Here is a 67,962-nt window from a genome sequence, read left to right on the forward strand (position 1 = left end):
CCCTCTCGGTATTAAAACCCTACACAGACCATACAGCTTTGGTGTGTGGGTGTGTGTGTTTGTGTTTGTTCATGCCATGCGTGCAGACTTAAACCTGAATGCACACAGACTCATGTGAACTTGGAAATCTAATTTGAGGTCACTATGGATACACTTATAAATCGTTAAGAATTAGTAGTTGTTGTTTTTTTTTTTTTTTTTTGAAATGTAAAAATGCAAAAAGTAGTGTGTGATGGGTAGGGTTTGTGTAAGGGGACGGAAAATGTAGTTTGTACACAGAGGCAGACAGAGTACACAGCTTTATTACTTGAGTAAAAATACAGATTCCCCTTGCTAAATTTTTCTCAAGGTCAGATGTGTACTTAAGTAAAAGTACTGAAGTACTTGTTTTTAAAAGTGCTTGAGTATCAAGAGTACATTTTCTAAATATTGCATTACCACTGCCACAGTTATTGCATTTATGGACAGAAACGTCCTACATGGAGTTATAAAAAAATGTTAACGTTAATAGAGAATGTAAAAGGAATTGAATGTAAAATCAAGACATTTTCATCTTTTTACCATGTTGCTTTATTTAACATTTCAGAAAATTAAGAAAACTGAAATAGTCTGGTGAGGTGGGGCCACGGGTTGGCACATTCACGGGATGGACCTGCTGCATCTTCATCCATTGTTTCGTCCATGGTTTCGTGAGAAAACAACAAATTGATGGTTTCCGAAATGTATCTTTTTTCCATTTTTTTTTTTTTTTTTTTTTACAGAAGTAACGGATACTCACAATTATGGATAGAAATAGTGGAGTAAAGAGTACAATATTTCCCTCTCAAATGTACTTTAATTAAATTCACGAGTACTCCCCAAAAATGACACTCGAGTGAAGTACATATCCCTCAAAATTGTACTTAAGTACTGTACTCAAGTAAATGTACTCTGTTACTGTCCGGCTCTGTTTGTACAGTATAAAAACCGCTACGTCTATGGAACGTCTTACGTCAAGCCTGTGTTTTGGGGCCTTTTACTTTTAAGAGATCTAATTATTAGTGAAGCAGGACATTTAATTTCCCAACAGAGTACTGATACCCCAAAACACACCACCTAAATCTGCATTGGGCATCCATAGACTGCCCATGGACCAGCACAATTTCTATTGCTCATGAAAGCTCTGTTCCAAAGCCCCAGTGCTAATATGAGACAAATGGGATCTGAGGAAATTTAGATTATTTGGATGATAATGACCACTTTATTACTGGTCACATTCTGTTTTTGTTATTATTATCGATCACAGAATTTACTGACCCAGATCTGTTATGGTAGCGTGGTACTGGAAGCACGAGGAGACGAGGAATAACAGGAAAAAGGATCTTTAATAAACAAAACTCAGGAACCACAATATCACACTATACTATAAACGAGAACGGACCAGGAGTGAGGAGAACACAGGGTTTAAATACAGAGAGAACAGACTAGGGGAACAAGGCATAGCTGGGGCAAATTGACCTAACACAGATGAATGAACTAAACAGAAACAAGGAGTGGGAAAATGGAAACAGGACGGAACCAAATACACAAAGAACAGGGGAAACCAGCGTAGACCAGCGGAGAAAGTTCGGGACTGGGCAGGACCAGCGGGGAAGGCTCGGGACTGGGCGGGACCAGCGGTGAAGGCTCTGGACTGGGCGGGACCAGCGGAGAAGGCTCGGGACTGGGCGGGACAAGCGGAGAAGGCTTGGGACTGGGCGGGACGAGAAGCTCTGGCTTGGCAGGCGTGACCAGCGGCGAAGGCTTGGGGCTGTCTAAGACCAGCAGTGAAGACCTTGGGCTGGGTTGGATCAGCGCGGCCGGTCAAAGCTGGACAGGAAGTGACCGCATCTCTGGAACCCAGCCGAGTTTGGTCTCCGTACACCCGGGTTCTCATCGTCGCATCGTACGCCACCCACGCCCAGAGCCTCGCGCCCCAACTTGGGAGTTACGCCTGGTCAAAGCTGGACAGGAAGTGGCTCGGGGCTGGCTGGGATCAGTGGTGGAAGTTCTGTGTCCCAGTCATTAAGCTCACCCTCATCTTCCAGTACTACCAAGAACCCCACTGGTATGGTGGGTATGGCACAATGCATGAGCTCCGGACTGGAATTGATGTGGAGTGCAGGCTGGGCTGGGCTGGACGGAACCAGCGGTAAAGGCTGGGCTGAGCTGGGCTGGGCTGGACGGAACAAGCGGTGAAGGCTCTGGTAGGGCGCGTGCTACAAATAGAACGCCGCCATATTTGCGACTGATTCGCCCAGTACGGCCACCCAAACTGCCTATTTGAATGAGGGAGAGAGAGACAGAGATACCTGGAGAAAATTTCAATTTTAGGCTCCGATCCTTATTTGTTGCCCCCAGTTTTCTTTAGTCCATTATTATCTGCCCCAGGCTTGCCCCAATTGGCCTTTCATGATATAGAAATATAGTGCTATGGCACGCATTCATGAGAGTCAAGGCGATGTCATGAATGAATCTTCTGCAGCAGTTCGGCTGGCATGAATGAATCTGTATAATCCGAACAGCAGCACTGGCAAAGTCCAGAGAGACACCTGCATCAGCAAAGTCAGAGACATCAGTCAAATATCATAAAAGACTGCCATATCTGTCCGAAAGAAGAACAGATGTTCAGTTACAAAGAAGGTTTAATAATCACAAATATCAAAATGAAAGAGTCTTTTGAGTCGAATCTTTTTGAATGATTTGGCTGCGATTAAAAGCTATCAAGAGGTAAAGCTCCTCAGTGATTATAATATAACTACTTAAATTGCAGTTTGTTCGTCACATAAAGCTATCATATTAATAAATAATGATGTTAATATAATGGACGAGTCGTAGACCACTTTTATGATACTTTTGTTGTGATGGTTATTTGTTGCGTAACAGCCCCCAGTAGGCTAATGTTACTCATTCACTTTCATTACATCGACAAGAAGAGTCTCCATTAGGCTACATATTCAATAATGTCCCTTTGTCTTCAAGTAAACTTAAGGATTTGCACATGAAGGTGAGTACTTAAATGACGGCAGAATTATCATTTTTGGAAGAACTCCTTTAATATGCATTTCAAGGCTGAGATTATGCATTGTCTGCAGAGCTAACATTACTTAAGCAAAATAACATCTAAAGCGCATGTGACGAAGACAATATCTATGAACTTCAGAAAAATATTTATTAGATTTAGGTAGGTATTAACTAACAGACAGACAGTTATGTTAAAAATAACCCCAAATCTAATAACTTACCATGATAAAGTGCATTTAAACAGATCCAACAAATAAAATGAAGAAAAAAAAAAAAACATTATCTGACAATATCTGTTTGTATAATGTTGGCTACTGAGAGTAGGCTATAATAGAAATATAATTAAAAACATGAGACTTCAAATCTTTTAAATAAATGATTTTCTCTTCTCTCTTCTTTTGGTATAGAATAAAATATCAGTTCAGGATTCCTCTTTCGGCTGTTGTTGCAGCCAACTGCACAACATTGCCGGTATTAATGTATTAATATGACCGTTGGTCATAAAGATGGCGGCGCAAAGCTACAGTGACGTCACGTGAACCGAATGGAGAACAGACTATAGGGGAACAAGGCACAGCTGGGGCAAATTAACCTAACACAGATGAATGAACTAAACAGTAATGAGGAGTGGGAAAATGGAAACAGGACTGAACCAAATACACAAAGAACGGTGGAAACACAGGACACATGTAACAAGATCAAGCTAAAAAAAAAAAAAAATGTTAACGCATTACAGCCCGAAAGTAGGCTACTGCGTAATTAAAGCGATTTTACAGTCTAACTTTCTGTAATTATAGTGTACTTATACATGTAAGTATAAGGGAACAGTAAAGTTTGGGAAATAAAGGGGTAAATATATATATATATATATATATATATATATATATAGGCTATATATACTGTAAGTATTATATTATTAAGGCCATCTCCTGACAAACACAACAAACTTATTCTGTTGACTATTATGACACAATCTTACAACAATCTTACATTTGGGAGCAATTTAGCAAGAACATACAATGCGTGCCTTTTTGTAAAAAACAGCAAACTGACATTGAACGACGTCTCTCATGACATTGAAACAACGTTGATTTTGCTCATCGAATTAACGTTGAACCAACGTCAGACGCGGCATTCTTCAAAGCTAAATGAAAATCGAAAATTGGTTTGCTTTCATAACGTTGAAACAACGCGTTGATTTCAAGTTGATTTTCCCAACCCGATCTCACGACCAAGTCGTACGAATTCGACGAATGATTAAAAAGTGGCTAATTCGTAACAATTCATACGACCTCACTCGTACGAATTAATACAATTTTGCTAAATCGTACATATTTTACGAATTGGCCAATTCGTATGAATTCGTACGAATGACCTACCCCTGACCCCGCCCCTAAACCTAACCATCACGTGGGTTTAGACAAATCGTACAAATTAGTACGAGTGAGGTCGTACGAATTAGTACGAATTAGACACTTTTTAATCATGCGTCGAATTCGTACGAATTGGTCGTGAGATAGTGTTGGATTTTCCGTTAGTTTTGAAAGAATGACGCGTCTGACGTTGGTTCAACGTTAATTCAATGAGCAAAACAATGTCAGATCAACGTTGTTTCGATGTCATATTTCCACGTTGATTCAATGTCAGTTTGCTATCTTGGGCATTGTGTATAGGCTTTTTAAAAATTATAGGGTACATATCTAGGCATTTATACAGTAATCATTTTAACAAAAATGCACTGACAACTAAAACCATTGCAACTTTTGCTTAAATATTGGCGAAAGATACTATTGTTTCAAATAGTTACAGGGTAAGTACAATAAAAATAAATGCATCTTATATCATTGACTCAGAAACCTGTATTTGAAAAACAACTTAATTCAGAACACTTATAAACCAAGCTCATGTGTTCCTAAAAGTGGAGCATCAAACAGCACATAGGCTACTGCATACAGCCCATACTTCTAAAGGGAAACGATAAGGGTTTGTAAGAAAAATTACAATATTTTACACTTTTTAAACTGTAGACGATCACTTCAGACCAACTGTAATACGTTGTTTTTTAAATAAAGGTTTCTGAATTCTGAATCAGAGATATTAGATTGTGTGCATGTTTTTTTATTGTACTTACCTTGTAACATGAAACAAAAATATATTTTTTTGCAGTAGCCTATTTAAAAAAAAAATTGCAATGGTTTAGCTTTACTTTTCCCTTGAAACATGTAAACCCAAACTTAAACATCTGCACTTTTGCTAGGAAAAAAAAAAACTATTTAAAATACATAGATATGTACCCTGTAATTTTTAAAAAGCCTATATACAATCTTTATTGGTACACCATTATTACAAAAAGGTAGCCTACGTTCTCGCTAAATTGCTCCCAAATGTAAGATTATTGTACATAATAGTAGAATAAGTACCCCTTAGTTATATACAGTATAAATATTTTTTTAATTATCCTGGTTGGCCTACTCCTTTATTCCTCGAACTTTACGTAGTGTGCATATTTACATCTACTTTATAGGTACACTATTATAATTACCAAACGTTACACTATAAATTCGTCTGAATTACGCAGTAGCCTACTTTCCGGGCTTTAATCTAAACTGTCACCAAAAAGGGTAATATGTTTTGTTGTTTTATACTGTTAGTCAGTCACACAACCCTAAGTGAAATGGTATAGGCTAAGATGCGGCAAATCGTTCCGAACTTTATGCCAGTCAGGCTCTAAGCTACAACAATAACACATTAGCCTACTCCATAGGCTACATCCCCCAGAACATTACAACAGACATGAACACCATGCCATACTCAACATCATCTATTTAAAACCAATAACACAGGAGTAATGACACAGTACGCATACACACAGCCGTTGTTTGAAGGGTTGTCAGTCCGTGACCGGTCAGTGACGTGCAGAGAGAGGGAGGGAGTTGTTAGAGCATCACCAACATTAAGCCCAACAGATTTGAGGCGCGTCTCACCATAAACATGTGTGAAGGGTTCTAGAGGTTCGTCTGACTTTTCTGTGATGAAATAAAGTCAAGTGTTAAACATTTGCGTCTATTGCGATTTATCAGAGAAGACCTGAAGAACGCGAGGTAACGTTACACAGTCTCAGCGCAGGTATGTGGAACTAATAACTCTCTTGCTTGCGTTGTTTGCATTGCTTAGTCTTGGCTCATTTGCAGATTTAAAGTGCCCACTAAAAATTGATACGACGCGTTCAGGATCCAATGAATCAGTGTTTTCCACATTTCCTTGTCATATTTGAGAAAACAATCAGAAACTTTTTCCCACCCAGATTTAATTTGCTGGCCTGGGAATGATTTTTTGGGCTATGTGCTCTTTTTGATCATTAAGCGCAAATGGTGGAGAGAAGATAGAATCATTGTCGTTCTGTGTCATATATATTCGAAATACATGCATAATCGTGCACTGAAGGAAGAATAATGATGGCTGCCACAGTGCATTCTGTTGTTGTAAACGGGTTCACAGATTCAGCACCAAGGACAGATTCCCTGCAAGAGCCTGAAGTCATTTGCTGTCATTCTGAAATTTGGTGTGTAAATATATTTTGAATTTTATGTCTATGTCAAAATATACCATCACTTGCACTCTTGATTACAACTACTTTTTTTTTTTTAACCACAACATGTTTTATCTAATGTTTTGTAGCCTATATAACCAGGGCAATATGGGGCACCAGTTTATGTTCCAATGAACTTCTTTTGATTATGAGAGTGCTTACCCTTGTTCTGTCAAATGGAGCGAATTACTGTAGTTTTCCCGTGGTGCGACATATATGCATGTAGACACTATGCATTAAAATTATATATTCAAATTGCATTAATTTACATAATTTATAGCCTTCACCAGTTTTAGTCAGACTTTTCCACTTATCCATCATGTATGACCATATTGCTGTGAATGGCATAAAGAGAAATACCAGGGTGCGTCTCAACCAGCTCCCTAGTTTAGTAGTCAGGGCACTGATCAGGGAGTCAGACATTTTAAGGGCTGTTTAGTGGACAGAAACACTAAACACTTTTTTTTTTAAACAGTTATTTAATTATATATATCAGCATGAACATACATGAGGTAATTAGCATAATCTTGCTAACCTTTATTTAACAGATCCCTGCAACATTTTAAAGTATTTATCATAGTGTAGTTTTAAATAACAAAAACAAAATAATGTCAGAAAGATGTCTGTGCTGCTTTTGTTAGTAAGTACCAGTAGTGACGTTTTACAATGAGGATGTTGTCAGGTTGTCGGAAATAGAGGCAGTGTCCTAATGTGTAATGAATCAGGGTACTTGCCAGTGACATTGCGCTAAGTTTGTTATGCAAACCTGGGAACCATATCATTGGGTTTCATAGACATATACACTAGACCTCACCTTGGGGTTCTAAGCATGCGTCAAAACCGCCGCCATCTTGGAACAGGGGTCTTGTCATAGGAAGTAGCTAGGTAACGCTGCAATCTCTGCCTTTACTTCGAATTCATTGATGGTGGCGGACTTTTGTGCAGCGTATGATGTTCACGGATGAAATCTGTTTAAAAAAAATAAAATGTTCTTTCTGGAATCAATGATAAATACATGTCTGACCATTGGAACAAACCAAAAAAAACAAGAAAAATCGCATTCATGATGATTTATGGTGATTTTATTTCCATTAGACCTGTGTCTACTACATTGACTCTAATTGGTCAAATAATACAAGTTAATAAAAGTAATATAGGTATGTAGAATACTTATTCATATTTATATATATATATAACTGCTATATAAATGTTTTTTTTAAATCTTTATATCTTAATCACACAATCATCAGAGATGAACTAGTCAAAAGTAGTTTCTAGCAACTGCATTCCTTATTGCACATATATTTGTTTTTATGTATTTGAGGTAGGTCAGATGAGAGGCTACAGAGCCCAAACGGACATGTTGAAAGATAAAAACCTATGAGATGGAAGAAAATGTGTAGGTTATGCTGTTGCATTCTCTTGCAAATGGTTTGCATTCCCCAGAGAAGCTTTGTGTTTGATCGAGTTTGCTTGCAATGAACTGAAAAGATTTTATTTCTTCAAATAAAAACACTTAAAGTGACCCCACAGTGACTACTTTTTGTAGTTTTACATTAACTATCAGCCTACATTATGAATTGTGATCCTATTTAGAGCACTAGTAATCTGGATTTGGTCATCTGAAAAGGTGTGTATCTGGATCATGGTGATCCAATTCAATTTTTCTTTAAAAAAAATTACACAAAATTAAGATGGGTTACCTGATCATGGATAGCAAAACATGGGATTTCCAAATCCATATAATTCTGATCCAGGTAAAACAGACCGTACCCAATCTAAAATTCACAGGCATTTATGAACAATATTACACTTCCGATCATGTACTAATATGTAGTGATGTACTTTGCACTTTGAAAAAACTTCCTGCAAAATGGCTTCCTTTAATAGGGGAAACTATACGAGAGTAAAACAATCAATCAATCAATCAATCAATCTATCTATCTATCTATCTATCTATCTATCTATCTATCTATCTATCTATCTATCTATCTATCTATCTATCTATCAATACTTATTTATAAAGCACATTTAAAAACAACCAAATTGCTGAGTGTCACAGAGTCACCATCAGCGTGCGCTCTGCCCACTCATTTACTCTCCCCAGAATTCTGATTCTCCACACAACATCAACACACACTATAAAGTATCACTTCTCCTTTAGTTCCTTGTCTGGTCTCGTCCTTACATGAGTGTACAGACTCTACTCGAATACTTACTGATTCCAACCTACCTCGAAGATTCCACACCTGAACTCGTTCCCCAAACATCCGCTTCCCATCATCCAACTTCTGTCATCTATCTGCTGCCATCAGCCCGCCAAATCCTCTCTCATCATCTGCAAACAGGATATCAAGATTCTCGTCCAGCTAAGTTCATCATCCAGTTCTGATTCTCCAATTCATACTCGCCAGTCTCATCTGTTGTTCCACTCCATGTCTCTGTTTAATAAAACTCTGTTTGATACTATTTACCTGTTTGCTTCTCTCTGTATCGTGACACTGACATACAGATGTCACAAATCCATTCAATCCCTCAGTGCCAGACTTCTCAGTTCCTCCCATACATTCCCTGTCCCCAGAATTCTGGTCACCTCCACCTGTTGTCACTAATCAAAGACATCATCCATTTTCTTGTCTTGTTGCTCATACCTGACTACTTACCCTCCATCTTCATCATCATCCTCGTCCACTTGGCAGTCTCGGAATCCTCTTCAGTCCTGGGACCTGCATCAGAAAGAGACATTGTTATTATCAAGCTAAATTACCTGTTTGGATACTTAACATATCCTTGCATTCTTTGTGTTGATACATCCTAGCGTCTGTCTTCAGTTGTTACAGAAGATCAGATCGAAAATGATAAATGGATCCCAAGGGCTGCTGCCACCGATTTCGCTGCTACAATAGGTTTTACTTCCACCAACGATCACATCTTTAGTGCTACTATCTGCCAGTCCCATGGCCCATCCAGCAACACAGTGGATTTCTACTGTACTTCAATGTTCGCTTCTCTTCAAAATGCAGCCACAGCGGTTCCAAATGGATGTTTCTATCATCTGTTTACTGGCCACACCTTGCAATGGGCTAAATAAATCTGGGATCAAGCTGGTCATCTCACAAGATCTCTAGATGCATTCACCAACCTTTTCAAAGAGGTATTTGGCCAGTCTGTGGATGAACTTGCTGTCCATGATAAGCTGTTTAAATTACAAGAAGGAAAATCCTATGTGATTAAGTACGCTCTGCAATGTCGCACTCTGGCAGTGGCCAGAGGAATGAGGCAGCTTTAATTACTGCATATAGCCAGGTTCTCGCACCAGCGCTGCGGCTGCAATGCACTGTCTACGATGACACCATTGGTCTGGAAAATGTTATCCAATGGAACATCTGTGTATGGAACATTGTATACTAAATTTCTGAGCATTTTAGTCTAGTTTCTGTCATGCTGCATAATGGTTAAATTGATAATCCCGATAATTTTGCTCAAAATAATAATCATAACAATTGTTGTCATTTGAGAAATTTATATTAATCAGAATTATTGCACTTTTAACTATAAGCACAAATCAAGAGAATATCAATCCATGGACTAACTTAACTATCATTTCATTGATGCAACTGCTTTATTTACACTGCATGCACTTTGAGGAGAAGTGTAGAAGATGGAACACACACACACACACACACACATATATATATATATATATATATATATATATATATGCTCCTTGAGTGTAAGGTTTTGCTAATAGTGGGAAAGTTTTAGTGTGTAAGACTCTAAATTACATTCGGCAATCATGAAAACAAATCTCAGATAACGGTTGACTAGGTAACAATGTGTAATTAGACCAAAGGTTCATTTTGCGCCGGAGTTGTCCTTTAAATTAACTTGGTCCATAAACTTGGTCTGAATATTTGGTCCATAAATCAAACACACTTGCATGTAATAATATGAAACTTGGTACACATATACACTTCATCGGTCCAAACAGCTTTTGTGCTCTAAGTTTTAAACCAGCCCGACAGGAAGTTGTCTATTTTGGTCTGAATGTGGATGTTTTTTTCTGCGAGCAGCAATGAAAGGGCCAAAGCCGGCGGCACCACCACCCCGGTGCCTTTAGGTAACTAAAGGTACCAGGGTTGCGGTGCCACCGACTTGGGCCCGTCATCGCTGCTCGCTAGGGGTTGAACCTACTAAGCGATTAGTCGACTAGTCAACCTTAATGCAATGCCATGACGCTTTAAGCTTGTTGTCGACTAGTCACATTGATCATGTGACACTATGATTGCGCTAATTTTGATACCATATGGCAATGATTTGATACCAATGATTTGATACCTTCAAACATATTTTATTTAAACATATTAAACACTCAAAAAAATTATATGAAGAGTTCAGATGCAAAAGCCTCTAAATGCCATTTGAAATTTTCTTCTTTAATGGTGATTTTTATCAAAATTGTATATTTAAGTTCAGTAATTTTACTTAAATAACAATTAATAGGTAATTATCATTGCCATTTAAGTGAAATTACTAAACTTAAATATACAAGTTTGATAAAAATCATCATTAAAGAAGAAAATGTCAAATGGCATTTAGAGGCTTTTGCATCTGAACTCTTCATATGTTGGCTTTAATTAATTTTAATTTGTCAACAGCTTCCACATAACTGGATTACTTTAAACAAACATAATATGTTCATGTAACTTCAACATAATAGAATTATGTAATTTTAAATTATACAATTTAAGTAGTGTCAACGTGAATTTTTAAAGGCTTCCTGACATGATTCAAAGGCATTTTATTATGTTCATTTATCCATTTACATTTCATTTGATTCAGTGACATTTAATTAAATTGATAGACTTTAGCTAGCTATTTGCTAGCAGAAGCACATATTAGCATCTTGAATGCTAAGATTTACATGCTCCTTCATTCAAAGCAACTGAAAATAACAAAATCACTCGACAGCCAAACAAAATGCTCCACTCTTCTCCACAATGGTAACCCACTGTAATTTAAATGGTTTAATAATTCCAATGTAATTTAACATTAAACAATATTGCACACTATCAAGTCTTCCCCTTTTCTAAATTTCTCAAAAAACATAAAATAACACTTAATTTTTATATATAAACATTTATTCTCTCTTAATTCAACCATATGCAAAGGTTTATGATTAATATCCTCGTTTAGATGCTGGATATGGTTATATAGTACAATCAAAACAATATGAATAGAAAAAAAGAAAGAAAAAAATCCATTCACTCTATTGGCTGTACAGCCGCAGAGAATTTGACCAATGTAAGCTGTCCGGCCGGACAACTTACATTGGTCAACTGCTCTTATCCAATCACCAGCTCCACCAGTTGTAGAGCTCTCTAATTATAATTCTTACTAGTAACAATTCAATTGTAGAGCTCTCTGACTAAAAATGAATGGAAGACAATGGAGACATATGACTAGTAAAAATTAATTTGTAGAGCTCTCTAATTGCAATTGTTACTAGTAAGAATTGAATTAGAGAGCTCTGTAATTGTAATTCTTAGTAATAATTGAATTAGAGAGCTCTCTGAATGTAATTCTTACTAGTAATAGCCTAATTAAGTTAGAGAGCTCTCTAATTGTAATTCTTACTAGTAACAATTGAATTGTAGAGCTCTCTAATTGAATTGTTACTAGTAAAAATGCAATAATGACGAGTAAGGCTGGGTACAATTTAAGCTAAAACGGCTTGCCATACGCATGTGTGCCAGAATGTCTATTTTGTTGAGTATCCTCTCAAGAACAGTCTTAAATGAGTTAAATAAATTCTTAAATGGAAGTAAATAGTAGTGAGAGAATGAGATGCGTGAGATCCTGTCAGTAGCCGCAGATCTTAAAGTGACAGGGGCCATTAATTATGTCTGTCAGTAAAGTTAACCTAAAGAACAGAGGGAACAAAGAAAATTACTCACTGCTCTTGACTAAAGAATGTTTGTCGCTTTGATAAGGAGTAATCTATATTTCATTTATAATGTATGCAGGGCAGACTGTTTAAAACCTTATTCAATTTCTTTACGGTACAGTTAAATATGATAATTATTATGGGTTAAAGGTGCTGTATGCGATTTTTAGCGACCTCTAGCGGTGATGTTTCAGAATGCAACAAGAGCGCTTGTGCTCGTGCTCAATCTCAAGAGCGAGCAATCATTCACTACCAGCCACACGGAGACTTTCAACGCAACGGCGAAATTATCACTCGTGCAGGAAACTAATGTAAACTCCCACTGCAGGTACAATAATAGTCTACTTTTATCAGCTTGACGTTGAACTAATGCTCTGTGCTTGAACCATGATCATAATGTTACAATAAACTGCATTTAGCCGACATGTGATGTTATACAGCTTTTTTTTGTTTTTTATATTTATGTGGAGTTTGTGTTGGAGTCTGTGTTGTGCTGGAAGCAGGACGTTTTGGGGGGTTATCAGACTCCATGTCGAACTCCACTCCAGCTGAATTGCCGTAGGATAGAGAGGCTCGGGACTCGGGAGCGCGCATACACGTCACTTCTGATGGATTTCGCAGGAAATCCGACCCGGAGACCTCGCATATAAATAAGAATATTGGCCTTCAGAGATAATGGCAAAACCCGAAAAGTGGATCGTTGCAATATGTGATTACAACCCCTTCAAACACAGGCAATAAAAAAGGATTAATTTTATAAAAATAGTTACATATAGAACCTTTAAATGAGGATTGTCTTAAGTTTACATACATTAAAATTTTGTATCTTTTTTCAAGCTTTTCATTTAAAATGTTTGGGGAAATCATTTTCATCGAGATATCAGGATAATAGTGATACTGGCTTTCATTCATTAAAAAGATGCAATTTAAGCTGTAATACTTAATAAATAAATGGTGCCATTGAAGATCAGTCGTCATCGTCGTCGTCAACACACCAACACCCCCCTCCCTCCTCCAAAAAAAGTTCAGGCTCAGGAAATTTTTTCACTTTAACCCCTGCTAATGGTGTTCGGGAGTTTAGAACATTTCATATGTTGCTAATCTTCAACTCAAAAGTGACATAGGTCAGGGATCAGGTAGCACAGAGGGGGTGTGTGTGTGGAGGGACGGGATGAGTTTTTTAATACTTCCCTACCGTCTCAGGCTTTCTCGACCGATTTTTAACATTGTATATCATAGCTTTAATGCATCTCTAATTCACCCGCAATTAATTGGAATATTATTTTGTATTACATGGATTCATCACTAACGTGCAGATGTGAATTTATAGATTTTTTTTCTTTCTTTTTTTTCATCCTAAATGATGATGTAAACAGGGGGCTGTTTAGCTACATCTGGCCACTTCATGTATTTCTGTGATTTGATTGCTATCCAATCTTGAAAAGATTGCCCTCCGAAACGCATTCGAGACAGATTTAAATCCGATCACTCAAACCACTTCATGAGGAGGTCTGGGCTGCTTTACAGACGAAACTGGACACATGTAAATGTATCTGGTTGTTGAAACCGCATATGTAAATTGTACTTCTCCCAAAAATGCTGAAAAAAAAAAAACGTGTGAGAGCCTGTTCCATTGCTATGTTATATGATTTTTATCTTATGTTATATTATATGCAATGTTATGACGAAGCTGGCACCACGCATTACCTGAGCATCTATTCATAAAGCCAACATAGTTAACTATCATAAATCAAAGTGAATGTAAGTCACAGACACTTAACACACAATCATCTTCATTAAAAGTGTCTCTTTTATTGTCACGGTGTGGTGCAGGCAGAAGAACAGGCAGAGTCCAAAAGCTCCAATACAAAGGTTTACTCACAAAATAACTAGCACGGATACAGGCAGACGGAAGCAACACAGGGTAACATGAACATGGACCGACCAGGACAGACTGAACAGAGGCAAACTAAATACAAGCAAGAATCAAACATAACAAGGTGAAGACAGGTGATACAGATGAACAAGACGATGAACCGGTGGCTGATTAGGGAGTGAGTTCAGGTGTGCAGACAAGAGGATCCTGGGAAGTGTAGTGCAGAAGATGAAGACAGACTGGTGCAGTCGAGGACTGTGACATCACTCCCCCCTCCCGGTAGGCGTGACCTCATGCCGTAGAACAGGAGAGGGAGGGTGGGCGCCTTGAAGGCTGGCCAGGGCCTGGCTAAACCGAGACAGAAAGCCTCCAGAGCGGAGCAGGACGTGGACGTGACCAGGGCGGAGCAGGCTGAGGGTGTGGCCAGGGCTGAGCAGGACGTGGTGGAACAGGCTTAGGGCGTGGCCAGGGCGGAGCAGGATGTGGTGGAACAGGCTTAGAGCGTTGTCAGGGCGGAGCAGAACGTGGCGGAGCAGGCTGAAGGCGTGGCCAGGGCGGAGCAGGCTGAGGGCGTGGTGGAGCAGGCTGAGGGCGTGGCCAGGACAGAGCAGGACGTGGCGGAGCAGGCTGAGGGCGTGGCCAGGGCGGAGCAGACGAACCCTCGGACGTCCAGGGTGGAGCAGACGAACCCTCTGGCGTCCAGGGCGGAGCTGTTGGACCCTCGGTCCAGCAGGCTGTTCGGGCGGCCATGGCGGTGAGGACCCTTCGGGCGGCCATGGTTGAGCGGACCCTTCGGGCGGCCACGGCGGTGAAGACCCTTCAGACGGCCACGGCGGCGAAGACCCTTCAGGACGGCCACGGCGGTGAAGACCCTTCAGACGGCCACGGCGGTGAAGACCCTTCAGGCGGCCGTGGCTGGGACATTGAAGCCCCCCCCCCCAAAATATTTGGGGTGAATCCCCAGATTAGGGGCAGACAGGGCACGAACAGTCTCTATTGGGTCTGTCTCGGCGGGACGAGACTCTGGCTGGGCGGTCTCGGCGGGACGAGACTCGGGCTGGGCGGTCTCGCGGGACGAGACTCGGGCTAGGCTGTCTCAGCGGGACGAGACTCGGGCTGCGCTGTCTCGGCGGGCAAATAGTGTTGTTTCGTATTGCTACATATTAAGTAGCGTTTGTTACCCCCTTGTTCTGTGTAGTTACAGGGTACTGTAAGTGTAACCCCTGCGGGCTGTAAATTAAAGTGGTGCTTGTTACCCCTTTATTACCACAAACTTAACATATTGTTCCCTTATATTTACACAAAAGTACACTATAACTACAGAAACATACACCGTAATTTTGGTGTACTTGCACAGTTGTTTGCGGGTCGTAAAATAAAGTGTTACCAGTCTTTGATTTTGAAATTAGCTGATGATCAATAAAATGCAGTTCATTACTGTTGCTTTCGGTGACTTGAACTCCGTTAAATCTGCATATAGCGCGTTGTTTGAAAAACGAATTTATATCTGTTTTGCGAAAACAAAACATATTTATGTGACCAGGAGTAAATGGAATCTTTTTTGATAAATCAGATCAGTAAAAACGCATGAAGTGTCCAGGTATAAACAGTCCCATTATGAGCTGTCAGGATCTGTATAATTTTCTGTTAATTAATTGCAAATTGTGGCATGTTGCAAATCAGTCTCATCTCTTGTGTTTTTATGAATGATGTCAGCGACTAGTCAATGTCAACTCGACTTTGATGTCATAACAGTCTTAGTATGGCGAAAAAATCTCAAGTCGTTCAACCCCTACTGTTCGCAGCTATATTTCATTTTATTTTTTACTACATTTAGTCTTGTCTTTCATCAAGGATATTGCATGTTTATTTAGTCACAGTTATCATTTTCGTCTCATCTTAGTCATGAAAAAAAAGGTTGTGAGCAAACATTTTTTGTCATAGATTTCGTTAATGAAATTAACACTACTTTCTATGCAGTAGATGGTTAGCTTCTTTGGGGTAGAACAGAGGTTTGTTTAGTAAGACTGCCACACAAAGGGCAGTCAACAGTCATGCTTTTGTTCTTCCCTCATGGTTTTCCAGAGCGTCCGTCATGATGCGCTTCAGGAAGATGTTGAAGAGAGTAGGAGAAAGTAGGCATCCTTGACGTTGTAGAGATTCTGATCAGGAGAATCATTTAATACGCTTCATGTAATCAATAAACTCTTAAAGAAAATAAGAGTCAACAAAGGGGTTTTCAACACATTCTTACGAACATGTGGTTAACTTCGGGATGGACGTTTATTGCTTTAGGCGCCGCAAAGTTCTGGACATTAATTTCTTTTATAGTGATGAATGTTACACCCCCAGAGAATTACGAACACAAGTTATCTATCTTTAAACAAACGTCTCAGTCAAATGCCTCAGTTCTCCCATCTTAATTGGGTTCTCCCTTCTTTTTTACTTGCTAACTTGTTTTGTTTTACTTTTGTTTTACTTTTGCGAATAGCCAGTTAAAGTTCTGAAACGTGTGTCCTCCGTCTTCCAGTCTTCGACAATAAGGCGACCTTCACGCACAATAGAACTGTTCAGGACGCGTTTGAGTTCCCGCGAAATGATCACACGTGGAAGGAACAAAGCAAACTGTGCCACCCATTTCCTGGACTGCACACACACGATATCAACAATACCAACCAGGTCTGAAATGCAAGTGTTCCACTAAATTTTAGACTCAAGTTTCAATCCTGTGGGTGTCTCTGAAGGTTAAATTGTGCTAGCAATTGTATTTGTCCTTGTGTTTCCGTTTTCCCATTTGTCCCTTTCTTATTGTTTTATTCTCATTTGTTTTAGGCCTTGTTTACACGAGAATGCTCGCGGGTGAAAACATAAAAATAGTTTATCGGATGTGCCTTTCGTTTACACGGAGACAGCATTTTTTGGGCTTAAAAATGAAAAAAGTGAAACCACCCTCCAGAGTGGAAATCTTAAAAACGCTCCACAGCCGCTTTCCCGTGTAAATGGTAAAAACGCAAAAGTCTGCTTGACAGTGAAGGTTGTACGCAGACGCGCGGACTTGGTGTTGTTGTGTGGCAGTGCTTCACATTTCCACCTAGCTGCCTGGAGTGCATACTACATTGAATTTCACACTCTTTTGCATCATCATATGCACGTGGATTTCCCACCCAAAACGCTCTTATATATGCAGAATAAAAAGTGATAACAAAACGCCACTTTTGCGTTTTCTCTTCAGAATTGTTTCCGTGTAAACATAGCCTTAGATATATCTTGTGTGATTGTAGTGCAACTTAGTTGTGTTCTTTTATTAAACCTCATTTTATACATTATTTGCCATTGTCTGTATTGATCACATAACAAAGGCTCTTTAATATGAGATCCTAACGCTACAATCTGATATTTGTTAAGTGCACAAACAATGTCAGTAAATTTAAGCTAAAACAGACCAAGTGATTGACAGCCTTTTGCAGAACAGCACGCTGGATGAGCTCACTAAGGAAGCCGCGTCAATCCCTTTGGTATTTTAAAGATCAAACACCTATATGTTTGTGCGGGAAATATTCTGAGTTAATCATAATTCGTAGTGTTTAATTTTTTATATATACCCGAAGCAGACGTGTGTGGTCTAAAACCCCTCGTTTGGTGATTAATTTATGTAAGGACTTGGTTCAAGCTATATTCAATAATTTGTTGATCAAGATCAAAAATTGTGAATATTTTTCCCCGAAATTCAAATTGAGCACAGACTGTCATCTTTAACCAACTACCAATGGCTTCTTTGTGGAGGACTGCACTGGTGGCCTTTTTATGCAGGTGCTTGATGACTCATTAAGATTGGGGCTGATGTTATACTTCCTCATGGTCACCCACAAAGCTGCATGCCAAACCCGGTCAAAGGCTTTCTTAAAGTCCATGAAAACATGATAAAGATGTTGCAAGTACCTGTTGCAGATGATTCTTAAATTAAAAAATCTGTTCGGTGGTACTACATCCTGTCCCAAATCCGACCTGTTCTTCTGCGAAAAGACAATCTTCAGCAACATTCAAATTATCGTACTATTATTATCATTAGCCACCTCAGTAAAGTCCTACTGAAGATAATACTGAATAAGTTGGAATCTTAAGCTATATCCAACTTATTCAGTATTATCTTCAGTATTATCTACTGGGGTGGCTAATGAGAATAATGGTACAATAATATTAACATTGCTGAAGATTGCCTTTTTAGGAAGCATTACAAGAAGTAGTCTAAGTTGTAGGCCACTCCCCATTTTTCCAGATGTTGTTGCAAATGATAAGGGCTTTGATTATTATTTCTCCTCCTGCTTACAACAGTTTAGCTGGAATGTTGTCCACTCCCACTGACTTTGCTTTCTTCAAAGATCGTATTGCTGCTTCAACTTCTCCTCGTAGAATAGGAAGGCTGTATTCTTTATTTATCTGGGGACATGTCAGTACTGCCAGATCTTCATTGGGCGTGTAGTTGTATAGTTCAGAGCAGTACTCCATCCACCTGTTGTAGATTTCTTGCTCTTCCGTGAGGCAATTACCTGCCTTGTTATTGATTGTGGACACTGGGTTTTTTCACATTTGTTAGTTCCTTCATGGTCAGATATGGGCTTCCTTCTTACTGTTGTTATAGTTCGGGCTATTTTCTATTTTCTGACTCTGGTCTTCTATTCAGGTCTCTTTTTCTGCATTCATGGATTTTCTGATTTCTGATGATGATTCTCACCCTCAGAGAAACACTGATCCATCTAAAATCATTTATGCTTATTCTGTGGAGCTAATGGCCCTCTCCTTCATGACTGTCCCATCAGACCTCCAAGATATCTGGTGAGTCCAGTCCAAATCCAACCTTGCATATCATCAGAAACACAAACGAATGTATCAGTTATGGCTACTACCCGTGACTCTTCACCTTGGCTGCACTCACCATGAATCCATCTCGCTTCGGGTGCTGGAAGGATTTACTGCCGACATCATCCTTGGACACCCGTGGCTTTAAGTGCATGAACTCAACATATCCTGCTATTCTGAAGAGATTCTTTCCTGAGGAATGAGATGTTTTAAAGCTTAAAGTCTTCATCTACCAAAAAACCTAACCTATTGTGATGATCAACTCTCCATTCCAGTGATGGCGACTACAATTGAGAGCCCCGTTCAAGACTGTAAGGTGGAGATTCCAACAGCATACCAGGCGTTTCAGGATGTGATTAGCATGCAGTTGGAAACTACCACCTCATTGGCCATGGTACTGTACTATTGAGCCTGGGACCCAGTTACCAAAGGGCAGGATATACCCACTATCCATTCCTGAGCAGAAGGCCATGGAGTAGTATGTAGAAGAGGCACTTCGAATGCTCATATTGCCTACTCTGCCTTTGTTTAGCCGCGCGTCAATATGAAGTTACTATACTGGTGTTCTATCAAATAATGCTACCTATAGTATCAGATTGTAGGTGTTCTGCCTTTGTTTTACTGTCCATTAAAATTGAAATTACGGTGTAGCCTGTGTACTTTGTACAGCTGCCATCAGTCCCTGTAGCTTCTGGTGTCCTCGGAGCTTAGTCCTGCACAAATCAGATCATTTAGTATGATCTGAACCCGCTTCATCAACAATATCAATGGAGAAGGATATATGCAGAGTTGACAGAAAAATGTTACACATGCCGTAGCAGGTGAATACAATAAAGATCAAAAACCCTGCCTCATCCAGTTCAGGTACTGGACCTGCTTGAAACACTCACACCTGGTAGAGTGTCAAAACTATATAGCAGGGAGTGATAATCCCGTCCTTCGGATGAGACGTTAAACCGAGGTCTTGACTCTCTGTGGTCATAAAAAATCCCAGGATGTCTTTCGAAAGAGTAGGGGTGTAACCCCGGCATCCTGGCCAAATTTGCCCAGTAGCCTCTGTCCATCATGGCCTCCTAATCATCCCCATATATACACCAATTGGCTTCATCACTGTCTCCTCTCCACCAGTAAGCTGGTGTGCGGTGAGCGTTCTGGCGCAATATGGCTGCCGTCGCATCATCCAGGTGGATGCTGCACATTGGTGGTGGTTGAGGAGATCCCCCCCCTTCTATGTGAAGCGCTTTGAGTGTCCAGAAAAGCGCTATATAAATGTAACGAATTATTATATTATTATTATTATTATAATAATGAAGCAACAATATTGGTGCATACAAATACAACATAATGCAATAACCAGCCAAGTGCACAATAACAGGGTAGACGCATACTGAAAATACGCAGAACACAGAAGGTTGTGCAATAATTTTTTGTGCCAAGCATATCTACTGACTCTGTTGATTTTCTCCTTGATTCTTTCGACTCAAAAATTAAGAGTGTAATTGATGATATTGCTCCTGTGAAAGTCAGGAAGAATAATGGTAGACAAAAAGCACCCTGGAGAAACTCAACAGCAGTGCAAAATATCAAAACTTGTAACTTGCAAAAAGCTTGCAAAATATCAAAACAAAACCCAAAACTTGTAGTCCATTACAACATCTACAAAGACATCATCCATGCTTTTAATATGGAGCTAGGCAAAGCTAGACAGACTTTCTTCTCAAATATTAGAAATAGCAACTTAAACAGCACACACACTCTTTTTGCTACTGTAGAGAGACTGACAAACCCCCCAAGCCAGATTCCAAGACAGCAAGTGCAGTGAGTTTGCTTCTTTCTTCTCTGAGAAAATCAATAATATCAGAAAGGTGATCAGCACATCCTTGAGTTGCTCTGGAGTCAGACAGTTCAGACCAAAATCTGTAGTTACTATGTCTGTTTTTGAAGAAATTGATGGCACAATTTTGGAAGAAACCGTTCAGCACCTTAAAACATCAACATCAAAAGTGTGTTAAACTGTTTAGAAGCAGATCTCCAAGAGGTGGTAAATGCCTCACTTGTGAGTTTTCCAATCCCCTTAAAAACTGCAGTTGTCAAGCCCCTCCTGAAAAAGAGCAATCTGGATAAGACCATCCTAAGCAATTATAGACTGATCTCAAATCTCCCTTTCATAGGCAAGATCATTGAAAAAGTTGTCTTCAATCAGCTGAACAAATTCTTAAGCTTGAATGGATACTTTGACAATTTTCAATCTGGTTTAAATCTGGTATCACAGCACAGAGACAGCGCTCATGGAGATAATAAACGATTGTGAAGAGGCTCACTTTAACCAGGAAGGAAGAAGACAGGGATCGGCTTGAGCTGGGACACTCTCTTTATTCACGATCTCTTAGATCAAACACAAAGGGGCGCACAGAGCGCGTTCACCGTGCACAAGCACAGCCAGTAACACAATAACTCTCGCTGAATTCTCGCTGTCTCGTTCCACAGCAGCACACACAAGGTCCCAGCTCGTCTCTCTCTCTCGTTCCTTCTCACACGCCGGCTTCAATCCGGTCTCTCCATGTCAATTACTGAAATCAGACACAGGTGATCATCATCTGCAATTGACCTACTTACACTCCTCTCTGTTCCGACCCGCCCCCCGTCCCCCTCCTCCTGGAGAGGAAATCGGCCACAGCCATCTGTACACCCGGCCTGTGGATCACCTGAAATTTAATTGGTTGTAAAGCCAGATACCAACGGGTGATCCGCGTCTTGTTATCCTTCATACGGTGAAGCCACTGTCTAACCTCCTTTTTGGTCTTGGGTCTTGGACAAGTCGCAACTGCTGCCGTCTTATCAATTTGTGGACGCACCTGACCATGACCCAAGTGAAAGCCCAGATATCTTACTTCCACCCGCCCAATTGCACACTTCTTCGGGTTGGCCGTGAGCCCTGCCCCTCTCAGTGTCTTTAGGGCAGCTTGCAAATGCTGCATATGTCGCTGCCAGTCACCACTATAAATGATGATATCATCTAGATATGCCGCGGAATATGCAGCATGCTGTCAGAGAATTCTGTCCATCAACCGCTGAAAGGTGGTTGGAGCCCCAAACAACCCGAACGGAAGCGTAACAAATTGGTGTAATCCGAACAGCGTTGTGAAAGCTGTTTTTTTTTAAGTCCAAATGTCGAATAAAAACGAGCGGAACCTAGTCGATCAAGCAATTCGTCAACTCTAGGCATTGGATATGCGTCAAATTTCGACACAGCATTCACCTTCCTGTAATCCACGCAGAACCGAACCGAGCGGTCCGTTTTAGGGGCCAAAACTATCGGGCTCGCCCAATCACTGTTGGATTCTTCTATCACTCCCATTTCCAGCATTGCTTCTAATTCATTTTGAAGTACATTTTTCTTGTGTTCCGGTAATCTATACGGCCGGCTGCGAACGACCACACCCGGTTCTGTCTCAACATGGTTCTGGATGAGATTCGTTCGTCCGGGCAGGGGTGAAAACACATCAAAAAAATCTACTTGTATTGATTTGATATCAGTCAGCTGGGAGGGTGAGAGGTGGTCACCTCCCAGGGCCAGAGCGAGAGATCGAGACTTTGCACTCACCTCTGGACCCAAATCCTCCTCCCCACTTACTACCGTCGCCAGCATCACTGATTCTGCCTCCGACCATTTTTTAAGCAGGTTGAAGTGATATATTTGATGTGCTCCACCCCTGTCCGTTCGAGCTACCTCATAGTTGAGATCCCCAACTCGCCGTGTGACCTCAAAGGGTCCTTGCCACTTTGCGAGTAATTTCGAACTAGATGTAGGGAGCAATGCAAGCACTTTATCTCCCGGTGTAAACTTCCGCAGTCTAGCCCCCCTGTTGACTCTGTCTGTCCTGGGCCCGCAACAAATTCTCCCTTGATAGCCACCCCAAAGTGTGGAGTTTTGTTCTCAGGTCCAGAACATACTGAATTTCGTTTTTACTATCTGAAGGTCCGTCCTCCCAGGCCTCTCTAAGGACGTCCAGCACGCCACGGGGCTGCCGTCCATAGAGAAGCTCGAAGGGGGAAAACCCTGTGGAGGCTTGCGGGACCTCCCGTACAGCGAACAAGAGGGGTTCTAACCACCGATCCCAATTTTTGGCGTCTTTGTGTACGAACTTTCGAATCATGAATTTTAACGTGCGTTCGACCAAACCGTCTGTTTGTGGGTGGTAGACGCTTGTTCGAACAGATTTAATGCCCAATAACTTATAAAGCTCGCAAATCGTACGTGACATAAACACCGTGGCCTGATCGCTGAACGTTTTCTAACCCATACATGCTTAAACAATCGCCTGATGGACTGAATGAGCCCTTCTCTGATCACTGCGATCGCCTCTATAATCCTGTACAGTAAAATAAATAAGAAGGATTCGGCCTCGAATCTGAGACTGGGTGTGACGTCATGCGCGTTCACGCTCGCCTGGCTATGTGCCTATGCCTTGCAGGTTAGTGTATTCGCCGCCATTCTCTGTGTCAGAAGACAACTCGAGCGACACAACTTTAGTCAACTTTCCACAAATGTAGACGATGGATTCAAAGGGGCTGTTTAGCCTACACCTGGTCACTTAATGCGTTTTCTGTGATCGGATAGCTATTCGATCGTGAAAAGACCAGGTTGCCCTCCAAAACACATTCGAGACGGATTTGAATCCGATCGCTCAAACCACTTGAGGACATGGTCTGGGCCACAATTCAGACGAAACTGGACAAGTGTAAATGCATCTGGTTGTTGAAACCAGGCTAGCCTCTATGTCATGTTGTTTTAGTCATATATGACGACGTGCATCACCTCAGATGAGCAGCTGAGCGCCTATTCATCAAGCCAGCGCGCCGCAATCTATCGCAAATAAAAGTGAAAGTAAGTCGCAGACGCTTGACACTACAATCTTCATTAAAAGTAAAGAAATGAAATGATCTTACCAGGCCTGTCTTATTGCTGTCTTTGCTGATTTTGAAATTAGCCGATGATTAATAAAATGCAGCTCATATATGTTGCTTTCGGTGATGTGCACTTCATGAAATCTGTATAGCGCGGGAATTGAATATCAGATTAATATCTGTTTTGCAAAAACACATTTTTGTGACCAGGTGTAAATAGAATCGTTTTGATAAATCAGATAGCTATCCGATCTGAGAAAACGCATGAAGTGGCCAGGTGTAAACAGCCCCAAAGAGACTGGCTTGTGGTTCATTCCAAACCCCAACGCAAACTCCACGTAAGACAAAGAAAATACAACTTCTGTCTGTCCAGTGCCAGTCGTCGGAATAAGACGAGAGTCAACATCGGGAAGCTTTCAACAAACGGAGAGATCTCCAGTCTGCTCTAGGGCTCAAACGGGTCCTATACAAAGGAATAACTTATATTGTTCATGAATGTGTTTCCATAATAATACAATCATAAGTGGATAGAGTAAGTACATAAAACAGTACAACAAGGAAATAGGTGGAATGGAAACAAAAAACGTTTTCTACTACGCCTGTTTTCCCCTCATACACACATATAAGTGTGTAATTTACTCGAATGCCTTTCCTTTCATATATTAATGACTTGCAGATTTATAACTGTATTACATCATTATGACTGTATCAAAAGATGTGTATCGCACAGTGTGCGGCTGATGCTCCTTTGGTTATGAACAGCTTGTGCACGTGTGTGTATGTGTGTGTTCCATGAGCGTGCACGCAGTTTCGCTTGTCACCAGAGGGGAGTTTTCTGCAAAAACTCAGATACTTGCGTTTTGAACCTTTAAATAGAATATTAAGTAATTTAAGTCTATTTAAGCTCTTTTCTCTTTTATACAGCTCCTGATTTCTGCAGCTGGCACCCCCTGCTATGTGAAAGATGAGCTTGTGTGGCAGAAAGGCACTGACACTCCTCAGCAGTGTGTTTGCTGTATGTAGTCTGGGACTCCTGGGTATTGCCGTCAGCACCGACCACTGGCTCTACCTAGAAGAGGGGGTCATCCTACCCCTCAATCAGAGCACTGAAATTCGAATGTCTCTCCATTCAGGGCTCTGGAGGGTCTGTTTTCTAGCAGGTAAGTGTATGTGTGTGTGTGTGTGTGTCAGAGAGAGAGCGAAAGAGAGACGGCATGTGCTTCCTTTGTGATACTGCTACATATACATTTTTTTTAATAGATTTAAAAAAATAATATTTGTTGTAAAAACGTCTCAGTTACTGATGTAACCCTCGTTCCCTGAAGGAGGGAACGGGAGATGTGACGTCCACAGGGTCACTTCAGGGAGCCCTATCAACTTTGAGTATCTACAGAACGAGCCAATAAACGTTGGCGTGCGTGAGAAGCGGCACGCACCCCGCCCCGCAGCGCGAGTATAAACAGGAAGCGGGCGCATGCATTCAATGTTTTTCGCTAAGGAGCCGAGACGTTCCCTTTCAGTCGCTCACATTCAACGTGACTTTGGCTGGGGTGAAAGGCTTGCTTAGAGGGAGTTCGGACTTCTGCTCCATTATAACCCACACAGTGGAACTCTTTTGGATAACACTGGGATATTGACCCTTCCAGAGGAAAGTGCGGGCAGGGCACGCCTTGGGCTTCATAAGCTAAGGTGATGCCATCCACTATCCAGTGGGCCAACCTCTGCTCGGAGACAGCCTTCCCTTTCTGCTGGCCTCCGTAACAGACAGAGAGCTGATCTGAGGTCCTGAGGCTTTGCGTTCTGTACACGTAAAGACGCAGAGCGTGAACGGGACAGACAAAAGCCAGGGCTGGGTCTGCCTCCTCCGAAGGCAGCGCTTCCAGGTTCACTACCTGGTCCCGGAAGGGAGTGGTAAGAACCTTGGGCACGTATCTGGGCCAGGGTCTCAGGATCATGTGAGAGTTATCTGGGCCGAATTCTAGGCATGATTCGACGACCGAAAATGCATGCAGGTCCCATACCCTCTTGATAGAGGCCAATGCAACCAGGAGAACTGTCTTACAGGACAAGATTTTTAAAGGAGATCTCCAGTGTAAAATGAACCTTGGGTCTGGTAAAACATTGGTACCTAGTCAACCGTTCTCTGAGATTTGTTTTCATGATAATCGAATGTAAAGAGTTTTATCTCTAAAAACTGTTTAGCGTATAATGCTAGTACTGGGGGCATTTACTAAGTAAAAAGAAATCTCTAGTTTATACCACTAACAAGGCTCAAAAAAACCCCAAACCAACACAGTAACATAATGAGGGTCCCTGCATGCAAAATTAAGCATTGAGTTTTTTTTCATGGTTCGGTTACGACACGCCTCATAATCAAAGCCCAACAGGGGAGTTTCAGACTCATATTCTCTCTTGAATATGAGTATGACGAAGTCAGGCTAGTTGTGACTAGTAAGATAAGATTATTTACTCGTAACAACTACAAAAGAGAAAATATGAAAATAGAGACTAGTTGGTTAAAATGATTAAATGTTAAAATGGCTTGCCATAATGCGGCAGGAGCCTAGATCACCCTGACAGTTGATGTACGCAACGGTTGCAGTGCTGTCCGTACGGACCAGTACTTGCCTTGTAGCGGCGTTTTGAAGCGGCCCAACGCAAGATGTACTGTGAACAAACAATGGCACCACAGACGTACCCAGGGTGGGGCAGCGCGGCGGAATGCAGGGACCCGACTCGGACGGCATAGCGGCCCGGGGTGGGGTCTGAGTGTGAAGTGCAACACGTACCTGCTTCCGTCGAATGGCAGAGTGTGTGTGCGGAGCCGTCAGTGCATCCGGAACACGGCCACTGCTGCTCACTGGCAATGAAGGAGGGGCTTTAAGGGGTGACAAGGCATAGTGTCGTTGACCACCAAGCACGCCCACTTGTGACCTAGAGGTTTCAGAAATTGCTCTTTTGTTAAAAAAGTGGGTACCACTGGTCCGTGGGTCAGTGGCAGAAACAAAAGATTCTCTGCCCGGCCGTCCACCGGGGGAAGGAGCGGTGCCTTAACCACCTCCTGAAGAGCAACTTTATCCACCTATGGGTCACCCATCCCAGGTTCGTTTGCACCTGTGCTTGCCTCCTGGTTTGGCAGCGGCCTGGACTTCCCGTGGCCTGTTCCATGCTGAGGAGGGATGGTGGCTGCTGCTACTCAGGGTTAGCGGGAGCGGAGCGGGAGGTCGACCTCGGTGCAAACACGAGAGGCAACTATTGTGGCCGTCTGCTGGCTCCAAGGAACGACCGCATCCAGAAATGCACATGCGGAATGACATCCTAAAAAGGATGCAGGGTCACACTTGTGCTCTTTTAAAAAATCTAAAAAAGAGAAAAATAACTCTCTCAGTGCTGAAGCACCCAGGGATAGCCGCGGTGTAATTAGGGTGCACACTCACGAGAGGAACGCCCAAGGAGACTTACACACACAGAAATACACACACACAAGCAATGCTGTGAAAACAACAGTTGTGAGCTGTAATGCTCGCAGCCACCGCTGATCGCACCTTCATACCAGCACTGGAACAGAGTATTCTCCTTCTTTAGTCTCCAACGAGGCAGCAGTCTGCAGAAACTCAGAGTCAAAACGAAATCTCGGTTCCGAAGTGAAAGACAGTGAGTGCTTGCGCCCGCTCTGCGGGGCGTGGCATGGGGCGTGTGGCGCTTCTTGCGCACGCCAACATTCATTGGCTCGTTCTGTAGATCCTCGAAGTTGATAGGACTCCCTGAAGTGATCCCCTAACGTTGTCATGTTGACGTCGAATGTGAGTGACTGAAAGGGAACCAAATATTCCACTATAGCAGTTGACCCTCTGGGCCCTATTTTAACGATCTGAAATGCAAGTGTCAAAATGCAAGTAACTTTGTGGGCGGATCCCAGCGCTGTTGCTATTTTCCTGGTGGGATAAATGCCTCTTGCGCCTGGCGCAAATCTAAAAGGGGTTGGTTTGAAATAGCTTCATTATTCATAGGTGTGGTTTGGGCATAACGGAAATAAACCAATAAGAGCATCATATCACATTCCCTTTAAGAGCATGATGAACGAGGTGCGCTTGTTCCATGGCGCAATTATATTTTAACGGCACATTTACCAGACGCGCTTCAGCATCGGTTCACAGCCGAGAGATCGATGTTCTCGTCAGGGCCGTGAAAGAAAGATAAGTGACATTGGGGATGGGACAAACCCACCCAAATTAGCTTCGGTTAAATGTGCATATAATAATTTGGGTAAATGTCTAAGCTTTATGCCTATTTTTCCCATCGTCATGGACACAATAATGATTTCCCTCATGTTTAACCTTTAACGTGTTAAACCTGCCTCGTCCCATCCAGGAGCCACACGTGTAGTCTCCACAGATCGGGACGAGGGTGCCCCAGGGTGCCCAGTCTCTGAGAGAGGAGGTCCTTCCTCAGAGGAATTGGCCAAGGAGGTGCTGTCGCGAGGAGTTTCAGTTCGGAGAACCAGGTCTTGGTGGGCCAATACGGGGCTACCAACAAGACCTGCTCCTCGTCCTCCTTGATCTTGCACAGAGTCTGTGCGAGAAGGCTCACTGGGGGAAACGCATACTTGCGTAGACCCCGCGGCCAGCTGTGCGCCAAGGCGTCTGTGCAGAGCGTGCCCTCGGTCAGAGAATAAAACAGGGCGCAATGGGATGAGTCGTGGGAAGCGAACAGATTTAACAGTGCCTCCCTGAACTGGTCCCATATCAGCTGGACCGACTGGGGATGGAGTCGCCATTCGCCAGTAGAGACTGGACGGAACCATGACAGCTCGTCGGCTGCCAGGTTGCGCTCTCCTGGAATGTACATAGCACAAAGGGACCTCAGGTGCTTCTGTCTCCATAATAGGAGGTGGCGTGCGAATTGCGACATCCGACGTGAGCGTAGACCACCCTGACGGTTGATGTACGCTACTGTTGCGGTATTGTCTGAACGGACAAGTACGTGTTGACCCCTGAGCAGCGCTCGAAAGCAGTGCAGGGCCAGGTGTACTGCCAGCAACTCGAGGCAATTGATATGCATAAGGCGCTGAGGTACTGTCCAGGAACCCGCTGCTGCATGTCCATTGCACATGGCTCCCCAACCCGTGGCAGAGGCATCTGTGGAGACAACAACATGCCTGGAAACTCGCTGAAGAGGGACCCTGGCCCGTAAAAAGCTGAGGTTCGTCCACGGGAAGAAGGTCTGACGGCAGGTCGGAGTTACTGGAACTCTGAGCGTACCACGATGCCATGCCCACCTCGGGACTCGATCGCGAAGCCACAGCTGAAGCGGTCTCATATGAAGCAGTCCGAGCGGCGTTGCCGCGGCTGCAGATGCCATATGCCCCAGGAGCCTCTGAAAAAGTTTCAGTGGGACCGCACTCTTGCCCTCGAACTGTTGAAGCCAAGCCAGCAGTGAGTGTGCTCGCTCGCTCGTGAGCTGCGCGCACATGGCGACCGAGTCTATTTCCATACCGAGAAAATAGATCCTCTGCACTGGGCAAAGTTTGCTCTTCTCCCAATTGACCCGAAGGCCCAGATGGGTTAGGTGCCGGAGCACAAGGTCTCTGTGTTCGCAGACCTGATCTCGAGAGTGTGCCAAGATTAGCCAATCGTCAAAATAATTCAGGATGCAAACCCCGTGTTCGCGAAGGAGAACAAGGGCTGCCTCGACGATCTTCGCAAAGACGCGAGGGGACAGAGCCAACCCGAATGGGAGAACCGTGTACTGATATGCCTGTCCCTCGAAAGCAAACCGAAGAAACGGTCTGTGTCGAGGTAAGATGGAGACATAAAAGTACGCGTCCTTCAAGTCCCGCACATCAGCCAGGTTGAGCCACAGATAACGCTCCTGGACCATGCTAGTGGCCATCACCTGACCCCGGGAGCGTGCAGCCACTTTAGTCGCCCCATGCAGTTCCCCATGCAGTTCGGGGAAGTAAGGAATTGGGGTCGGCTGCGGCCGTGAAGCAGCAACCTTGCCCAAAAACCAATCATCCATCCGTGAGCGATCGGGGCAGGGCGGCTTCGTTTTTCTTTGGTTCCACTCTAGCCCAATGCTCAGGGCGGCCCGAGACAGCATGGCTGTCATCTCGGGATCAGACACGGGCAACGCTGGCACTCCCAAGGGAGGCAACCCAGCCGCATCCTCAGTTCCTGAGGAGTCTAGCCCACCTTGTGACGCCACGATCGACATCGTGTCCTCCTCCGGAGCATCGAATGAAACAGACGGCACCTCCGAAGAGGCGCTCGTCTGAAGCACCGCAGCACTCGCGGGTTACAACACTGCTGCGGGGGGTGTGGCCCGAGCAACAAGCATTGGGTTTTTGTTCCACACCGTCAACGTCAGATCACCCTGTCCGCGAGCCGAAGAGCATCCCCTCGAGGAGGAAGCAGATCGGGTTGCAGATGCGGGGACTCTCACTGTAAGGTCATTGAGTCTAGATCTCAGTGTCGCGATGGTCATGTTTCCACAGAAGGAACATAAATCATCCACGAGCGCTGCTCTAGCATGCTCAATGCCCAGGCACACAAAGGAGTGCCCATCAGAGGAAGACAGGTTTCAACCGCAACCAGAAGAACACGGGCGAATTATCTTTAAAAAGACGTGCCACATGCAGCTCTTTCAGAAGAGAGGAGGAAATTCACTCTGCAGCGCTGAGGTGACCAGGGAGAAGCGCAAAGTCTGGCAGACCACTGCACAGATCGTAGGCAATGCAGGATCTCGCTGGGTACCGCCGTCACACCAACACTGGACAGGACGCTCGTCTCGAAGAGTTTAACTCAGTATCAATGGCTTGTGGAGTGAAGAGGTTCTCTTGGCTCCGAAGCGAAAACATACTGCGGTTGCGTCCGCTTCCTCCTTTTATACTCACAAGGTGGGGCGGAGATACGCTATGCAAATTCCGCAGACCCATGGCACAAACAGTAGCTGTTTTCGGACCAAGTCTATATACAATGTCCAAAGAATTAAGGTGACGAGGCAGATTCCGGTGAAAAGTTTCCGAAGACATCCAGGGTGATCTTCTTTACATTCTCATTGTTAGATTCGTATTTTAAAATATAAAACAGTCATTTAAACTGTAATAATATTGCACAATGTAAATGTTTTACAGCATCAAATAAAAGCAGACTTGATGAACATAAGAGACTTCATTTAAAAACATTAAAAAATCTTATCGACCTAATCATTTGAGCAGAGTTGTATTTAACAAAACGAATTACAGACACAGTGAAAATTATTTTTGTAGTTTAAATTCTGTTCATTCATTTATTAGATCATGCAAAATAGATAGCCTATTGTTTGCAGACATTTTGAGAGTAATTCCTAATGTATTATTTAAAGCTACACTGTGTGATTTTTACCCCCATCTAGTGGTGAAAAGGTATATGACCATCCAGTGAATATTAGTTTCTGTTCCTCTCAATTCTGATTTCGTTTTAACTCCTACGGTGGCCAATGTAGTCCAAGATTAACATGGCTTCCATTTCGACCTAGTCCATGAGTGTTAACTCAAACGTAAACGCGAAAGACGAAGCTTGAATTAACGGGTATGTCCGTCTTGGGTATGTAATGTACATTCAAGATGGAGGGACAACATGGCGACCGACATTAGAACCCCTTACCCGTATTTATTTTCAATGGCATATTATACACTCACGAGAATACTTTATTACTTGAACGAAGTAAATATACATTAAAGAACACATATATTTTTGAAAGAACTAAGTCAAGTCAAGTCAAATATATTTATATAGCGCTTTTCACAATACAGATTGTATCAAAGCTGCTTCACAGTATCAATCAAGACAACATCACAGTGTTTGTTTATTCATGAAAAAAGACAATCAAGATTGGTAGAGCTGATCAATGGTATGATGGGTCATTTAATTTGAATATCCCCAACTGAGCAAGCCAAAGGCAACAGTGGCAAGGAACCAAAAAACTCCATCACGTGACCCGATGGTGTCCTAAAACTCCATCAGATGACCCAATGGAGAAAAAAAAACCTTGGGAGAACCCAGGCTCAGTCGAGGGCCAGTTCTCCTCTGGCGTTTATGAACTAGAGGCCAAATTTACAGTAACTGTAAGATAAAAAATTTATATGAATGCCAGGCTAAATAAATGCGTCTTTAGTCTAGTTTTAAACTTGGAGAGCGAGTCTGAGCAACCAACAATATCAGGAAGGCTATTCCAGAGCTTCGGAGCTAAATGTGAAAATGCTCTCCCTCTTTTGGTGGATCTGGATATCCTAGGAATGACCAGAAGCCTCGAATTTAGTGATCTTAAAGAGCGCGTTGGATTGTAGGTAGGGCGATAGAAGATCTGTTAAATAGACTGGAGCTAAACCATTTAGGGCTTTATAAGTCAAAAGCAATACCTTGGAATTAATACGGAACTTTATAGGTAACCAATGAAGTGATGATAAAATCGGTGTTATATGATCATATTTTCTTGATCTAGTAAGAACTCTAGCAGCTGCATTTTGGACTAACTGTAGCTTGTTTATTGAGGATGCAGGACAACCGGCTAATAAAGCATTACAGTAATCTAGTCTCGAGGTCATGAATCATGAACTAACTTTTCTGCATCAGAGACAGATATCATGTTACATAGCTTAGCAATGTTTCTAAGGTGGAAAAAGGCTGTTTTTGCAACATATGAAATATGCTTTTCAAAAGACAGGTTGCAGTCTAATATAACACCCAGGTCTTTTACTGTATCGGATAAAGTAACAGGTGTAGATTTAAAATCTTCGTTTCCCCTTGTTATTTAATTTAATGAAAAGACACCAGTCATTCTGCCAATATATGTTATTTATTTTACCAATTTATATAAGACATAAGGGAGAGAGAGTATAATGGACCCGCAAAGATCGTCCTTGTTGCTTCTGTATTTTTCCCTCTCTCTGCCTAAACAAAGAACTTACACAGTACATATAGCTGTTCCAGAGAAACATCTGCTCTCCATCAATCATTGAAATGTATATTCTGCTCCACGGAAAGAAACATAATACACTCAACTTCCCCCCAAAGTCCCCCAAACTCTAAAAGTCTTCCACATACAGTATTCAGAAAAGTTTGATTCATAAAAATGTAGATTATAAATGATTATGAATATATATGAAAAGTATAAAAAATGTATATGAAAAGTGTAAATCACATGCATAATACTAACGATTATAATTATTAATAAAAACAATAAAAAAACTAAAAACAACATTAAATGATGAGATTGTGAATCTTCACAGGGCATCCTAATATGTTAAAGTTGTGCTGCGAAAGGTTTTGTGGACGGTTTTTAGAACCGATAAGTATTAGCTCTGTCTTGTTTGGATTTAATAAAAGAAAATTACGCGTGAGTGTTTTTAGCTAAGAATAAACTAAAAGACAACAACATTTTGCACAAGGGTCACATCTATTTATGGGTCCAAATGGTTCTGGGCAAGTATGGCGTATTGAGTGGCCTTGTTACTAAAAACATTTCAAAGCAAATGTTTGACCTACAAACCTTTGTGTCACACAGTAGTGTAGCTGATATACTGATTGTGGTCCACTGGATTAAAAATACATTGAATACTTTCAAATATGTATCAAGTTTGCATAAACATCAGAATCTCACAAAACATAAAATCTCACAAAATCTAGTCAAGTTAGTTGAGAGCAAGATAAATAAAATAACAAAAACAGCCTCTTTCTCAAAACTCTTCTTTGTAATCTAATGACATTACTTGCTTAGGAACCGGGAACACGTCCCATAAATCCTGATGTACTTGGTACATCATAAGAAGGATGGTGTCTAGGCTAATATTAGTCTCTCTGTTTATCCCGAGGGACCCTCTATGGTGGACCTGCACCTGGACCCATCCCAACTCATCCTTAAGTGCCGGCTTCATCGACACGACAGCCATCGGCACTGATCCTCAACAACTCGTCTCCATACCGGCGTGATTACTCGGACTTCCAAACATGGAAATGGACAAATGCTCTTAAAGTTTCGATCCAATTTGTCTTGTAATGCTACCCGAATCACACACTGTTCCTTCATTGGCCAGAGGCGAACTTGCCCTCCGACTGAGCCTGGTTTCTCCCAAGGTTTTTTTGACTTGCTTAGTTGGGGACATTTAATTTTCAACAATAATATTGATCTGTGTTGTATTTTTTGCATGTTATTACTGTGTAGCTGCTTTGATGCAATCTACATTGTAAAAAGCGCTATAAAAATAAAGGTGACTTGACTTGACTGAAAACGGGTATGATGATTGTATGATATATTTTTGCTGTCTTCACAGATAGCATGTTCATGTTTGTTTTGTTTTGTTTTTTTTTTAAGGAGAGGAGAAGGGTCGCTGCTTCACTATTGAATATATGATGCCCATGAATGTTCAGATGACATCAGAGTCTACAGCCAGTGTCCTGAGTGAGTCTCCTTTCCCAAACTTGGTTTAAAAAATGGCTTCTCTTTGTGCATGTTGTTTAGTCACTAAAGCACTAATGAGGAGAATTTATTGTGAGTGGAATTTCTCTCACTGCTTTTTTTGGAGTGTTCACACTTGGCAGGTTTAGTTAGATCAAATCAAATTTGCTCTGTCGTTTATTTGAATAACTCAATTCAATTCAATTCAAATCATTTTATTCATCCCCAAGGGGCAATTTAAATGACTGAATTTAAATCAAATATTCAACTACACACATTAAAGGTGCATCTGTAAAAATTGAGGTTAAAATATCCCAAAAATGAGCTACAAGCATCAAAAGAATGAGAAGAAACAAGGTTGATTATGTCATTAAAAAAATTACAAGTTATAGTGCTGCCGAGATATTAACCTGAATTAGCATGCTAAATTACTAGCCCCGGCCCGGCAGGTGTCGTAATACCAGTTTCGGCCATGCGAGGCGGTATGCGGGCAGCCAACATTACCACCAGCCAAACTGCAATAGACGAGTAAGTTGCGCGGCTTGTGTGTACTTGAACCTGATGTCAGTCGTGTGGAAAATACAGCCCACTACTACATTTCAGTTCAGGGATGAGTTTAAAAAATGATTGGTCGATATTATGCATGAGGAATAGATTTTGGTAAGTTGTAACATACTGTATCTTTCAACAGTGTTCGTGTTCTTTTACCATTAGCTTGTAGAGATGATCGGTCACGTACGTTAGGGACCTGTCGTGTAAAGCCCCAAAACTGTATTTATTGTTTGAATTGCGTAATAAAATTAAGAGAATCTGAGAGCTGACATCGGTCTCCGTGTCCTGTGCATAACAAAATTGATGTGTGGCGTGAGAGTGTGTGAAAAGTGTTGTGAGAGTTGGCAGCTCTGAAAGACACTAGCTTGGTCCACATCAGGGAATGCTGTCTGTCAAATTAATTAAAACTAATGATAAAAATGTAATATGAACAAAACGCCAAAATACCATAAAACTAGAAATAATAGCCTGGGCTTTAATTTTCCCATATCGTCGAAATGCACCGACTTGTCTATGAGACGGCCTTTATAATTTAGTATTGAGATGTTGTTCATTTAGTCTCTAATCTCTGAAAATCTCCAAATGCTCCACGTGAATCTGCGACCTTCCAACCTTTTACTATCGTGTCAATTGATTTAATTAATATGCACGAGGGAGACAGAGCAACACAGCGCTCGCCCGTGTTGTTTGAAGACATGAGAGTGCGCGCGGCCGCGGAGGTATTTCTGGAGGTATACTGTTACGGAGCAGGCTCCCGCTCCGCCTCCTCTCAACCAGCAGAGGGAGCCATCACCGGAGTATTAATCATAGCAGGACTCCATTCTCCATAATGCACCACTACTGGGACTGATTACACACACACCTGAATCTCATCGGACTTCCTATATAAGCCACACTCATACATTCACCCAGTGCGAAGTATTGCATTGCCACGGCTGTAATGACTGAGCGTTTTTCCCTTGCCTGCCTTTCCTGTGTACCGACCTTGATCTGTTCTGCCACTCTCGTTAGCCTGCTGCCTGCCCCGACCCGGATTGTTTTGGACTATTGTTGTTTGCTGCCTGTCCTGATTCTCTGCCTGTTATTCGACCATTCTCTGAGCCTGTTCTGTGATAACCCTGCCTTGCCGATCTCTGACCCTTGCCTGTCTGACTTACCTTCAATAAAGCTGCATATGGATTCAAACATGTCTCGGGTGCCGTTACAGAATACTTCGCCGACCACGAATGGCCATTACCACAGACTCTAATGGAACTACAACGTTTTCTAGGATTTGCAAACTTTTACAGAAGATTTATCCACAATTTCAGCATCATTGCTGCTCCTCTCACGGCTATGACCAAACGCCCATCATCCAAATTGAAATGGATTCTGCGAGGCAGAACAGGCGTTTAAAGAACTGAAATCCCGATTCACGTCAGCACCCATCCTCCATCATCCAGATCCCGAGAAGCAGTTCATTGTGGAGGTGGATGCGTCCAGCACTGGTGTAGGAGCAGTGTTGTCGTAACGACAAGGAAATCCAGAGAAAATGTATCCATGCGCCTTTTTCTCCCGCAAACTTTCACCGGCTGAGCGAAATTATGATGTGGGGAACAGAGAACTACTGGCTATGAAACTTGCACTAGAGGAATGGCGACATTGGCTGGAGGGAGCAAGTCAGCCCTTCATCATTTTCACGGATCACAAGAATCTAGAGTATTTACGGTCGGCTAAACGTCTCAACCCTCGCCAAGCAAGATGGGCGTTATTCTTCACCCGTTTCCAGTTTACTGTCACATATCGCCCAGGGTCCAAAAATATCAAGGCTGATGCACTTTCCCGTCAAGCTGAAGGTACCATTCAAAGTCCTGCTTCAGAAAACATCATCCAACCCAATCTACTGGTGGCTCCCGTCCAATGGGACATCATCACAGAAATCCAACAGGTTAACAGTCACACCCAGATCCCATCCGCATGTCCAGACAACCGACTATACGTCCCGGAATCTCTCAGAATCAGACTCGTCGATTACGTTCATTCAACTCCCAGCTCTGGACACCCAGGGATTACAGCAACTATCCAGCTCCTCCAAAACCGCTTTTGGTGGCCAACCCTAGCATCTGATACCACTAAACATGTGAAGAACTGTGTTAACTGTAACATGTCCAAAACACCCAGACAGCTACCTGCAGGCCTATTAACACCACTCCCCACACCTCAACGCCCCTGGTCTCATATCGCAATCGACTTCATCACCGATCTACCCAAATCTCAGGGACACACCACCATCCTTACCATAATTGACAGGTTCTCCAAGGCTTGCCGACTCATACCCCTACCCAAACTCCCCACCGCCTTTGAAACTGCTGAAATTCTCTGCAATCAAGTCTTTCGCTTTTACGGTCTACCTGAAGACATTGCCTCCGATCGTGGTCCCCAGTTCACTTCAAGGGTTTGGAGTGCGTTCTTTAAAAATTTAAACGTAAACATCAGCTTAACCTCAGGATACCATCCTCAATCCAACGGTCAGACGGAACGATTAAATCAAGAAATCACACGCTTTTTAAGGGCTTACTGTCAAAAGGAACAAACAGAGTGGAGCAGATACTTGTTTTGGGCAGAATATGCGCAGAATTCATTGGTCAAACCAGCTACAGGACTAACTCCTTTCAAGTGTATACTCGGCTTCCAACCTCCACTGTTTCCCTGGTCCGGAGAACCGACGGAACTACCTTCTGTAACAGAATGGCTACGAAAGAGTGAAATGATCTGGAATCAGGCCCATACTCATCTTCTGCATGCTGTCCGAAGACAAGAACTACAGGCCAATCGTCATCGACGCCCTAGCCCTCACTACAGCGCTGGTCAATGGGTGTGGCTCTCCACTAGAGATCTGAGACTCCGACTTCCCTGCCGTAAACTCAGTCCCAGGTATGTTGGTCCATTTCAAATAGTAAAACAAGTTACCCCTGTGTCTTTTCGCTTGGATTTGCCTGCTGATTACCGCATCTCTCCTACCTTCCATGTATCCCTCCTGAAACCTGCTGTGGGCCCGAGGGGAGTGTCGGAAGTGGGAGTCACAGCCCCAGATCCTGCACCGCTCCTGATCAACGGCGAGGAGGCATACCGTGTGCACGAAGTGCTGGACTCCAGGCGCCGGGGTAATGTTCTCCAGTATCTGGTGGATTGGGAGGGGTACGGTCCGGAGGAACAATCTTGGATCAACGCCAGTGATATTCTGGACCCATCACTCACAGAGGAATTCCACCGCAACTATCCGGAGAAACCGGCCCCTCGACCTCGTGGAAGACCCCGGCGTCGTCAACCTTCTCGCCTCAGGAGCTGCTCGCAGGAGGGGGGCTCTGTTACGGAGCAGGCTCCCGCTCCGCCTCCTCTCAACCAGCAGAGGGAGCCATCACCGGAGTATTAATCATAGCAGGACTCCATTCTCCATAATGCACCACTACTGGGACTGATTACACACACACCTGAATCTCATCGGACTTCCTATATAAGCCACACTCATACATTCACCCAGTGCGAAGTATTGCATTGCCACGGCTGTAATGACTGAGCGTTGTTCCCTTGCCTGCCTTTCCTGTGTACCGACCTTGATCTGTTCTGCCACTCTCGTTAGCCTGCTGCCTGCCCCGACCCGGATTGTTTTGGACTATTGTTGTTTGCTGCCTGTCCTGATTCTCTGCCTGTTATTCGACCATTCTCTGAGCCTGTTCTGTGATAACCCTGCCTTGCCGATCTCTGACCCTTGCCTGTCTGACTTACCTTCAATAAAGCTGCATATGGATTCAAACATGTCTCGGGTGCCGTTACATATACTGCCCCCATCTGGTATGGAATATGGTGTATGATTTGATTTTAAATGCCAGAGGGCACCTTTAATACATCATTAATAAAAATAAATCTGCCATCCCTGGTGCACACCAAACAAGCGGACATCTAAACAAAGCAAAAACAGGAAGCAATGTTACAAAATGTAACCGTAAAAAGGATAGAATGGTCAACCATAATTTTTTGCTCATCATAGGAGTCAGGTCACACAGTTCGGTACAGGCGTTGTAACCGCCACCTCCTTGCAGTAGATCTCCGGGTGCTGTTTTGACTCTTTTATACATTTTATAAGCTCTTAGTGAGGTCTCAGCTGGTAAAAATACCATACTGTATGTATACAGTGAGCCCATTTAGCCCAGCACACAGCATTGTTTTTTTGGGTGTTCTGTAACAAAATGTACATCATAAAAGTTGTTATTTGTTAACTTTAAGTTGTGTGTTAAAAATTGCATAGTGAACACTAAATGAATCAGGACTGAATGTTTAACTGTCTTTTTTGGTCCTGACCAAAAGAACCAAACTACAAGTTTGAACACACCCTAAATGTGTTGCACTATGACTTACTACTATAAATATGGTTTGAAAATACTTTAGGATTTTCACAGTTTAAGTTGTTATCTACTAAGATTTGATTGGCTGCTGGCAGGCATTTTTGTTGATCTGCCTGATAATGGCAAGTATACACTTCTGACACAAAAATATATGCTACACCAGTGGTTCTCAAACTTTTTAGCCAGGACCCCTAAACTAACATCAAGGAGATCTTGCGACCCACAGCATACACAAACAATAAACAAACAAAAAAGTGGTTTTAAATCCACTTCCTATGGACCTTGAATAAAACATAAAAAAGGTATCATGCAATTCTTATAACTTTCACTGCAAGTTTATTTTCCACAATTATGAGAAAACAAGTCAGAACGACACTCAATTTGTAGATAAAAAAAATCGCAATTATCAAATGTTTTCTTATGTGGCTGAAATTTGTGCTTCCATAACTTCAACTTTACTGTACCTTTCAGTGGGATGGGTGCACTTGTTTTTCGGTGCACAAAAGATTAATCTGTGGCCTGATGTTGGATACGGCTACTCGCAGATCGTCCTCAACATCAAGACGTGATCTGTATTTATTTTTCATGTATGTGACAGCGGAAAAACTCTTCTCGCACAAATACGTAGATCCAAACGGAAGCAGTACATCCATAGCCACATCGGATAACTCTCTGTATTCTTCTGCCACTGCGATCCAAAATTCAGGTAGTGTGGAATTGGAAAATAAAGTTTTTAATGTCCGATCACTGGACAGCTCCAGCAAAGCATCTTCCAGTTTTGTGGGGAGATTAGTCCTAGTTTCAGTGAATGGTTGTCGTATCCAGTCATACAGTTCTGGTTGCGTCTCTTTTGGAAAATACTTCTGGAATTGTTCCAAAAGGCAGTGGAGATGACCAGTGATGTGTGTTTTCAAGTTCCCGAGACTCAGTCCATTCTCCTCCAGACGTTCATCCAGCTCAGGAAACATCTCCACATTACCTTGTTCAACTCGCTCAGCCCATCTTTCCAGCTTTTTCACAAATGCATCAATTTTCTCATTCATTGTCAAGATGTTTGTGTTTGGACCTTGTAATGAAAGATTAAGCATGTTAAGCCTTTCAAATATACAGGCCAAATAAGCAAGTTTTGATAACCAATCTGGATCTTTCAGGTGGTGCGCGAATTCAGATTTAGATTCTTTCAACAACGAGTGCACTTCGTCACGCAGTTCGTAAAGCCGGCCGAGTGCCTTCCCGCGAGATAACCACCGGACTTCGGTATGAAACAGTAGCGCTTCGTGCTGCGAGCCCATCTCATTGCAAAGGGTGGCTAGCAGTCTACTGGTTACTGGACGTGACTTTATGTGATTTACAATTTTTATTGCACTTTTGAGAACACTGTTAAGCTCACTGCCAAGTGCTTTGCTAGCAAGAGACTCACGGTGAATGATGCAGTGCGTAAACTTAACATGAGGAGCCACTTCTAAAACCTTTGCCTTCAGTCCCTTATTTTTACCTACCATTGCACCTGCACCATCAGTACATACGCCAACACAGTTATCCCATGAAAGTCGCATCTCTTTTAGTCTGGTGTCCAGCTTGTTGAAAATGTCACTGCCCGTACAAGTCCCCTCCAGCACCGAGCAGAAAAGCATTTCCTCGTGCAGTTTTCCATCAAATGTGTATCTGATGAATGCCAGCAACTGAGCAGAATTAGACACATCTGTAGATTCGTCGAGCTGTAACGCATATTTCTTTCCATTTAACCTATTAATCAATTGACTCTTTATGTCTTTTGAAATATCATGAATACGGCGAGCAATCGTGTCATTCGACAATGGGACAGTCATAAGCTCACTTGCAATTTTCTCGCCATGCATGGCCCGACACATAGCCACAGCTGCGGGCTTAATCAAGGTTTCACCGATCGAGTGTGGCTTTTTGGACTGTGCTATCAGGTATGCCACCTCATAAGATGCCTTCAGAGCATTAGCGGTAATTTGGGTTTGTTGTGCGAGTGTGCGTTTTTGATTCTGTAATTCCTTCTCTTTTCTGCGAAAAAAGTCTATAGGTTTTTCAACACAAGCAGGGTGTCTTGTCTCCAAATGTCTCTGCATTTTTCCTGGCTTCATACTTTCATGGGCAAGCACTTCTGAACAGATTACACACTGAGGATGGTCCACGTCGTTGACAGTAGAGCAAGTGAATCCATACTTTATGAATTCCTCTTGATATTTCCGACGTTTCCTACATTGGTCAGAAGGGGTCTTGCTCTTGTGTTTAGTAGATGTACACGGTTCAGATGACTCAGGCAGACTGTCCACAATTTCCTCAACTTTTTTAACCTTGCGAATTACAAATTTATCCATTCTTGAAGTTGCAGTTTCCACGTGCAGTTGCGTGCGCTATTGATAACAAGCGATCAGTCGCCACACGGTGACGTCATATCTTCGAGTCAAGAAATATATATATTTTTTTTAATTGAAACCTAATCACTTCAGTCTTTAAAAATAAGAAAATATTTAAAAAAAGTAGTTGTACTATTAATTTTTCAGTATTGAAAAATATTTATTGTAATCTGAAAATAAATAAATTTTTCAAACCAACTCGCGACCCATTGAAATCATTCCGCGACCCCCCGAGGGGTCGCGACCCCCAGTTTGAGAACCACTGTGCTACACAGTGGCAACCTTGACTAAAAAAAATGTAAAAAAAAATCTATACACTTTACAAACCTCGAAAAGTAAAGACCTTAAAAATGGTTTTCTTGTGTTTTATGCAATGAGTGGTGACAATATATATTTGATTTAGCAATATATATTTGTGGCATTTTTTTGTACAACAATGTATTTGTTCAATTCTTTTAGTATTGTAGTTTACACATAGATTGCTTTTATTTACATTTTTTTCAGTATCAACTTTTAGAATTCGGTATTCAAAATACTTTTGACTGTTCTTGAAATATCTATGGTTGAAATTAGCAATACAATCTGAGATTCAGTTATTAATTTGAGGTATTACATTTTCACAAAAAGTAAAAATTGAGATATGAAAATAAGTAACAGTTAGTCTTTTGATTCTTGATTAGTGAGTTGCATATGTATGTCACTGTGTCAGAGGTCTCTAAAGGGTTGAATGATTTTCAATTAGTCTTAGTAGCAGGAATTGATATCCAATAACACAACATGTTTGTCTATTCAACTAATCACTCTCTTTTAACCCCTCACATGATCCTTAAATGCAGGGGTGTGTTAAGAGCATTATAAATAGGGATGTGTGTGTGTGTGTGTGTGTGTGTGTGTGTGTGTGTGTGTGTGTGTGTGTGTGTGTGTATGTGTGCGTGCGTGCGTGCGTGCGTGCGTGCGTGCGTGCGTGCGTGCGTGTGTGTGTGTGTGTGTGTGTGTGTGTGTGTGTGTGGGGAGGGGGGGTGGGGGGGGGCTTGGCTGAGGCACTGCTTTAAAAGAAGGTGGCCAAAAGTGACATGAGCACAATTAAGAAACATGATAAATTATATAATACTCATGGTTATCTAAGGGAGCTAGTTTAAACTTAAATTGAATTGTATCACTGCAAACTTTATATAGACGCAGTGAAATGTTTAAAGCCAATGTATATTTCTTCATGATAATGTTGGTGAAATTGCATGTGCTTAAAATTTCCAGATTTCGGAGGGCACCATGTAGTTCTGCCCCTCCTCACATGAACACCAAACCTCACATGTATAATACACCATAAATTTGGTGTACCACCAAGAGGGCAATAGTAAACAGATAGTTTACTTATGTATTTGCTCTTTATATTTTGTTACATTAATAGTGAGATTATAGAGGTTGTAGAATAATTATGTATAAATCATCAGTAATTAATTATTTGGTTTTGTTTCTAGAAATGATCCGCTCTGCTACTCCTTTTCCACTGGTTAGTCTATTCTTCATGTTCATTGGCTTTGTGCTGAGCAATATTGGACACATCCGTCCTCAACGCACTATTCTGGCCTTCATCTCTGGAATCTTATTTATCCTGTCAGGTGGGTTTGAATTCAAAGCAGTAAAAAAAGTGGAACAAGTTTTTTTGGGGACAATAATATACTTTTTTATACTAGAATTATTCTATAATGACTGACTGGATAAAAAACTTTAATAACTAAGAAAACTAAAATAATAATAATGTTTTTTTGTTTGTTTCTCTCTCTCTTCCTCTTATTTTTTCTTACTTTTTTTCTCTTTATTTCTAAAACAGGTCTGTCCCTGGTGGTTGGTCTGGTCTTGTATATATCCAGCATTAATGATGAGATGATGAACAGAACAAAAACAAATGAAGCTTATTTCAGTTATAAATATGGCTGGTCGTTTGCTTTTGCTGCAGTCTCATTCCTGCTTACTGAGGTGCTGAGATCTTTTAAACTTTGTTTCACATGATTCACTAACTGTGCTTACATTATTTTTTATCAGTTCACACTGAAATTATGTTTAAATAATCCTAGAATTATTTTCAGATGTTTTTTTTGTTTGTTTTTTTCAATTCTTGATCTGGAATGGCAAGCATGATTCAGTAACACTTTAGTTGAGGGTACAATTTTAATTAGTTGCTTCTTAGCATGCATATTACTAGGATATTGGCTGTTTATTAGTACTTATAAACACCATATTAATAACTTATTCTGTATGACCATATTCTACATCCCATCCCAGTAATTAGGAGTTTGAGGCGAAAGTTGTAGTTAATAGTTAGATAATAGTGAGAATCTAAAGTGTGACCAATGATTCCAGTAAGCCAAAACTGCTTCCACCACTTCAGGGGTTTTTCACTTTAGTATAATGCCAAAGCCATTAATTTAAAGACTGTTAAACATTACCAGCAATTTATTCAAATTGACATTTATTTAGGCCAGCTAGTACCCGGACACTTGCACTGCAGGAAATGAAACGTAGCGTCAGTTCCCTTTCAGTCAATAACGTTGGATGTAGTCGATGGTCGACTGAATGGGGATTGCATCAGAGAGCCAATGTTCTTCGAGTAGTATTGAACGAGCCAAATGGATTTGGCGTGTGTGATTCGCATCACACACTCCGCCCCCATGGCGTAGGTATAAATACGAAAGTGGATGCAGGCACTAGTTGCCTTTCGCTTTGGAGCTGATCGAATTGATGTTTCTAAAGAGTGCGGTTGTTTACAACTAGCGAGTGTGTCGGTGTTCTTCAGGAAGACTCTCCCAGTGCTGGTGTTCTACAGCGCAAGTGCAGTGGTGATCGCAAGCTTTGAGCTCTCAACTGGCCAAGGGTTTGTATGTGCTGACGGCTAGTTAGAGGGCAGAAAAGTGAGTGCTTCACTGTTTCAGTTCTCTGTTCAGTGTTGCTGCGGTAATTCCCCTGTGTGCTGTGGCACTGGTGATGGGTCGTATTTCCTGAAAGAGAAACACAAGTGCGTTTGCATCTTTTTCAAGATGTCGCTGGTTCTCAGCTCGCCACCCCAGTGCTTTTCATTTCCGAAATGCATGGAGAGCTTATTAGTGGTGAACGGCATCTTTCTCTGCCAGAAACTGCCTGAATAGCTTTTCCCCCTCACTACCCTTGATGGAGGAACAGTGAAGGGCTGCGAGTTGTCCCTCCATTGGAGCGATCTGTCATGACACCTGTGTCTGGCGGCTGCTGCCTTTTGGAGGGATTCTCGTCCCGCCCTAAGGCCTGTGAATTCTCATCCATTTCTATGGGCAGAGTTACAAAGCCTTGGGGCAAGCCGCCTCCTCTTGTATGCCATAGCGCTGCTGCAGGTCTGTTAGGCCAGGGCACCCGTGGACATGCACGAGGGTAGCCCAGACCGTGCGCTCATACTGTAGGTGAGCACCGCACTGCATCCGTCCTTGCCCTCCGGGGTATGAGTGTCGTTGCATGCGCGATTGGTCTGGCGATGTCCACCTTAGTGGTCCAGGAGCGCCATAATTTGCTCAGCCTGGTTGATTTGGCGGAGCAGACAAGGTTAGGTTCCTGGTCTCCCCAATTTCCCTGGTTGGGCTGGTCGGCGATGCGGTGGAGAACTGCGTCCAACAGTTCTCTGCTGCCCAAACTGCTGCCTCCACCCAGCCGCTGGTTGCAGTTCCTCCGCCTGCTCATCACCGAGGGGCCGTTCCCTGGCCGCTGCTCCTGCTGGGCCTCTGCTGCAGCCTCCAGCCAGACCTCAGCATTAAGCCGGCCACAGTAGGGAAACCCAGCCCGCTCCGGGCGCTGCCAAGCATTATCTCAAGCGACAGTGAGAGCATTCCAGAGCGGACCGCCCACGATGGAGGAGGATGCTCTTGGAGTTGGTCACTGATCTACTCCCTCCCCCCGGGTGATGTCCGGGTGTAGTCTTTGTTTGGTGTGCATGTTTCTGTTTCTCTGCTTTGCTCACAAATAGAGTGGAGCAAGCGGTACCCACACTTCAAGGAAAGAGCAAATTCCTCTCTTCCTGGGCCCCAAGTGGGGAAGTCTGGCGGTGTGCGACCCTGTGTTGCTGGGTGCGGTTTTCTAGAACCCGGGCATCCACCTTCTCACGCATCCCTGGCCGTCTCAAGGAGACAGGTAAGTGTCATGCATTACACTCAGACCCTTCTTCGAGTCAGGTCCCTGTCCTCCACCTTGCTGCCTGAAGGACAGTACTTCAGATCACGATTCCTTCACTCCACAGATCATTCTGTGTTCTTGCGTTCGAAGGTGCGAAGTATCAGTACAAGGTCCTTCCCTTTGAGTGCTCCATAGCCAGTTGGGTCTTTAGCTCAACTGGGAGAGAGGATTCTCGTCTATGGGCTGAGTATCTCTTTTTTAGTTTAGAGAAGGACTTGGTCCAACACATCTCTTCAAGTAAGAGTGTGTTCGGGTGGTGATATTAGAAGTGAGAAAGGGTCCCACTGAAAGAACTTTCAGAGGCTCCTGGGGCATATGGGAGACGCAGCCGCCTGGCTTCCTCCATATGAAGACCGCTTCAGCACTAGCTTCATGATCGAGTCCCGAGGTGACAATGGCAGAACAGTACACCCTTTGTGACAACGGATCACCCTAGCCGGCTGCCAAACCCTCAGTCTGTGATCAGACCTTTCATTTCTATGGGCCAATCCACTCCTAGAACAGGGTCCACTATCACCATCTGAGGGGCCATGTGCAAAGGGCATGCTTTAATGGAGGCCTGGGTGACCTCCGACTGCATTGGCATCCATGCCTCAAGTTGTTGGAGTTCCCCTCGCTTTGATTCATCGTTGCTCAGAGAGCTGGTCTGATCGCGACCATTGCGCTATGCTTCCCTCACATCTCACTACTCGCCTGTCACCTCCTCCTTGGAGACAGAATCTTCTGAGAGACTCCATCCTCTGGTGGTCCAGCTGGGCAGGGATTTTCTCGGGCCGCAGAGTAACATCTGTTAGCCTCTCTAGAGTCCTCCCTCTGCCATTTGTTATTCTGCCTGAGGGGACAACCCTTGGACAGACACTGGCTCTCAGCTGGCCCCAGGGCTCTGCAGAAATTCATTCCCCAGTGAGCCTCCTAAAAGGCATCTGGGATTCATTGTCGCCCGGGACCCACTCAAATTCAGTTATTTCATCACACTCACATGTTGAGCAGAAATGCTTCTGTAGCTCAGTAAAATTCATCACACCCAGGTATTGAGCAGAAATGACCCCTGGAGATCCCGGGCCGGTCCTACACTAGACGCGGAGGTTCAGATGGCTATCATAGGGACATGTGGTAGTTACCATCACTTCTGCAAACACTACCTTCCTCCACCCTCAAAATGATGTTGTCACTGTCTTGGCACACATCGTGATGCAGAAGCACGGAAAGCATTTCCTGATCGTCAGGTAACTCAGGGAGCTAAGGAAAATGTCCTTGCGCCCCTCTTTATCGTTCTTGGGCCTTATCTCTGGTGCAGCTGCACTGCAGAGACCGCCCCTGAGCCACTGCAGGCAGTGAGTAAAACATTATGTGAAAACAGTTCTCCTGTTCACATGGTTTCTACTAGAGGGTAGGGACCTGCTCGCTTTCAGTCAACAAATTGTCCCTGGAGTTCACGCCAGCTACCCTTAAGAGCTGAGACCCCGGCCTGGATTGTGCCCGCGGTTTCTACTTCTCTCGTAATAGGAGCAGGTGGTGAGCCTGCAAGCGCTGCCCAGGAGGGAGCAGACCCAACCCTGGTTTTCTCTGTCCGTCCGCTTCATAGTGGTTAGACGTGTACAAAACGCAAGCTTTAGACCTCAGACCAGCTCTTACCTGTTAGATTCAGCAGAGAGGGAAGGCTGTTTCCAAGCAAAGTTGTCCCACTGATGGTGGCTACCTTCAATTTGGTGGATTGTGTGATGCAAATCACGCATGCCAGTTCCCTTTTGCTCGTTCAATAGTACTCAAAGAACATTGGCTCTCTGACACGAACATTGGCTCTCTGACACGATCCCCATTCAGTCGACCGTCTAAGGACGTTCTGGCAAGTCATGTTTTTCAAGCTTGCATCAGCTGACTCCCAGCTGATCCACGTCTACCTATAGGAATACAATGCCTATCATTTTACACATATATAAGCTCCATCAGTATTATCAGCAGCTATCATGTTTTTCAGTAGCTAATTACCCTCCTCCACCCCCAGCTCAGTCAGATTTTGGCATTCTGATTCTCCATTGAATCAGAATAAATTCGCAAATTATGTTGTACTTTTAAATCTTGAATTAATGATATCTGCAATACATTCATGTTGGTTCTGTTCTGTTTACCCTTAGGCTGCATGGATCCTGAAAGCATTGTTAGAAAACTATGGTAGAAAGAAAGAAAGAAAGAAAGAAAGAAAGAAAGAAAGAAAGAAAGAAAGAAAGAAAGAAAGAAAGAAAGAAAGAAAGAAAGAAAGAAAGGAGGGAGGGAGGGAGGGAGGGAGGGAGGGAGGGAAGAAAGAAAGAAAGAAAGAAAGAAAGAAAGAAAGAAAGAAAGAAAGAAAGAAAGACAGAAAGAAAGAAAGAAAGAAAGAAAGAAAGAAAGAAAGAAAGAAATGAACTTTTGCACCTTTAATGTGGAATTACAACCATTGCAGTGCCACTGAAAAAAATATATATAATAAAAGATTATTATTATATTGTAAACATCATTTCACTTATACATTATGTGCTGATATTACCTTATGAACTGTGATTAGTTTATAAGTTGTTACAGTGTGTTCATAATGTAATACATACATCTAATACAATAATCTAAAACATAATATGAAAAATTGTTATTACATTGAAAAATTGTTATTACATTATGAGAAGCCACATCACACTGTAGCCCAAGACTGGTTGCCCACTGAAGTTAGCAGGGTTGATCCTGGTCAGTACCTTGGGAGACCGCCTGTAAAAACCAGGTTGCTGCTGGAGGTGTTAGTGAGGCCAGCAGGGGGTGCTCACCCTGTGGTCTGTGTGGGTCCTAACTCCCCCAGTATAGTGACGGAGACACTATACAGTAACAAGCACCATCCTTCAGATGAGATGTTAAACCGAGGTCCTGACTCTGTGTAACCCCAGTGTCCTGGCCAAATTCCATCTATTGGCCCTTGCCAATCATGGCCTCCTATTAATCCCCATCCATTTAATTGGCTCTATCACTCTCTCTCTCCTCTCCTCTTCCCTACTCTCGCTCTCTCTCCTCTCCTCTGGTGAGCGAACTGGCGGCGTTGTACTGTGGCTGCTGTCGCATCATCCAAGGATGCTGCACACTGGTGGTGGTTGAGGAGAGATCCCCTGATATGATTGTAAAATGTTTTGTGAGAGCAGTGGTACATATGAAAGCGCTATATAAATTCCTCATTCATTCATTCATTCATTCATTCATTCATTCATTCATTCATTCAAGATCTTATTTTATTTAATATTAAATAATAACAGTATAAACATTTTATTATATTAAAAATGTAATACCTATTACATTAAGTTTGTTATTAAATTATGAGTTGCATAAGTATAAGAAATTCACACAGTGATTAGTAAATGAGACCCAGTATCCCGAGACACCCAAAAGAAATGTAAAATATTTTGTTGCATTTCATCAGTTTCACATTCTTCAATTTCTCTCTTTTTGTGTCACCGTCAGACAGCTGGTGTGATGTCTGTCTACCTGTTTATGAAGCGGTACACTGCAGAGGAGATGTACAGGCCACACCCAGGTTTCTACAGGCCACGCCTCAGCAACTGTTCTGACTATTCTGGCCAGTTCCTGCATCCAGATGCCAGGGCTCGTGGACGCAGTCCCTCAGACATCTCCAGTGAAGCATCCGTCCAAATGAATTTAAACTACCCTGCCCTTCTCAAATGTCCTGACTATGATCAGATGTCCTCATCGCCCTGTTGAAATTACAAATACACATTAGTGATATCTGAGACGGAGAAAGTTCTATAGCTAGTTACTGAGAATGCTATACTGGAGTGGCTTTGGCACTGGAGATCCTGTGTGTTTGGATGTTACTTACATGTCTTTGAGAGCCTTCAGTACCAATGCAGGTTTTCTGAGTTGAATGCATCAGTTGATGGTATCATGTTATTTGTAGTGACCTTCACTGATGTGTAAAAAACAGTATGCTATCTCTGCCTTTTTCTTAAAGGTCTGGATTTTTTTTTTTTTTTTTTTTTTTTTTTTTTTTGTCATTCAAACAGTCAGTTGGTTCTTTGTCAATTTTTAACCAAAAATGCAGCTGTAATTGAGAACGGATCTATGTTTAAAAAAAAATGAATAAAACAGTTAGTTTTTTAGTTGACTGTTTGTTAAAGCACATTCTAGAAAATAAGATAATGTGACTCACCAATAATCTGGACCTGCCCTTAAAAACCATAACACAGAGCTTAAATATTTATGTTTTATGTTATTATTAAGCTGTGGACTTTAGATTAAGGTTGTGTGTTTGATATGAATGTTAGTATTATTCCAGACTCCTGTTTTATTAATTAATTTTTTATTATTATTATTATTTATTATATTATTATTTTGCTACCATTTATTTTTTTTATTTTGATGGTCCATAACCTTGCACCTACATGTCAACTAACTCTCAATAGACTAGTAGTTGGGTATTAGTAGACTGGGTCAGGGGTTGTAGAATAAGGAATTACGGTTAGTAGAATAAGTTGACATGTACAAAGTTACTTATAGTCAGTAGAATGTCTGTCGAGGACCATCAAAATATAGTGTTAACAGATTTTAGACAGTCTACTAATTTTCTAATAATAATAATAAGAAAATATAAGATAAGAGTTATCTGACACGTAGGTGCAACTTTACTTATTGTCAACAGATTGTCTAAAGTGGAAAATCTAAATAAAGGGTTACCTTTTTTGTTATCTGCTTTACATTCTGGTCTAATCAGAAGATCAACACATCATGTTGCAGATACAACAATTGTTTTGATTATTACAATCTGTATTATTAATTTTCAGAATAAACATGTACAATTCTATGTATATTTTATAATAAATTTCTCCGCTGTTTATAAATTCCATTTGCTATAATTTGATATAATACAAATTATTATAAATTAATCAGAGTTAGCCTATTGTAATTTTGCAAAATATCATGTATATATCATCTAATGCTAGTTGAATTTGTCTAAAAATGAAAAGCCAGTAAGAAACAAAAGCTGAAAATATGAACATATATACTGTATTTAGTGACTCATGGACAAAATATGGCAAAGCAACCCACCCAAGGGAAAGTGAAATACCTATTTTGACCATTAAATTTAGAAAAAGAAAAAAAGAAGAAAAAAAATGTGTAAATATCACATCAAGTATATTGCCAGAGAAAATAATTAGAGTTAATTTCTCCGGTCGTCCAAAATGTACAGCACATCAAATAATACTGGCATTCAGAATCACAGATTATTCTCTTTGGAAGTATGACCAACAATTATTTTCACCGGAAAATGTCAACAATAACATTCACTTTTGTTCTGGTTCTGAACAACTAAGGGGGAAAAGCATTGCAGTAAATGAACAGTGTTGTGGTCAGAAGAAACCAGATTGAAAATTGTCCATTAGAGTATCCATTTGAGATTAGGAAGTTTTTCAGTTGATTGAACTGCGATCTGAGCAGTGGTCTGCCAGACTTTGCACTTCTCCCTGGTCGCTTCAGCGCTAAAAGAGTGAATTTTCTCCTCTCATTGAAAGAGCTGCACGTGGCACGTCTTTTTAAAGACGGTTCGCCTGTGTTCTTCTGGGTGTGGTCGATTTCTGTCGTCATCTGATGGTCACGATCGCTGCTTTGTATGCCTGGGCATTCAGCATGCAGCAGCAGCATTCCTGGATGACTCATGTTCCTTCTGTGGGAACATGACCATCTCTACACTGAGGTCGAGACTCAATGATCTCACTTGAGTGAGAGTCCCGGTCCCCCCCGCTCGATCGGTTTCCTCCATAGGGGGCCTGTCGACCCGGGGACCTGGTGATTTTACGGTGACGGTGTATGACAAAGCCCCGACGATTTCTCGCGCCACACCTCCCGCCTCGGTGCGAGAGCCAGCGAGCGTTAGTTCGATTCAGTCGGCCGCTTCTTCGGTGGTACCGGCTGCTTCGGGCAGCGCTCCAGATGATGATGCGATGTCGATCACAGCATCACTAGGCGGGCTAGAGTCCTCGGGAGATGAGGATGCGGCTGCGTTGCCTCCTTCGGGAGTACCAGCGTTGTCCGCGTCGGATCCCGAGCTGACGGCCATGCTGTCTCGAGCCGCTGGGAGTGTCGGGTTAGAATGGAACCCTCCGTCCTGCCCCGATCTCTCACGGATGGATAACTGGTTTTTGGACAAAGCTGCCGCCGCAAGGCCACGGCCAACTCCATTACCTTTTTCCCCCCGAGCTGCATGTGGAGTTATCGCGCTCTTGGGGGACTCCCCTGTCCACTCGAGAGCGCGATCTCTCCCCCGCCTTTCCCCCCCTCGAGGGTGGGGCCGCCCAGAGCGCAGAGCGCACAGAGCGCCTCCTCCCGTGGTCCTCCTAGGCACCCATCCAAAGCCTGTAGGTTCTCGTCTGCGATGGCGGCACGTTCCTGTAGAGTGGCGGGACAGGCGGCCTCCGCTTTGCATGCGATGAGCACTTTTTCAAGCGAGGATGCTCAGAGATATGCACGAGGGCGGGACTGATCCAACGGCATTCAAAGATTTGCGGTCCGCCACTGACCTTGCTCTCCGGGCAACGAAAGTGACCGCTCGCGCCGTTGGTCAGGTGATGGCCACCAGTGTGGTCCAGGAGCATAACTTTTTGGCGGTGCAGTCGAGGACTTTGCCCAGCAGTTCTCCACTGCCCAGGAGCATACGGAGGCAATCAAACACATTCTGCCCCGGCGACCAGCTGCTGCCTCCAACCAGTCGTCAGCACAGATGCCTCCCGCTGCTCGCCGCCAAGGACGCCCCCCGCGGCTCCCCTCCCTCCCGCCCCGCCCCAGCAGCAGCCTTCATCCGGGCCATGGCGTGGAGGAGGCCGCAGGCAGGCGTCACAGCCCCCTCAGGCCGCACGCCCCGCTAAACGCCAGGCTAAGCGACGATCCTGATACGGGCTGCTCAGTGATGAAGTTCAGTTTTTCCCAGGAGGCGGTAGCAGGCCCCCTCCTTCCACCGGTGGAGGGCCGGGGGAGAATCTTTTGTTCTCAGCTCCCCGCTGCTCACCCACGGGTGGGCAGCGCCCTGAGTTGGTTAAAGAAAGGCTTGACATCATCACTGAGCACACAGACAGGATTGGGTGCGCTCGACGTCCCAGTGCGCCAGCCCATTCATTCCTCTCTGTCTCTGAGGGCGCGGAAGGGAGCGTGTGTCGTCCCTGGGCTACGCCCCTCCCTTCCCCCTCTATCGCCAGACCCCCGGCAGAACAGACCCCCGTGGAACGCTCTGCCTTCCCTCGTCTCTTCTGTCGGGGAGCGGGCTTCGACGGTGCATCCGGACGGGGTAACTCCTGCACGCATGCCGGTCGACCCGCCTCGCTGCCCCTCCGGGGGGACGTCTGTGGTTCGAATGACCCCGCTGGTTCACTTCCTGGAAGCCTGGCTAGCGCTTCCTGGGCTGTCCCGCTGGGTCATCAGAACAATCAGATTCGGCTACGCGATTCAGTTCGCACGGTCTCCTCCCCGTTTCAGGGGAGTTCGCTCCACGATGGTCGGTGGCAATACCCCGGTCATGAGAGCGGAGATTGCGACCCTGCTGGCGAAGGGTGCAATCGAGACGGTTCCTCCAGCCGAGATGAGGTCCGGGTTTTACAGCCCCTACTTCATTGTCCCCAAAAAGACCGGTGGGTTACGACCGATCCTGGACCTGCGCATTTTGAACCGTTCTCTCCATCGACTACCGTTCAAAATGCTCACAGCCAAACGCATCCTCGAATGCGTTCGGTCTCAGGATTGGTTTGCAGCGATCGACCTGAAGGACGCGTACTTTCATGTCTCCATTTTGCCTCGACACAGACCGTTTCTTCTGTTTGCTTCGAGGGCCAGGCATATCAGTACACGGTTCTCCCATTCGGGTTAGCTCTGTCCCCTCGCGTCTTCACGTAGATCGTCGAGGCAGCCCATGTTCCCCTTCGCGAGCACGGGGTTCGCATCCTGAACTATCTCGACGACTGGCTGATACTGGCACACTCTCGAGCTCAGGTTTGCGAACACAGAGACCTGGTGCTCCGGCACCTAGCCCGTCTGGGCCTTCGGGTCAACCGGGAAAAGAGCAAACTTTGCCCCGTGCACAGGATCTCTTTTCTCGGCATGGAGATAGACTCGGTCGCCATGTCCACGCAGCTCACGAACGAGCGAGCGCATTCACTGCTGACTTGTCTTCGACAGTTCGAGGGCAAGAGTGCGGTTCCACTGAAACTATTTCAGAGGCTCCTGGGGCATATGGCATCCGCAGCCGCGGCAACGCCGCTCGGTTTGCTTCATATGAGACCGCTTCAGCTGTGGCTTCGCGATCGAGTCCCGAGGTGGGCATGGCATCGCAGTTCGCTCCGAGTTCCAGTGACTCCAGCATGCCGCCGAACCTTCTTCCCGTGGTCGAACCTCAGCTTCTTACGGACCGGCGTCCCTATTCAGTGAGTTTCCAGGCATCTTGTTGTCTCCACGGATGCGTCTACCACGGGTTGGGGTGCCATGTGCAATGGGCATGCAGCCGCCGGTTCCTGGACAGGAGCCCAGCGCCTCATGCACATCAATTGCCTCGAGCTGCTGGCAGTACGGCTCACCCTGCACCGCTTCAGAGCGTTGCTCTCGGGCCAGCATGTGCTTGTCCGTTCAGACAACACTACGGCAGTAGCGTACATCAACCACCAGGGGGGTCTACGCTCGCGCCGGTTGTCGCAGCTCACCCGCCACCTCTTGATATGGAGTCAGAAGCACCTGAGGTCCCTTCGTGCAGTATACATTCCTGGAGACCGGAACCTGGCAGCCGACGAGCTGTCACGGGTCCGTCCCATCTCCGGCGAATGGCGACTCCATCCCCAGTCGGTCCAGCTGATTTGGGACCAGTTCGGGGAGGCACAGATGGATCTGTTCGCCTCTCGGGACTCGTCCCACTGCGCCCAGTTTTATTCCCTGACCGGGGGTACGCTCGGCTCAGATGGCCATGGGGCCCACGCAAGTATGCGTTTCCCCCAGTGAGCCTCCTTGCACAGGTGTTGTGCAAGATCAAGGAGGACGAGGAGCAGGTCTTGCTGGTAGCCCCCTACTGGCCCACCAAGACGTGGTTCTCCGAACTCATGCTCCTCGCGACAGCACCTCCTTGGCCTATTCCTCTGAGACAGGACCTACTCTCTCAGAGACGGGGCACTCTGTGGCACCCTCGTCCCGATCTTTGGAGGCTGCACGTGTGGCTCCTGGACGGGACGAGGCAGGTTTGAGTTCGCTGCCACCTGCGGTGGCGGCAACCATCACTTCCGCAAGAGCGTCGTCCACGAGACACCTTTATGCGTTGAAGTGGAACCTCTTCGTCAATTGGTGTTCTTCTCGCGGAGAAGACCCCCGGAGATGTTCGATCGCGGTCGTGCTTTCCTTCCTGCAAGAAGTGTTGGAGCGCAGGCTGTCACCCTCCACCCTTAAGGTTTACGTCGCGGCCATTGCCGCCTCTCATGAAGCAGTGGAAGGTAAGTCCTTAGGGAAGCACGACCTGGTCATCAGGTTCCTGAGGGGAGCAAGGAGGCTACATCCGCCTCGTCCTCCCCTCGTACCCTCTTGGGACCTCTCAGTAGTTTTAAGTGCTCTGCAGAGGCATCCCTTTGAACCTTTGCAATCGGTAGAGTTAAAGTTCTGTCCATGAAGACAGCACTCCTGGTTGCATTGGCCTCCATCAAGAGGGTGGGGGACCTGCACGCATTCTCCATTGACGAAGCGTGCCTGGAGTTCGGGCCGGCTTACTCTGACGTGATCCTGAGACCCCGGCCTGGATATGTGCCCAAGGTTCCCACCACTCCCTTCCGGGACCAGGTGGTGAACCTGCAAGTGCTGCCCCTGGAGGAGGCAGACCCAGCCTTGGCACTGCTCTGTCCGGTACGTGCTCTCCGCACCTATGTCGACAGAACGCAGTGTTTCAGGACCTCAGACCAGCTCTTTGTCTGTCATGGGGGGAGCCAGAAGGGAAGGGCTCTCTCAAAGCAACGGCTGTCCCACTGGATAGTGGACGCCATCGCTTTGTCTTACCAGCAGCAAGCCCTTCCGTGCCCCCAATTGGTGTGACGGCCCATTCCACTCGGAGTGTGGCCTCCTCTTGGGCTCTAGCGCACGGCGCCTCGCTAACAGACATCTGCAGAGCTGCAGGCTGGGCGACACCCAACACCTTCGCCAGATTCTATAATCTGCGAATTGAGCCAGTGTCCTCTCACGTACTCGTTTCGGCCAGTTCTGGACCCGCTCAGGTGTCTTCGCTTGCTCGCCACTCCACTCCCCGGACTGGATAAGTGCGATATTTCCTCAGTTCTTCCATTGAAGTCTTGAGTCCTCCAGCACCGACGATGCAGGCACCACTGCTGTTGCTCTGGATGCTGGCTAGGTGCCTCCATGCGTACGGTCCCCCCATGGTAACCGTCTCATGTGTATTATCCACTGTAAGCCTCTCTGAGCATGTGTCTTCCCTTGGCAAGCCATCTGCCACCCCTGGAGTTGAAATTTTAGCAGCCACCTGCGGTTGGTGCTCCAGTGTCTCCATATGCGTTCCTACGTGGCCATATGAGTATTCTTAAGTCCTCCCTTCGGTAGGCATCTGGTAGTATGTCCCTCCCGGGATATGTTTCCCAGTGTACCTTGGTAATCCTGTGTCAAAGTAGGATCCCTAAAAAAAAAAAAGAGAGAGAGGAGGGGTCCAGACTTTCGCAGGGCACTGGAAGACAGCTTGAAGATGGCGTGATGGCACAGACCCCCAATCTCCGTCACTTCTGACGTAACTCGAAGTGACTACGAAAGGGAACGTCTCGGTTACGTATGTAACCCTCGTTCCCTGAGTAGGGAACGGAGACGTTACGTCTCCCTGCCACTTCTGCTGTATCGCTGGGTAGACGCCGAGTTCAGTCTTGGCTCCTCAGCGAAGACATACTGCGGTTGCGTTCACTTCCTCCTTTTATACTCACGGAGTAGGGCGGAGTACGCTATGCAAATTTCTGCAGCCCCAAGGCATTGCATGCCATTGGCTCGTTTTTAAATACTCGAAGAGGATTGGCTTTCTATGCGAAACCCCCAATCTCCGTCACTTCTGACGTAACATCTCTGTTCCCTACTCAGGGGACGTTTTCGAGACGAGACGAGACGTTTTCTTGTGCTTCTTCAGTTTTGCGAGTTATTTACTTGTTATGTCTACTCTCGTAATCTCTTCAGTGCTCATAGCGATACCTCAAAAATGGCACCGCGATGACGTCACACACAATAAACCCACGAGTCTGACAAAGACCGATGGGGATCTGTTATTCAGATATCAACTATTCAGCTCTGACTAGTATGTATTCCAATTGTGACTAGTACATATACATTAGATACTAGTAGTTATTCATTAGGTACGTACTACTTATTTTTAAGATACTGGTACCTATTAAATAGATACTAGTACTTATTCATTAGCTAGTACTTATTCAATAGATACTAGTACTTATTCATTAGAAACTAGTACTTATTCATTAGCTACTAGTACTTATTCAATAGATACTAGTACTTATTCATTAGATACTAGTACGTTTTCATTAGATACTAGTACCTATTTATTAGATAGTACTAGTACTTATTAATTAGATACTAGTACTTAATAGATACTAGTATCTATTTATTAGATACTAGTATTTTTTCCAAATGTTACTAGTAAGAATTTTTATTTTACTAGTCACAACTGCTTTTTTACTAGTCTTATGTTATGACTAGTCAGAGCGGCCACTTTAGAGTTCAATTAAAAATCTTACTAGTAAAAAAAAAAATTATTACTAGTAGCATTTGGAATAAATACTAGTATTTAATAAATAGGTACTAGTATCTATTGAATAAGTACTAGTTTCTAATGAATAAGAACTAGTATCTAATGAATAAGTACTAGTATCTATTGAATAAGTACTAGTAGCTAATTAATAGGCACTAGTATCTAATTGATAAGTACTAGTATCTATTGAATAACTACTAGTATCTAATGTATATGTACTAGTCACAATTGGAATCCATACTAGTCAGAACTGAATAGTTGATATCTGAATGACAGATCCCCATAGAAGTCAATGGCAAAAATTAAATGTGTTACTAGTCACAAAAGAATAGTTAGTCACTATCGAAATAAGTACTAGTATCTAATGAATAAGTACTAGTATCTATTTAATATCTCCGTTATTTTCTCTAATCAATTTTTTTCAACTATTTTTATTATCTTGATTGTTGCATTTTTTACATTTATTTATTTATTTTTCATATGTTTTGTCATGTATAAAGAAAACCAATAAAAAATAAAATAAAATAAAAAATTCATTTAAAAAAATTATTTAAAACAGTTATGATTTTTTTTTTACCATATTGATTTCTGCAATGTCTTTGTGAATATTAAAATCCCCAGCAGCAAAAACAGTAAAACTCTGGGGAAATTGTTGATAACAGTTCTGTAAAGTCCTCAGCAAAGGCTGGAGAGTATTTTAGATGCCTGTAAATAATAAGTGAATAAAGTAATGAATAAAGTAAAATTCATGGAGCACCTTTCAAGACAATGCCCAGATATTCAAAAGATGGGCAATTCCCAAATTATACTTGCTTACACTGATAGACATCTTTAAATAGAGCAGCTACACCCCCACCTCTCCTATCCACTCTTGCAGACACTCATAAAAGTAAAGTTAGGAGAGGCTGTTTCATTGAGGACCGTTGCACTGTTGTCTTCTAGCCAAGTTTCATTTAGAAGCATAACATCTAGGTTGTTTGTGGCTATTAAGTCATTTACTAGAAGTAATTTATTTTTAAGGGATTGGATGTTTAAAAGTGCTAACTTGACAGTATTAATTTTTCCCTCACAGCAATCTTAGTTTGACATGTAACAGTCAGCAGATTAGATAGGTTTGCCATACGCCTTGAAAAGACCTTAGACTCTATCATGTAATATAACAGAAATAGAAAAAGATACAGAACACTGGGTTACCGCTTGTTCAGTTCAGTTTGGTATCAGCTGGTATCAGTTTTTTTTTTTTCACCTAGAGCAGATGGAGGAGGGCATTGTGGCAGAGGCCGAAGTGCTCTCACAGGGGTTGGGGGTGGGGGAGGGCCTGCAGGCTTTGGTGGTCGCCTCTTTTTGGTTGAGCAACATGTATGTACATGTTTGCATTTTTGAGAGAATATTGTTATTGAAAAAACAAAAAATTAAGGTTTCTGAAATAAGGCTACATACTAAATATGTGTCCACAAGACTTTTTGACTAATGGATGTTTTTTGCTTCAAAATAATCCGGAAATTATCCTGCCTAATCATTCACATAAAACAATAGATAGTTTTAAATTGTGAAATTTTTTTTTTTTTTTTTTTTTTTTTTTTTGTAAAGGCAATATGCAGATGGGCGTGAACGGCCCGCCCCCTTGTCATGAATAATTAGGTGGTTCTCACCTAAGAAGACAATAACCTGCATAATGAGCCTTTCATTCTGGTGTGTCACACAAGAAAGAATGCAAGGACAATATATACATTTCAAATGTCTTATAAAGTGTTATTTTTTTTTAAAGTAGGCCATTACATTTTATCATACATATTTCAAAGTGAAGGATTCATTATTTTATATCTTGCATTGGAACAAACACTATAAAAAAAATAAGTTTATTTTAGACAAAACACACTATATATTTAACATATGAGCAGAAACTGTCTAACAAATGCTTATTTGATATCTATTTTAGAATAAAAACTTTATAATCTATCCAAAACTAGTCAACGAAATGTTGTCAAGACACTATTATATATCACATTTATTACAAATCTCAGTAGGCTATAGCAAAATAGTTTGGATGTGTTCATGTAAAAATAACGTTCACTAATGTAGGAGCAAAGTTGGTAATTTCCTACTTTTTCAAACTGCTTGGACCACAACTGTCACCTGCAGCTCGTGTTTTATTATTCCTTTTATGTTTGCCTTCAGAACGGAACGGGCAGACCGAACTGTAAATTTAATGAACCATGTGGCACAAAACAAGCGTCTTATAACTTCAGATAAATTGGCTCATGTTCTAGAGATTCTGTATACCTTAGTTTATTCATTAATTAATTTAATTTATTAATAGATAAGATAACCCCACACCACACACCCACACTATTTATACCACAATATGTATCTCATGGACTTCAGTGGTGAATGCAGCTTTATGCCACTAGGTGGGAGTAGAGTATGATTTGAACCATGTATGAAGAGTGGGACAAGAGAGAGAAAGGGAATAAATAAAGGAATGGAGATACTGTGGCTATATGTTGTGTACACTTTTATATCCTTATTTTTATATCCAATTGAGCTTTATCTTTTGCTAAAAGGACATACTAAATGCAACTGTGACAAAGATGGCTATGCCTGCTTACACCCCGCAATTCTTTACAAACTCTGTCAAGTTAAGTGTGTGTTGGTTGACTCACAGATGAAGCAAAATCCAGTTTCAGCACACTTAATTAATTTGATTCTAAACTTGCACAAACTAGGACAGAACTCAGGAAAAGAACAACCAAACAACAGCGTAACTGTAGACACGTAAACACTCAAACAAGAACTCACCAAGACAGGGCTGAAACACAGGGCTTAATTACAGGTCTAAACGAGCTAGACAGGATAACAAGGAGGCATGGTTAATGGGAAACACCTGGGATGACTAATAGACAGGCAGGGAACCGCTGAACAAGACAAGACACAAAGATATTTTTAAAAGCATGCATGGCTTAAAATGTGTATTGGTGCTTGCAGACATCAATATTCGGGAGGGTTTCCAAGGGTACAGCATAAGCTATTATAGTATGAGTGTCTATTCTGTCACAGAGAGTATTACATGTGAATTAAATATCAGGAAAGTGGAGACTGTTCATTGTTATATGCCTAAGTATGAAAATCATCTTGACTTGCACTCAAAACTATAGTGTAAGTTTACTTATTCTATCCTCCCAAGCATGTGCAATGCACTTTACTGATGCTAAACGAGAGACTAAAATGCAGCCTACGTTAAAGACTTAACGAGGCTGCCTGTTACTGAATGTTTCACATGAAAATCACTCTGCCCCATGCATGCTTATTTATTTTTAAATATGTCTACTGTTTTTTCCACTCTAATGGTTCTTGTGGCTAAACCTAAATTACTGATTATTATTTAACAGTAATATATTTTTTTCCACTTAGCTATTCAGTATGAGTTCAACACACCACATTGACTAATGCTACCAACTCAACAAAGCGTGTCTTGACGTTCAGCAAGTTCAAAAGAAATTGCGACAACTGCCATTTGCCATCTGTGATGCTATTTCAGAGGAATCGCATTCTGTCGATCTTAGCGAAGCGAATACAGCTGTTATAACGCATACCATTAGGGACCCTTGCCAGGGAGCAACTGATACTCATGAGTGTATTTTCTCTGCACCAGCTACGAAGAGAATATGTGTAAACGGCAGTTTAGGGAGATGTTTTCCATGGCAATGTGATATCTGCTGATTGTCTTCGCCTACACCCAGATAATGTTGCAGCAGTCGTCTATAATCTCTGCTCATTCTTTGGATTGACATGACATGCAAAATGTATTTTCAAATATACAAATGTCCATCCTCTTCATGCCTCAATCCAGAAAAATCAAGAATTTTGCTTGTCCAATGTTATGGTCCAACGGTCCAAGCTATCAAAAGAAAACACCTCAAAGCTCCGAGCCCAGCGATAATGCATTTCTGATCATGCATCTATTGTAACTACAGATGCTTAGGATTATGGTGCTGGCTGAATATTGGCAGAGAAAGGAGACAGAGAAAACTCTGTTATGAGATATTATTTATGAATCACTTCCTTATTGTGCATCACCTTTGTGGATTTAAAAACATATATACTACGCTCTTGACACATCTCACCTCCTTTTTCAAAAGTGTGTTAAACTGCTTACAAACAGATCTCCTAGCAGATCTGAGGGTGGTAAACCCTCACTTCCCCTCCCTTTCCAAAATCCCTTAAAACTGCAGTTGTCAAGCCCCTCCTGAAGAAGAATAATCTGGATAGCAACATATTGAGCAATAACTGACCAATATCAAATCTTCCTTTCATAGGTAAGATAATTGAAAAAGTTTTCTTTAATCAACTTAACAACTTCCTAACCTTGAATGGATACTTTTCAATCTGGTTTCCGACCACATCACAGCACAGAGACAGCACTCATAAAGAAAATAAACAATATTCGGTTAAATAGTGACAAAGGCAAAACATTCTGGTAGCTACTCGACCTCAATGCTGCATTTGACACTGTCCATCATAACATACTCAACCTGTATATGCTCACAGTGAGCTAATTAATATAAAATAACTAAATTGCTTACCACAGCTACTGTATACCAGTAATAATACTGTAGTGGCTATTTGTCCATAAACTTAAACAAAACAAAAAAAAAACCAATAAACTTCTCAAATGGCCACTTGACGCTACGTCATGGTTTGGCTTTACGCATTCCATTTTTGGCGTGCTATCAAGACGCATAATCGCCTTTGAGCGTGTTTATGAACGCCGTTGACTTAACGTTATATAAATATAGGACTTACCTCAACCCCGTCCCTAAACCTAACCGTCACTGGGGTTAATGGCATTTATGACTGTTCCCTTACCATCCATAGGTAAAAAAAAGATATGACTTACCTCAACCCCATCCCTAAACTTAACCGTCACTGGGCTTCATGGCATTTATGATTGGAGATTTGACGCGCGTGTACGGACACGTGGAATGACGTGGACGTTAATGGCGTAGACATATACGCGTACACGCGGATACACGCGAATAGCTCAAAATGCGTAGAGATAACACGCCACCTGACTCGAAAGTGGCGTATATGTTTACGCAAAAGTCATGTCATGTTGCAAGAAAAGAAAAGAAATAAATTAGGCTATAAAGTAACTTAAGCCCAAAATAAAAATATAGCTCTAACAAATACTTTAAAACCAACCCTAAATGTAACTGGGAGCCATGTGAAGACCTGAGGATGGTGTGTTCAAATATCTGGTTCTGCTCAGAATCCTGGCAGAATTCTGTACTAGCTGCAAGTGTCTTGTGGTCTTTTTGGGAAGGCCAGTGAGGAGTCCATTACAATTATAATTATTACAATTATTACATCATAATCCACCCTGGTGATGAAAGCGTGAACAAGTTTTTGTAAATCTTGTCTGGAAACGAAGCATCTAAATCTTGCAGTATTTTTCAGGTGATAGTATGCGTTATTTATTGCTTTGACATAGTACTGAAACTAAGGTGGAGTCCAGAATCAGAACTCAGGAACCAAGATTCCTGAATATATTTTTAGTTGTTTGACCCCTAGCGTAAAGGTATGCGTTCAACTTGAGATCTTCACTGTTGTTTCTAAAGGCAATGACGTCAGTTTTGTCTTTGATTAGCTGATGAAAATTTTCACATCCAACTGCTGACTTCGTCAATGCATTAGCACATGAAGTCAATGGGACTGTAATTGTTAAGCCCGGAACACACCAAGCCGAAGGTCGGCCGTCGGGCAGTTTTTGTGCGTTGGCTAACTAAGTCTCCTTGGTGTGATACGCACGGTTCCGTCAGTCAGCTAAAGATAGTCCTCGTCGGCTTTGTTTCGCCCGATTCGACATGTTGAATAAGTCTTGTGCCGTCGGGAAAGAGAGAACTCTGACTGGCTGGTCAACTTAGTGAAAGAGTCAGTGCACGAGAATAATAGCAAAACAGCAAGCAAAGAAGTCTAAACGGTAAAGATAGAAGGCTGTTCTTATGTTACGTCTTCTTACCTGAGTGTTCCTTGGTGAATACCGTAGTATTTCAATATTAACATGAGTGGAGTGGAATAAAGAAAGTGTTCAGCAGGATTGATATTTAAAAAGGTAATCAGGCACTGCTTTGTTTACGTTATGTGTATCTGCAGCCGGCAGCGTCGGTTTTCCTTTTTGAATGACGAATATATACTAGACCAAGACCATGTCCACACTAATACGTTTTCGTTTGAAAACGTATATTTTTCTCTCCGTTCTGGCCTTCCGTCCACACTGAGACGGCGTTTTAAGTCAACAAAAACGTATCGTTTGGAAAACGCTCTCCAAAGTGGATAAATTTGAAAACGCCGTTTTCGCGTTGTAGTGTGGACAGTGAAACCGGAGGTATTTCAAAACGATGACGTAAGTTTAGTCATGTGATCCTTGTTGTACCAATAGATATTCATGTTTATCGGTGTTGTGTCTGTTATGTGTTATTCATTTTTACACTATTGCTAAAATATGTTACTTTCTATGTTACTTAATATGTGCTATTCTCCATAGCACAGTACTGCAAAGATGACAGATAATGTAGTCTACTCACATTTGCTGTTCTGCGGCAAAACAGGAGAGCAGTTGCGTCTTAGACCAAACATATGGTGACTGAATGCGACCTGGACGCATCAGTGATGGTGAGATATTTTGCTAAATAAAAGTATCCTGTTATTGTGCGATGACATTATTATTTATTTTCCCATCTGTATCATCTCAGTGAGCTTTTGTGAAGTTTCACGCATGCGCAGTAAAGTGAATTTAGAAGTTTCTCATCCACACTGAAACGTCGGAAAACACCTGAAAACGCTAGTGTGAACGGAGAGCATTTTTAAACGAAAACCCAGTGTTTAAATGCATCCGGATTAATGTGGACGTAGCCTAATATATCTGCAGAAATAGACAGTTGGCTCATTAAACGCAGGCGCAGAACGCACATTCTAACTGACTGTCGGCTGCAGTTCTCTCGGTGTGTTCAAGTGCAGCTTTTTACCTCGACGGGAGCGGACGAGAGGGGACAAGAGGGGACAACACAGTCGACTTTCATCAGCGCTAGTTCGTCTGTGTCGGCTTGGTGTGTTCCGGGCTTGAAGTGTATCACACAAACAGACAAAGACCTTAATACAAGCAGGAACTAATACACAGGGACGATTAGGACAAATGACAGGCAGCTGTGAGGAATGTGATTAGTGTCCATGGAAACAGATTGGTGGCGGGAAACTCAAGACTGTGGAACACACGTGACAAATGAAAACAAACTGAGGTAACACTTTATTTCGATAGTCCACTTTAGACATTCTACTACAAATAAGTAACTTTTCAACTACATGTAAACTAACTGTCATTAGAGTAGCAGAATGTCAGCTTAATATCTGCTAACACTTTATTTTGTTGGTCCCCCAACAGACATTCAACTGACTATAAGTAACTTGGTGACTACAAGTAAACTTATTCTCCTAACACAAAGCCTAACACTTAACCATAACCTAACAGTATACTGACAGTCTACTATAATATTCTAATACTCTAATGAGAGTTAGTTGACATGTAGTTGAAAAGTTACTTATAGTTAGTAGAATGTCTAAAGTGACTATCGAAATAAAGTGTAACCGCCTTGTCCTATAACGTGCCTAAGTTATGGAACACACTACCTGCATCTATTAGGGATGCTGGTTCTGTTTTAAGAGACTTCCTAAGACATCTTTTTAGTCAAGCTTTTCATTTATAATTTTATTATTTATGTGTATTTTTTTATACTTATGCATTTTTTTCCATATTTGATTATTTTGTTCTGTAGGCTACAGGTTGTAGCGCTTAGAGACTGAGAAATGCGATTTACAAATAAAATGTATTATTTATTTATTATTTTTTTTTTGTTGTTTATTCATGCTGCTGCTGCTGCCTATTTGTCAATTTTTTTTTTTTAGAACTTTTCTTTTAGTATCTTGTTGATCAGTTTGCGCGGATTAAGTTCGGATATAAGCTGAATTGATGGTGAACATTTCGCTTCCACTGTGGATTATTCTTTCAACTATGGTCTTTACCATCACAACCAAGAAAACACTGAAGTACTCACCTAATGAATTACACCGACTGCGAACCTCGGTGCAAACAAAACTGCCGAGAAGTCTCAAATTCCATCGAGACATTCTCCTTCGGCAGCCAAAATATATCCACCGTGGCTCTCGGCGAAACTACTGCACTTCCGACAAGGAACAGGTCAGGTCTATCAATTCATTTTGGACTGCTGGGCCATCACAAGCTTGAAAGAAGAAAGGCTCTGATCTGTTAGTGTGTTAATTCCACTGGCAAAAATTTGTCAAAAAATCATGTACCACTTTACACAAGTTTGCCCTCTACAACGTCCGTTCCATCACCAACAAAGGCCTCCTTATCAATGATCTTATTATTGATCAAAACTTGGATTGTTTGGGTCTAGTTGAAACCTGGCAACAACAGAACGATTTTTTTTCCATTTAGATTCTGCTACTTCGCCTGGATTTGGTTATCTGTCAAATCCTTTTCATGCATTACTAATCCATGCACTGTGTTTAAACATGGGAGAGATATGGATCTTGTGCAACTAATTTGAAATATAAATGGCCAAAGATATCCTTATACTGTAACAACCAATAATAATTTGTACTTTAATATTATAATTAAAATGTAATTTTAATTAAATTATGGCTGTGTCTAAATGATAATATGTGTGGGTTCACTGTAAAAAAAAAATGTGTTCAATTTACGGTAAAATACCGGCAGCTGGTTGCCAGAAATTTACCGTATAAAATACGGTAGCAAGAATTTACGGTAATAAAGTTTTACACATATTTTATACCATTGTAATATACTGACATCCATCAATCACAGCAGTAATGAAGGTCACAAGATACATGGAAATATATGGAAACATCACATGTAGCTTTTTCACAAGAAACTTAATGTTAACATATAGAAGCGGCACAGTGTCATTCACTCAAACATTAAACACCATCGTGGTAAAACTCATGAAATTTTAAAAAGGCAATAAACATTACTTTAACAGCACCTGAGCTTAGACTTATAAGGTTCTATCTCCGTTTAGGGTAGTTCTGAGATATTAAGCATCAAAGTTTTTACATCCCAGCTGCCAAAACTGTTATGTAGTGTAATCTTCTATTATAGCTCAACAAGACCATCACCCTACAGGTACTTTGTGAATAAAATATCAAAATCCTGGCACATTTGGAAATGGGATTTTTTAAGATGACCCCAATGGAGATAGAACCTTTTAAGTCTGAGAGCTCTGATTCTGTTTGAAATTATAAGGTTCTATCTCCACTTTTACAAATAAAACCCCACATTTCAAAGAATAATTGTATATAACCATTGATAATATAATATAATACTATAGTATCAAAGCCAAGCAAGCAAGTTTGTAAGAAAAAATTTTTTTTTTCAAAGAACATGGACATGGAGTAATTACACAATACTACACCTCACTCCTCTGTACTGTAAAAAAACATTTAGGAAGCATCTTACATTAAAAACGTTTAATTTAGTAGATTAACACAAAATATTGTAACATCATGAAAATTATGTTTTCATCCCTTATTATTCTGTATGTCTGTTTTGTTATGTATGATGTACTTCATGTTGTGTAATTTATGTTGTCATGACTCTTTCCAACCTTCTATCTTTACTTTCTAAATACTGCCTTGTAGTATGCTTTGTCAACTGCAGGCATGTACTTGAACATGGATAAATATTAGACAGATTAGACAATGGGACCCACTGAGGCACTGTCCAGGACTCAACAGGATAAACAGTCACAGTTGCATTGCTTGGATATTGAATCTACTGGAGATAGAACCTTATAATCCCAACTTGGTTAATGTTTTGTGAGATGGAACCTTTGTATTTTATTAATAACTACTAAAAAAAAATTTTTTTTACAAAAATAACACCACACAGGCATTAATAAACACCTAATAC

General features: G+C 42.5%; 1 protein-coding gene across 1 annotated transcript; it reads left to right on the forward strand.

Annotated features, from left to right (window-relative positions):
• The first annotated feature begins 5,976 nt into the window (after positions 1 to 5,976).
• Positions 5,977 to 51,036, forward strand: cacng5a (calcium voltage-gated channel auxiliary subunit gamma 5a). Its single transcript, XM_039655996.2, has 6 exons — positions 5,977 to 6,168; positions 25,144 to 25,379; positions 34,573 to 34,659; positions 43,456 to 43,596; positions 43,809 to 43,954; positions 49,643 to 51,036. The coding sequence occupies exons 2-6, from the start codon at positions 25,184 to 25,186 to the stop codon at positions 49,898 to 49,900; spliced, it is 828 nt and encodes a 275-aa protein (XP_039511930.1). The 5' UTR covers positions 5,977 to 6,168; positions 25,144 to 25,183; the 3' UTR covers positions 49,901 to 51,036.
• Positions 51,037 to 67,962: the final 16,926 nt, after the last annotated feature.

Source organism: Pimephales promelas, chromosome 8, assembly GCF_988280905.1.
Source record: "Pimephales promelas chromosome 8, fPimPro1.hap1.1, whole genome shotgun sequence".
NCBI lineage: Eukaryota > Metazoa > Chordata > Actinopteri > Cypriniformes > Leuciscidae > Pimephales > Pimephales promelas.

Coding starts and splice junctions, on each gene's coding strand:
- cacng5a (XM_039655996.2), top strand. CDS start 25,184: ATGAGCTTGTGTGGCAGAAAGGCACTGACACTCCTCAGCAGTGTGTTT. Junction 43,597..43,808: donor AATCTTATTTATCCTGTCAG/GTGGGTTTGAAT, acceptor TTTCTAAAACAG/GTCTGTCCCTGGTGGTTGGT. Junction 43,955..49,642: donor TCTCATTCCTGCTTACTGAG/GTGCTGAGATCT, acceptor TGTCACCGTCAG/ACAGCTGGTGTGATGTCTGT.